This window comes from Cololabis saira, chromosome 24 (assembly GCF_033807715.1).
Source record: "Cololabis saira isolate AMF1-May2022 chromosome 24, fColSai1.1, whole genome shotgun sequence".
Classification (NCBI taxonomy): Eukaryota; Metazoa; Chordata; class Actinopteri; order Beloniformes; family Belonidae; genus Cololabis; species Cololabis saira.
Window position 1 is genome coordinate 12,763,777 of NC_084610.1, and position 72,089 is coordinate 12,835,865.

The window sequence follows — 72,089 nt, forward strand, 5'->3', positions numbered from 1 at the left end:
TCCGTCACCTTTCAGCAGTAAAGTGAAAACAGATAGGAGTCATAAGACTTTGACCGAAAACAGACCCCAGCAAGCCATATGGCCTAATAAAGAACCCACCCCTACACTGTAAACATTTCCAGTTTTTTAAGGACTCTGAAGAGTCGACACGCACCAGACCCTCTTGCACCATAGATCTCTGCAATGTAGATCTGCATTCAACATGTACAAGCCAGGGCTGTGGGTTTAAAAGCAAAGATTCACTCTATTTAGTTGTAGTTCTTTGACGACACTCGATATACGTTCTGTCATCTTTGTGTAAAGAGAGGGATATATTTGGATCTTCCCTCAAGTGATGACAATGAAAACGTAACTTTTTTGGTCATGTTTTTAATGGATGGAAATTTCCCTTGTGATAAACCATCAGTGGAAGTCGCTTCTGCAAAGTCAGCTAGTAAGTATTTTACAAGCTAGAGAGAAATGCAGGAGATGAAATCTTCAGAATCTTTTTGATGACATACAGAACCAAACAAAACTCCATGATATCAGATGCCTCTTGGCATCGCCAGATATTTTGCGGATCATTCAAAGGCATGAATCCACCCTGGCTTGGTATTTCCTGTGAAGACTGTGCTCCTATTCATAACCCAATCACTTTGATACCAGACATCCTCTGGAGTTTCGATGACCTCACTTGAGAGTTTCCCCCCCTCAATCACTCCAGATCAAAGAACTCCATGTTTGATCTTCTGATAATGATGCAAAGCCCCAACAAACCTCAGATCAGACCCAGACTTTGTTCATCAGCCCTCTATTGTGGAGCCCGGAAAATTGCCACTGCAAAAAGCATTTTGAGATGAACAACAGAAAAACATGCAAAACCAAAAAGGGCTGAGCACTTAGCGGAGTAATGATGCCAGTTAGCATTGCCAGTCTCCCGCTTTGTATGACCTAGATAGGGAATGACACGAGCAGAACGTGGTGACTGGAATTGCTTCCATTTCCTTCACATTGCGGCACGGCTGATATATTTCTGCTGAAAGATAGACTGACTCTGGCAAGCACAAAATGCAAATTTTGTATTCTTTATAAAAAGAAATAAAAACATCTCGCACTTGGCACCATATTAAAGTTTACGCCTCAGTGGCGAGGAATGCTTAGAAAGTGGAGAAAAGAGTAGTGATCTGTTTTTATTTAGGCAACATATTTCTGCAGCACTCCCTCAAATGTATGCATGTGTATATGTCTGTTTGTTTCTACTACCTCAGGAGAACCTATTCTGGTATTAACGCCAACTTTTTCAGGGCAAAGGGATTACATTCAGCTTGGCAATTTATAAACTGGGACATGAAAAAAAAATTCCAGTTCTTCGACTGAAGACTGGGAGCTGGCTCCAAAAGCTAATCAATCTCCACTGACCCCCCATGTAGAAATGTCCACCTTTGCAGCAGGGGTGCACATATTTCTAACCAGGTTACAAAACACAGTTTCGGGCTCCATGGCCAGATATCACACCCACAACGACTGTGTGGGGGAGGAATGGTTACGCATCTCATTAGGTATAATTATATAAAGACACATTAGATATTTATCATCACTGGTATGCTATCAGCTAACTGTCATTACCAGGGCTGGGGATCGATTCAAATGTCAAGAATCAATTCGATTCCGATTCTTAAGATTCAGTATTGATTATCAGGATTTGATCTGATATTGATTTGGGTTAGTGTTATTAAAACTATTTTATGGGCTGTTGCCTGAATTAAATGACTGTAGCTATGCAACATATTAATACAAGTATTATATTGAGATTCAACAGCAAGTATTGCAGCTAATGCTGCTTTAAGGACCAATCCCCTCCCAGAATGCTGATAGAACTGCTTTCAGAAACATCTGAGGGGCAGAATTACCAAACAGATAGGGCCGTATGAAATTGCTTTTATTTTTTCCCACATTCCGTTTTTATTTTTTCTATTTTCGGCCTTTCAGGTTTTTAATTTTTGAGAAGGTTTTTTTTTTTGAAGAGGTTTTTAGCATTTTATGCAAATGTAACCCCAAGACAGTATATAAAGTAATGAAATATAGACAATTTATGCAATTATAACTGAAAACTTTAATGTTTTCATACTTTTAAACATTTTTAAAGGCAAAAACATGGCACAAGTTACTCTCGCGTCTAACAAAACATTCCGTTTTTGGGCATAAACAAAAAAGTACCAAAAGTTGTAATGTAATGATGAAAAAATAAATAAATAAAAATCAATCTTTAGACGAACTAATGGATTTTTAGTAATTAATATGAGAATCGATTTTTTCAACACAGGCCTATTCATCACTTTAGAATGGTATTTCTGGTGTTAGAGCAGACGTTGGTCATAAACTGTTAATTGTTAAAGTTAAGCTCTATACAAGAGTGGAAGTCAATGCAATGTCCCGATAAGGATAGTTATACAAACGCATGTGTACGTGTGTGTGTGTGTGTGTGTGTGTGTGTGTGTGTGTGTGTGTGTGTGTGTGTGTGTGTGTGTGTGTGTGTGTACTTATCATCACATGCTAAACGCTCAAATGAGGGACACTAAATGATTGCGACGTAAAGACAAGGGCACAATCTTGAAGCTCCTTCAAGTAGCAGTGTCTCATTTTGCATTTAACATATTCATGAGGAGCAAGTGATATTTTGCTCTCGCAGACCTTCATCAGTGTGAAGACATATTGAGATGATGACAAATTGGCAAGACGTCTGTGAGCTTGAATACAGAGACACGCAGTCCTGTCACTGTGCTGGAGTCCACTACGGAGGACGATCCAAGGGCATCCTCTGGTCACAGACTCTGCAGAGTCTGGCGAATCTGCCTCACGCTGCACTTTCTGCATAATTTCTTTCACCATAGGCCAAAGAGACCTGCGTGATCGCCATGAATATCAATGTCACACGTGTCCGTCTGTGTAAACTCATCTCGGTTTGATGCATCTCGCAGACGCTGCCATTAAAATGCTGTGGGGGAGGAAGATGCACAAGCAGGATATTGCGAGCCGAGACTTTTATTTCATCTTAAAATGTTATGTGGATGTACACTTTGAGGATTGAGACCAAAATTGAGGGATGGGGGGAGGGGTGGGAGGTGTTTTGATAGCTTCACAGTCTGAATCAACTTTATCTCTGTCACTTCCTGGAAAAATAATCATTCTCTTGACATCCAGTGCACTCGTAACAAGAGTGATGCTTTAGCTAGGACGCCTGTGACTTTGACAAATAAGCCAAAGTATGAGTTTTACAGCTTTGTCGAGTTCCCCAGCTGCAGCGTGAAGACGCGCGTGTCCCGAAACGTTGTCATATTTGTCGCATTTAGATTGAGTCATCACTGCTGCCGGAGATTCTTATCAATAATGCACGTAATGAAAGGAAGTCTCAGACAAATTAATCACTGTTACTGGTTTGAGAATGTCATAAATGGAAAGCAACAAGACTGATGTTAGTTTTATAAGGCTTAATTGGTGTAACGAATGCAGACACCAGAGGAAAGATAATGTGAATCATCAGAGGCAGGTCTTGTATTGTCTGTTGATGGAAATTGTTTTTCATTTCTCTTTCATTTCCTATTTTTGGCTCTAAATACCCCTTAGTGACAGTGTCTGATTAAGGATTCAAACACGGGCTAAACTCCCCTTCTGCCATCACTGGAGACAAAAATATATTTTACCTGAGGTGACACACTATTCAGAAAACCCATTTAAACATAACATTACAAAAAGGACTCTTCCCTTTTTCTTTGTAACACTATTTAAGTGTTAAATGGGACATGACCTTTAAAAATATCTTATCTGAGTGCAAATATTATGTTTATTGAACAAACTTGTTGTTGGTTTATATCACATATAACACACCATCATGGCTCAGTCTGAAATCTCCTCCTTCAGATTTATATGGTACTGTGACATCACAGAACAAAGTCAGAGTGGAATTATCTAATTTCTCCACCTTTAACTCCAACTAACTCCCCTTCATGCAGCATTCACAGTGAACTGGGCTGCACAAAGCTGTAAGACAAATCTGTAAAGAGATAAACTCCAAATCAGGCACCATATATTGGGGCTGGGCGATATATCGAGATTTTAATATATATCGATATATTTTCAAACGCGATATGGTACGAGACAATATCGTTTATACCGATTTTAAAAAAAAAAGTGTTTTTTTTATTTTTTTTTATGATTTTGATATAGCTTATTTTGTGACAAATTGACTTGAATGTTTTATTTGAGATTTGCACAAATGTTTTGTTATTTGCACAACTGTCAACCTCAGTGAAAAAGTCTGCCTGTTACTGTCTACATTGTATTAATTGCACAGTGTATTTTAATTTAATTGTTATGCAGGAAAGGGATATTTGTTTTATTTTATTCAAGAAGCATTTTTATTCTATATATGCAGGCAGTTTATTTTTATTTCATTTGTTTTATACATTTTAATATTGTGCAGACCTCTGTTAATAAAGGAACCTGTGTGACATTTGGCACGAGGCTTTGTATTAAAACTGACTGTTTTTTTTAAGGGTTTGCCTCAGAAAAAAATTAAGCTAACAGAGATGCTATGCTATAATGCTTTGGGGGAAACCCCAATTATGGCACAGAAAGAAATATCAATATATATCGAGTGTCGCCATTTAGCTAGAAAATATCGAGATATGACTTTTGGTCCATATCGCCCAGCCCTACCATATATCCTATAAGGAACATCTCTGCGCATAGAAATTTTTGTTCTTTTAAATCATCAATGTTTCTTTGAAGATATTAGCAACTCCTTTCTTCATCAAACCAGATGTCTCCATGTGCTATTGTGTCAACGTGGGCTCCCTGTGTCACCCTGCATTAGCTCCTCCACCACGACCCCGACCACCACTGATGCTCCGCCAGGACAAGTGCCCTTCACATAAAATATCCCTCCGCCTCATTTGAACATGCAGAGCCATCAGGCTCAGCTGCTGCAGCATCTGACCTCTCCGACTGGCTGCTCTCCACCACACATTACGGTTGTGTAATGAGGACCAAAAAAAGAACATTGGCTCAAGTTTTAAAGGTTAGATTCATAGTCAGTCCGGATTAGCTTTGACTACATCATGACACGCTTGTACGTTTCTCGAGCCCAATCAAAACCTTTGACAGACAGTAATCCGAAAAGCACCTTTCAACATTCCTACTTGATAATTTAGTTGGTCCAAAGCAAAGTCTTTGACGCAAATAAAGAGGAAAAAAAAGACAATCTCCTATTTTAGAATTCTCTGACGTCAAAACTAGAACATAATGATCCCTTCATCTTTGTCCGTAAATACCAGGTTAGATATCCACATGACGGTCTGCAGCGTTTGTTTATTTCCCTTATCTGAGTGCCGCTAACAGGCCAGATGTTCTGCTTCCAGTGTTTGTTCAACGTGACCACTTCACACCGGGACAGCGTGGGCAGCCGTGTGCGCATTGCTGCGACGCATTAAAAGTAATTGCATGGACAATGTGCCTGGAGTAAATTTGGACCTGTCCCCTTCGATGTTTTTCTTATCTGAGCTCACTATTCAGGATGTCACCTTTTTTTTCTCCTGTTTTCAAGAAGCTTTATTTTGGTGCTAAGCCCTATTGTGTGGCACAAAATATACCTTTTTATTGTGCGAACAGCCAAGCGGGCTTATGTTTCCCGCAAATCTCAGAGCTGGCTTTTATTTGATCAGAAATACCTGCTTTGACTTGCCACTGCAACACCTTTTTTTTTTCCCGAGAGAGAGATGAAAAGTTAAACTTTTTAAGCTTTTCCAGCACTCCTTGATCATCCAATTCTGCAGCACCAGTAAGACAGAGCTTTCAATAATTGATACACAAATACAGGATGTGTGTGCTCTCCAAGAGGTGACTTGCGTCTGCACTCACAGTTTTATTAAGCATCTGGGGAGAAAAAGCAGCAGCGGAGACCCAAATGACAGCGTTTCCTGCCATCTGAGCTTTGAGGTTGGAAAAGTAATAATTAATTTGAATTGAACTGCAATTTCATGCTTAGCAGTAAATCTTCAAAAATATCACTTTCTTGCAAAACACTGCGTGGCTCAGCGCAGTTAACAGCATCTGTATCAAATACAACATAACAATTGCTGAACATTTCCCCAAATTGTTATGTATGAGGCATAAAACCCCCCAGAAAAGATGTTAAAATTATTCATGACACCATTTAGAGAGCTGGATTTAACTTTCTAAAATTCAGCAAGTTGACTTTGAGGTTAGCGTTCTGTATAGAAGGAATATTCAATGATTTAATTAAAAGAAAAAATAATCAAATTTTGATCATAATCATGGGATTCCTTTTATCCCCCCTCCCGATCAAGCAGGGAGTTGTCATATTCAAACTGACACATAATTAGAGCAAAATTCCAGTCATTCGGGTAATTAACGTAGAGGTTGAGGTTTGATGTAATAAGATGGAATTAGATGGAACTCATTGTCCTCTGAGGGCCCTTCCCATAGTTCAATTAACTCTGCAAATAACCTGGATAAAATAAAAGCATGATGCAAAATTCATATACCGCATGGAAATGAATAGTGTATGAATAATGCAACGGCGACACAGAAAATAGGTTCCCGACAAACCACTGTATGCATATATACTGTACGTTTACAATGTGATCTAGAGCGAAAGAAGGAAAAAAAACGGTGTTTCTTGGTTGTAACCTAGCGGGGGGCTTTGGCTACCGTCTGGAAGCCATGGCTCTCCCATCTGTTAGATTCCCTCCCTGGCAGAGGAGAGCTTCTTTAACCTTCTCTGTCGGGAACTCAAATGAGGAATTTACTCGCTTACCCTGGGAACCAGGCTCATTAAAACATATTGGGCCTCAACTCATACATTTCGGATCCAGGCCATGAACGTGCATTATTCAAGGATAGGACATCATCTGTCTCATTTTTCTCCCCACATAAGCAATTTTTCTTAACCCAAGGGCACAAGCTATAACTACAAAATATAGTTTATAAGCCAAATGTCCAGAGCTTCTTTACAATCGTTTTAAGTTGGCAAGTGAGAGTTTTAGAAACAACAGATAAAGTTAATTCTGGCATTTACGTCTGTTTATTTCTTAAGATAAATGCAGATTGGGTGTTTGATTCAGTTTTAGTATATTCCATGTTTATTTATGGAATAGACTCAAGTTCAGTATCAATAACTCTGCTCCATTACCTCCCTCAGGCTCAGAGGCAGCTGCCTTGGTAAAAGTTGATCTAAATTTCATTGACATCCCAGGGTAAAACATTTATTATTTACTGTACATGCACCACAAATGTGTATGAACAATTGCACCTCTCCGCTACTGCAAAGTCCTTGCCCAGTGATACAATCCATTTGTCAGGGAAAGCTGCCACAGCCAAAGAAGACTGCAGGGTTCACTCAAGCACCAAACGTGAGCCAGCCATGCACCAACCTAGCACCAACCATGCACCAACCATGCATCAACCAAGCACCAACCATGGGCCAACCATGGGCCAACCATGCACCAACCATGGGCCAACCAAGCACCAACCATGGGCCAACCATGGGCCAACCATGCACCAACCATGGGCCAACCATGCACCAACCATGGGCCAACCATGCACCAACCATGGGCCAACCAAGCACCAAACATGCGCCAACCATGGGCCAACCATGCACCAACCATGGGCCAACCATGCACCAACCATGGGCCAACCATGCACCAACCATGGGCCAACCAAGCACCAAACATGCGCCAACCATGGGCCAACCATGCGCCAACCAAGCACCAAACGTGCACCAACCATGCACCAACACAGCATCAACCGTGCACCAACCAAGCACCAACCAAGCGCCAAACATGCACCAACCATGGGCCAACCATGCACCAACCATGCGCCAACCAAGCACCAAACATGCGCCAACCATGGGCCAACCATGCGCCAACCAAGCACCAAACATGCGCCAACCATGGGCCAACCATGCGCCAACCAAGCACCAACCATGCGCCAACCATGCGCCAACCATGCACCAACCATGCACCAACCATGGGCCAACCATGCGCCAACCAAGCACCAACCATGCGCCAAACAAGCGCCAAACATGCGCCAACCAAGCACCAACCATGCGCCAACCAAGCACCAACCATGCACCAACCAAGCACCAAACATGCGCCAACCACGGGCCAACCATGCACCAACCAAGCGCCAAACATGCGCCAACCATGCGCCAACCATGCGCCAACCATGGGCCAACCATGCGCCAACCATGCGCCAACCATGCGCCAACCATGGGCCAACCATGCGCCAACCATGGGCCAACCATGCACCAACCAAGCACCAAACAATAATTCAAAAGCCAAGATAATGTATATTAAGCAAAAAAATGCCGTTGGCTAAACACAAGAGTAATATTTGATTTTACCACAGAGAAATTGTTAAACAGTATACTCTGTTGTAAACTTCTGTCGGCATCTGTGGAGATATTTCCACGGGGATCCACTGAAAGAACCGGCAGCCATTGCTAACTTTAGTTGACATACGGTGGGCATGTTTCTGCCAACGCAATATGGCCGCACCCAGTGCGAGGAAAGGGAGGGTTCAAACAACTCTTCAGAAACCACTGAGTCACGTGACCCAGTGCCTCATCGGTTATCTACGAAAATCTAGCTGGTCGGTGCGTCCGCTGGCTCCCCACTTTGAGACCCCGTAAAAGAGGAAAAAAGAAACCAAATCCAGTTTTTGACAGACTTTTTCCAAAATGCGAGCTTGTGAGGGAAACAACAGGTGAAATAGAGAAGAGAGCAGACATAATTCATGTAATATGGAGGATGTTACACCGTGTTACTTAGGAGAGCTTCATTATGAACATTATAAATGATGAAACTAGTAAGAGTTATGGAACCTTTTTAAAATGCTCTTAGCCTTTAAGCGTTTCTCTAAAGTAAAGGTTATGCAAGAATTATCTTCCAGCATCTTGCATCACCTTAAGTCTTCTAAAGCTCTCTTTGTATTGGTCTTTCTCTGTTTGTGATTCTTAACCTCTAAAACCCTTATTACTTCATCTTCCAAGTCTTTTGTCTATGTTTCCTCTTCAACCTCCATGTCTATTTTTCTTTCCAAACATTCTTTTGATCATTGGTTGTTTCATCAACTCTTCAAGAACATCGGGATCCTTTTTGTTAGTTTTCCGAGTACATCATCAGTCTTGCTAAGTTGTTTTGTTGGAGAGGCGCTGACTGAATATCTTTCCTCTTTCAGATGCTTTATTAAAGCCGTTCCTATTCTTATTTTTTTGTCTTTCAAACTAATAGACTTCTCATCTTTCCATTGCATGCAGATATTCAGCACCAACGTCTGCAGACATCTCTTTTGCTTCACGGAAGACAGAAAACTAGAACACAGTTTAGCTTCCAGTTATTCGCAAGAGATACCAAATATTTAACAGTGAAAAGCAAATCATCTGAGATAATTAGTAAAGTGATAACGGATGTGTATATGACATGAAGTCGCTACAGAGGTGCAACTTTCCTTATGTAGCAGAACAGTTGTAGCAGAAGTTTGAAGTGGTAGCAATGAAGTTAGTCACGAGGTATTTGTACCAGGGACTCTGAGCTTTACTTGGTTTGCTATGAACACCACAGTTCCAATGTGTACCTATGTCTCCTCTAGCACCCTGTTCGGTCTAAGCATTGAATCTTGTTGCACATTGAAATGAAGCACATGGTGAAAGCTGACCCACATAATTTAAAAACCAAAGATCCAAAGATTCCCTTTAGCTCGTGGATGGTCAACATACTTTATGATCCAGACAGCACATCACACATTACAAGATTTCATTCAGATTCAAATCGCGCAAAATATCTCAAGCTCATGGCTAATATGAGTGTAAACAAACATGGTGGACGAGATTTGACCGTTATCTCTTAAAAGATAAAAATTATCTGGATGAAGACTTGAAAATGGCCAAAATGGTTTGGTGAGTAAAACTCATCATGAACTTTAGCCTATTTCTGTAGTTAGGTATTTTAAATTTTACCAATACTGTTAAATTCCAGATACCATTTGTTGTGAAAATGTGTCGTTTTGGGGCTCTCAGCACACACAAAAATGTCCGATCTTAAACCCTCTTCTGGCCAGATTCAATGACTCAACACGTCACAAAACAGTAAGATCATATGACTTCAAGTCAGTCCTCTCATAAACACATTCCTGAGTCCATTTTGTTTTTAAGTTGGCACATTTGGAAAAAACTCAATTGTTTCAGGACAGATAATGAACGAGCCAGACATGGAAAGAGTGATTATTAACTGACATCAGTCGGAAGAAGAAAAGATACTGACCAGCACTGACCCAACATCATCGTAAAGATTCGCAGTCATATGATTCATTTGTGAGTCATTTGTTTTTATGGGTTTCAAGAAATTTAAAGGATTTCACTGGGTATAGCATCAAATGTTTCCTCTTTTTCTGTGCAAGAAAATCTCCTTTGTGCTTCATTTGAGAAATTCCTTTTTTTCTGCTTTTTGTTTTGCTGGCTTTTGAGCATGCATCAGAAAGAATGCATGAAGTGTTAATTATATAAAACTCAAGCTGCCTGTTGTCCCTCGTTCTCTCCCATGATGCCAAAGACGCCGTCGGGGAAGTTAAGTCTGTTGCAACAGTCTTTAAGAAAGTGCCAGCTGCTTTCTGAGAATACCACACTCGACTGTGACAGTGTGCCTCAGCTGCTGCGCTGTACTTCTTAATATGTTCAAGAGAGGGAGTCTGCATGACCATTATGGAAAAATGATTATATGAATCATAGATGTCGGAGAGCTTCATGATCAAGTACATTTTCTAAAACAGAGTGAATTTCGTTGCTATTGGTGACATTAGGGGGGAAGTTTGTATGTTCCGCTACCACTAAGCAGACCAACACAAAATAAACTCCTCTTGGTGCAGCTCATTTGTCACTCTGATGATAATCTATTATATCTAGGTTGCCAGCCTGCGTGGGCTGCTCTCAACTGCAGCCTGGAGAGTCCAGCCACCACGTCTTGTAGCAAACATTTGTATTAGTAAAAAAACTGAAGGAGAAATGTTGCACAGGGCAAGATCTATACAGATGCAGAATCATCTCAATGTCGGGCTTGTACATTATACACACTAAACCCTTAGTTGTGCCTTTAGTTTCATTATCAAAATGTGTCATCAAATTAACTTACCGCCTCTGGTTACGCATAAGGCCAAATGGTAAAGATAGGCCATGTTGTTCAGGACCTTATTTACAAGAAAAGAAAAATAGAGGCACTAATAATGTGAGCACTTTGATCAGCAGTGCCCTTTTTCCCTTGCTTTTCACACGTCGAGGCATAATCCTTAAAGGGGAGTTTATCTGATTTACCACATCAGACTATGTTTATTAGTGAAAAGGTCACACGGAAAAAGATTAAAATGAAAGACATATTTAAAAGATTAAGAAAAAAGATCTTTGCCTGGGGGAGTCAGACATTAGTTAGCTTACCGCAAATTTGTAGTTCGATACAAAGTTATCTAGCGTTTACATGTGACCTCAGTGGCTTGATGGAACTTTTTCAGTTTTTGGCTCAGAGGGTCACGCTGTTAGTATGGAACTCACACCTAATAGTCTTGGAAACTGCTGGATTGCGGTTGCAACATTCAGTGGGTCTGGATTTGCTTTCCCGCGGCACTTTGTCAAATGAACCAAACCCTCTGAATAATGGATTCCCTCCTCGCGAGTTACCACTCCCCCACTAGATGAGCTAACTCCATCGTATCAAAAAGAGATATACAGTAGTCGCCAGAAATTATCCAGCCAGGAGTCCAAAGCTGCCACGGACATATTTTTTCTAAGAATGTAAAGAAAGCTTGTAACCAATAATTCCTTAAAACAAAGTTTAAACCCTTTACGCCCGGCCTAATGTAAGGCGTACTGGGGGCTCCTGGGTCTAACAAGTTAAATTGAGTGTCAAACATGAAAGAAAGTCCTTTGCAACAGTCAGTCAGGTTGATCTCAAGTACTTTCAAGACTTCACAGTCGTAGTCCTTCCTGAGACAGAATTTCCCTCCAGGCTTTTTTTTTTTTTTTTCGGGCAGAAAGGTGCCACGAACATGATTAATGTGATGTGACTGAATGTAAGGTCAACAAAGCCAATCCATGTCACGCATCTCCGAGGTACGCGCTGGCCGTTCATTAGCATGCATGCACCGGCCTGTAATATCTGATGCTGGGTGCAAATGCAGAAGCAACAGCATTTGCATCATTAAACAGCCGATGTGACAGTTTTATAAGCGGTGCAATTTTCATTTTTGAGACCCAGCTTTGACCCCTATTTGAAAGCCAAGCACCAATGGCTAAGATTAATAAATGATCAGGGTTTCATCAAAAAAGAAAGGCCTTCCAAGCTATTATTCCTAACTATTAAAAAGGACGGAGGGTGCTGCATTGGATGAATGCCTCAGAAAACTTTTACTCAGGAAACTAGTTCGTGTCCTGGATACAACCAAAGAAAAACACCTCGTTATTTCTAGACTTGACTTATTTTCCCGGTGATGATGGTCTGCCTTGGAGAGTACCTGCTGTCTCCCAGATTGCCACTTACGACCTCACTCATTACCTCCTGATTTCTTGTCCGATTTGATTGTTGATTTTCGCTTCCCTGATAAGCGCATGTGTACGGTTTCCGATCGTCAAAATGAGTTGACAATTCTGTGATGTGAATGACGGGGTCCGGATTGATTTTTAAACTATATTAAGGGCTGTAACAAGCCGGTACATGTTTTCTGTTTTCTTTAAAACTGAAAGGCTTTTGTGCAGTAAAAGTCAGTGGGAACAAAACACATTCTTTTGATATCTTTGCTATGTGCCTGCAAAATCATCTCAGCAATTAGTGCTTCGTGCAAGACCAAACTTGTCAATCAAATGGCTTTGGATGCATCAACATATTGGATTTTCTTTATTGGCGTTTGAGTAGGAGCTGCTCTTTTCCGTTCTTTGTTCTTTTTTTGTCACGGCTGCTCGTGCTAATTACCAGTTTTACGGCTGATAACAGAGATGGAAAACGCATTCATGCCATGAATGCCAAACAATGGCAGGCAGTGTGGTGGCTGTAATCAAATATAGGCAAATGTCAAATTCCAGAGAGAAGACAGAGACGAAAAATATTTCCTAATTTTTTTTGCTATTTACAGCCTGCAATGGTGTGGAACTGTAGTTTTTACAGATTCATTCACCCCTATTCAACAATAATCCTGGAAGATATTTGCCACTTTTCAGTACTTTTCAGACAGGCATTTTCTCCTTTGCCTTATCTTTTCAGCAGGTCATGTGGCATCCTTTCAGCGTCTGAGGACACAAACTTTTGTCAAAATTTGTGGATGTAAACAACTCGACAGGCTGACAAGAGCGCAGCCCTCAACAATAACAGTGTTCCGTTCTCCCACAGAGCCATTTGCTTTCATGTCTGTATCCTAAGAGCGTGGCTGTTCGGAGAGGAGAGGAGAAAAAAAGAAGTAAGAGAGTGAGAATTTGCTTCCAATGCTAGTCCCACAGTTATTCAGACTTCAAAGGGCTCTAAGGAAAACCATCCTACATCTTGATGCCGCGTTCACCTCTGCCACAAGCGGGAAGGCTCCATTTATCTCCATCTGCCACCATTCACTGATACAGCCTGGAAATCCAGTAAATAAGGGTTTCTCCTAATTCAGATCTGATTTTTCTGACCGATTTGTTTCCCACATACAGTTGTGAGGAGATAACGTACTGAGTAACTTCTTTTGGTTCTACGTTTGTGAGTATTAGGACATGATAAACATCATTTTGTCCTTTCCAAATATTAGAATAAGAAATACATCTTATGTACCGTATTTTCCGGACTATAAGTTGCGTTTTTTTTCACAGTTTGGCCGGGGGGGCGACTACTCTGGAGCGACTTATATGTGAAATAATTAACACATTTTTACCGGTTTATCATTTAACATGTTATTTTCACACTAAACAGCAAGAGGGGGAACTGCAACTGACGATGAGTCTGACGTAAGTGATGTAGAAGAGGAAGCGCCGCATCTTCTACCTCCGGAGTTAGCAGAGTTGTTTAAAAGTGACACCGAAGATGAAGATTTCATTGGATTTTAGTTATTTGGAGTGACTGGATGGTTTGGTAAACTTCTTAGCATGTTATTTATGCTATAGTTATCTGAATAACTCTTAATATGTTATGTTAACATACCAGGCACGTTCTCAGTTGTGTCATGAAACGTAAGCATACCGTACAATTATTCAGCCTGTTGTTGCCTCTATTCTATTTTTATTTTAAATTGCCTTTCAAGATGACATGTCTGTTCTTGGTGTTGGATTTTATAAAATAAATTTCCCCCAAAAATGGGACTTATATATTTTTTTTCCTTCTTTATTATGCTTTTTATGGCTGATGCGACTTGTACTCCGGAGCGACTTATCGGTACATGATAGGACACACTACACCATCTGATCAATTATTAAACAAAAACTACACCATAATCAACAGGCTTCATCTGGCTTGCCGATCCAATATCTTTATGAAAACTCACAAACCTTGCAGCCCCTGGAATGACCACTAGGGGTTGCCCCAAACAGCAGTCAATATACACTGATCCAAAGTTTGCCAACTTTGAGGGACCTGGGTGTTTTGATTGACAGCTGTCTTGCAGTATATGGGGGCAACACCTAGATGTTCACACTGTAATGTATTAGTGTCCTGCGTTTTTTGGGGGGGATTTGACAATTAAGACGATTAAGCAAAAAGAGACCATAATCATTTCTTCTTTTAGAGATAATATGGATTTTTGTGCTGTAAATTGTATTTAGTAGACTCCTGTGACCTGATAGGCCTCAAAGGGGTTTGGAGGAGAAGGTCACGGCTAGGCATGGGGCGATAAAAACGGCCGCGATAACGTTATCGTGGGGTACTGTAATTATCGCCAAATTTAAAAAAAAAAAATTTTTTTTTTTTTTTGTCACACAAGGCTACCAGCCTGGTAGAAGCCAGTGTTATTTTTTTTCATGTATTTTATTAATATTATTTATTATTATTATTTATTTAATATTTTTTCAGAGAGTAGTACAATCCGTGTGCATTTGACTACTGTGGCACTTTATTTTCACTCAATCTTTGTGTTGGCCATGCAGCTTTTGTTTTGTATACTACAGAGCAGTGCCTTTATTTTATTATTTATCCAGAGAGCCGTACTAAGTAGCAGGCAGCCAGCCACTGTTAAAGTTTCAGAGAGTAATACAATCAGTGTACATTTGGCTCTACTTTGTCACTTTATTTCTATTTGTCACTTATTTCTTACAGTATTTTCTCACAAAAAAAGAAAGTTCAAATAAGTACCGGTACTATAGTTTACACTTTGTAATGCATAACATTTACAGTACACTATTTGTTCTCTACCTCAAGTGTCACTGTGTTGAGAATGATTTGAGAATAAATGTTCTGAAGGAACCAGTGGATCCACGGTTAGTGTTTTTCCTTGCATTTTAAGAATTTTATAAGCGACGCGCTAATATCGTGATAATATCGTAATCGTGATATTTTTGTCCACTAATATCGTGATATGAAATTTTCATATCGTCCCATGCCTAGTCACGGCTAAGGTCACAGCTTAATCGCCCTTTTCTTGAGGCCCGAAGTTTGGCATTTCTCTCTTTCTTCTGGCGGACCTCGTTTCAGATGTTATGGTCGTGACATCTGACACAATAACCGATTCAGTTAGTGTGAATGTAAGTTAAAGGTACAGTAGTTGGCATCGTAGTTTAGCAGCAGCTTCGCTCAACTTAAACAGGTATCGTTTGTTTCATCCATTTGCCCATTTTTGGATCAATAGAGGTTGGGAGGGAGTCGGTCCCCGTCAACATATCGGCTTCTAAGCTTCTCATCAGAAACCTATGGGTGAACTCAATGGCGTCAACTTATAGGTGACGTCATAGAGGGTTTGTACGGTTTTGTATGACGTCTACGGCAATAATACAAACTAAAAACAACCATATTACTTTAGTAGGAATGAAGTGGGAAAGTTGCTGCCAGGTGCACGTATTCGAATGCGCTTGACTGATCAATCATATGGACAGTTTCAGCAGGGTGTTGGTCTGGACCACTCAGGTGTGCCTTAACACAATGTCAGGAAGGAAAGACATCAGCAGTGATGAGCGAAGCAATTGCTGCTGTCCATCATTCGGAGAGAGGTTATAAGGCCATTTCCAGACATTTTATCTGCTGTACGGGGGATTATTCACAAGTCTAAACATTCAAGACAGATGTCAATCTTCACAGGCGTGGATGTCCCAGCAAGCACATCCCAAGGACAGACTGTGCAGTGATCAGAGGAGAAAAACAAGAGATAAACCCAGACTCTACATGGCTCAGTTAGCATGTTACATGTTCATGAGATTAGAATTGGGGAAAGACTGCAGGAGGGGTTTAAGAGTGAGAAAGAGCAGTTCCTACTCTGTATTCAGCTGAAATGTCACTGATCAAGTCTTGCGATAAAAAAGGGGAGAAAATTCAAACTAAAACCTGTTAAAAACCATGAGAACTATATAAATCATACATGTTTTATTTGAATGCTGTTCTGAATGTCTTATTGTGACCCCGATGAAGGACACGGGCCAAAGTGATTAATGTTTAAAGTTATTCTACCTACTAAAAGTACTGCTACAGTCTTGACTTTTTAAGCCTGTAGTCCTGTTCAAGGAGGTGACGTGCCAGAAACATTTCCACTGCTGTTTTGAAGGATTGCCAAGAGAAATCCCCTTTTTCGAGCAAGAACATGGCAGCACAGTGAAGTTGCATCTGCGGGAACTACCAGACTTCTGGATAGATGCCCTGCAGAACAGACGAGACCAAAGCGAGGGATATTTGGCCTAAATGCCCAGTGCCATAGGTGAAAACCAAACTTGGCACAGAGATCTCACACCAATTGTCAAGCAAGGTAGTGGAAATGTGGTGATTTGGGATTGTTTCCAGCCAGGGGATCCAGGGACAAGAAAAGGAGGTCATGGCCAACCCTAATGGCTGCAGAGTGTTATTGAGTCCCGACAGAGCTGTAAATCTACAAATTTCTGCATAAATTACTGAAGTGAAGCAGTGCTGCAAAGAAAACGGGGATACAATTTCTCCATAGCAGTGTATAGAGAAGGATTATTTGAAACTATTGCAGCTAGATGGGGTGGTATAATATGAGACATGAGCTAATCTTGCTTTCATCAGGTGCAGGATTTGAGTATTATGGCTCAAGAGGGTGAGGGTCTGTGACCCACAAGCCACGGTGATTGGACGGGCTAATCAAAAGGACACAACTGATGAAATGCAAAATCAAGACTCATGCTGGCTCTGATATTACCATTTTTCCATTTAAGCCCCTCTCTCCAGGACAGTGTCGCCTCATTCAAGCTCTGCAGCCTCTCAGATATATAGTTCATTTCAAAAGTGATGTATCATTAGCTCTGCCAGCCACAGTCCTAATTGAAATGAGTTTCGACTGTGCATCGGGGAGCCGGGGCAGAGGTGTGCCGCTGTCTGTGGTTCAATTGGTAGGAATCACTTGTTCATACCTTTTCCACCCGCGGACTAACGATTTTTGCAGTGATTGGACTTGCTGATAAGGTCGTATAAGGAGAAGGTTTGAACAGTGCAAATTAGCAGAGAACACACTTATGCTGACTACAAAGGAACCAAAGTTCCATTTAATTCAGTAGTGAGAAAAACTACAAAGAGATTAAGTTAATTTGCACCTGAATGCAGATGCAGAGCTGCAGCATGCCCTCTATTTACTCGTTCAATGCGATCCTCCTCTTTGACTGTGTTGTGCTGCGCTGTTTGCCACTGCGTCAGGATATGAAAGCAGCCCCAAACCAAAGATGCACACTGTGACAGTCAGTAGTGCAGCCGTGTCAGATGACTGTGTACAATCCAGCGTACAGTGGTGGAGTGTGTGAAAAACCATAAAGCACCTTTGCAGTGTCAGCGGGAGGCATCCATCCCTTTCAGAAAGAAAAGATTTCTTTCCTCTGCAAAAGGAATCAGAAGATAGTTCAGTCGCTTCGGGTCTGTTTTTGTAGAGTTCTGTTCAATGAATGATGCATCGCAACAGCAAAAGAGCAAATTATTGAACTTGGTATGTACTTTGGTTTGAAGGAAGTGCTGTGAGGGCATTCGTTTATAAAATAAAGACATAAAACATTACCGAAGCCCCAGTCGTACACAGTAGTGACGAAATAATGACGAACATTCAACAGTAACACCCATTTAAAATGGTGATTACCATATTATCACTGCTATTGTTTATTGCTGCCGGGGCGTAATTACTATTCACACTGGGGACAACAGTGTGTCATCTTTTATTTGCTGGGGGATTAAAGTGATACAGTTTAAAATGTAGATGTTCGTCACAAAAAACAGAGATGCCACAGGCCCAAACATTTCATTGGCACTTAATTTTCATGGCTCTAGTGAACATTCAGGAATCATCCACCATAAGACAGAATGTATAATTAAATTTCCAGGCGAAAAGGACTACTATATACTTATGCAGCTCCATATCTGTATATCCGTATTTTATGATAACCTGACTTATATTTTCCAAAGTTATATCACTGAAACTATGTGGTCTCCTTGTTCTTACCCTCTCTGTTTGCAAGGGTGTTCTTGTCCTTGCGGAAGGTTTTCTTGAAATTACAAAGCATCTCTTTCTTTGCTCTTATATCTTTCATCATTTTCACAGTGGTATATCATTGAAAGACTTGCCAAATAACACTCCAAATTATTCTTTTTGTGTTCAAGGTACGGATGTAAACATGATCTAGTTTGTCTTATCTGCAGGACATTAAAGTCCAGGATAAATTTGACAGAGTGAAGCGGAGGTTGATCTCGATAACGTCAATGCTCTTACATGCTCTTATTTTAATGCGTTCTCTGTACCGGAGGGTAATCGCATACTTAAAGCCGGTGAATCAATAAGATCATCTTGATGAAACTCAAAGTATTTCATAGACTTGGTAAGACCACAAAGGGTTCTTTGATTCTGATCTCTGCCAGGAGCTGATTCCACCACTGGGGGGTGAGAATAGAGCCGTCTTAGAACATGCGTCTGAAGAACTTTGTGAGTGGGTTGCTGCAGGCGACTGACTGGGGGATCATACTACAGCATGGGACGCCGCTGTTGCCTCAAGGAGGACAGGTGGCGGCTCATTGCTGCTTTTATGTTGGCAACTGGGTCTTGATCCAGCAGGGATCAAAAGTGGAGCAGCAGAACTGAACATATGTACTGATGTGTTCTGGCTCTGCTGGAGACTCGGCGAGCTAACTAGAAGGGTTGGGCGATTGCTATTTAAGCTGCTGGGGGTTAATGTCATCCATACCTAGGGCTGGGCGGTATGACCTCAAATCAATAGCACGATAAATTAGGAAGTTTTACCTCGATAACGATAAATGCACCATAAACCCCCTGCGCGAATGGTAAAGTGTACCTTTTATTACTTTCATGAGGCGTTTTTATTTATTTTATTTCATCTTTACTTACCCAGGCAAGCAATTTAAAAACAAATTCTTATTTGCAAATGCAGCTTGAACAAAGAGCATAAGCACTTTGAGGGGAGAGGGGAAGGGGAGTGCTAGAAATAAAAAAACAACGTTATGTAAAATTGCATAATAATACAACAAGTATGTACAATAAATATAAATACAAAAACATTGAAAAACATTAAGACAGTGGGATGTGGCAAGTCGGCCTGATCAATAGGTGCAAGAGTCAACTGTAATTTGTTGCAGATTTTGTTTGAAGACTGTGATTTGAGGGCAGAGTTTTAGAATGTTTTGTAGTGTGTTCCAGTCATTAGCTGAAACAAAGTGCTGCGACCAAAGACTGTACGGGCTTTGGGGATGGAGCGTTTAAACCCTGTGCACTGAATGTCTCCCTCCCAGTGTCCCATCACACAGCTTCTTCAGAAAGAATACATTTGACTATATAAAATACACAATTTTATTAACTATAAAGCAAAGACAAATACTGTATATTAAATGTATGCTATATTAAATAATTTGTCTTAGTGATGTAGAATAATAAACAATATTATTGCAATAATAATAAGATTAATTGAACAGCTTTGGTCTCATTCTGCTCTAAACAAAAAAATGAAATAAATGGCTGAGAGCTCAGTGCACAGTAACGTGACTGGATGGGTGGAGTCACGTGATTACACGCTGTACACCGTCTTAGAGGGGAATTAAACTATATCAACGCACAGTCAAAATAGACAAAAAAAACATTTAATACATTTTTTTAATCAAAACACTAAATTTCCCTACATGGGAAAATTGACATTGGTCATCGCAGCGAATGTCGGTAAATTTTCGGTTTATCGTCCAGTCCTATATATGTTGCATTGGTCATGTTATGCTTTTATGTGTTTTCAAATTATCTACAGTGCTATTATCTATGACTTCCAGCTTATCTAGGACTATGACTTTTGTACAGTGTTATGCTTCTGATGAATTGTCACTTCAGGCCTGGTATCCACTGCAGGATTTTGGGCTGATGTAAACGAGGGATGACCATGGTGAAAGAACTGTGGTGGTGGGATGCATCGTAGCTCCAAACCAGCAAACCAGAAGTCCTGTGACTTTGACAGCCTCTGTCCATCCTAGGCAGTCTCATAATTCTATGTTAAACATAAACCGTTCTTGACATCTTACCCAGGGAAGTATAAAAAACATTCATATAGTCTTTCATATAGTATAGAGATCCTGCTCAAATAGCTACGCAAACGTATGTTGTAATATTCTAATACAATAATTCTAATCTTGTTCTCAGGTTCCTAGCTCTATGAAATCACAGAGGTTGGAATTTACTTGTATGGTCATATTCTCCACAAGTTTACAACTATGTAAACTTGATTGAGGATTGATTTACCTGATTTACCAGGATTTCCATCCTGGTAAATCAGCTAGTACTTTTCGATAAAGGGTTTTCTTTTGTTTCCAAGATGTTAGGAAAAAGGTACGTGTGCACTTTAAAGGGGACCTCTTATGAAAAACAAGTTTTTCTTGCTTTAACATATATAAAGTGGTCTCCCCTCACCCTGCCAACTCAGAGAAGGAGTGAAGCAACCAAATTCTGCAGTGTCTGTACAGCCGCCCGGAGGATCCTCCCAGTGTCATGTGACTTCTACGAGCCGTTCAGATCATGGATGTATTATATAACTGGATACCGGATCGAAAATGGCTGCCCATTCATTTCAATGGAGTTTGCTCACCCAGCGCATCCGCCGAAAAAATTTCTGACTTCCTGGTTTACTTCCTGGTACACGGGCCCATAGAGCATGCGCAGTTGAGTCACCTCCCATGATGCTCTGGGGCCTCCCATCATGCCCCGGGGCAATGTGAACGAGCGCTGCGCGCTCTGGACAAGCGCTGCGCGCTCATGAGTCCTTCAGACCGGTAATGATAGATGTACACAATGAAATTAGGGATTTATAGGGCAAATCAACCGATGCTGTTCTCAAAGTCATGGTTATAGACTATACATGGTTCATTTGTGTGTTTTTTTTAATTAAAGATAAAACGAGTCATTTTTATTTAAGATGAGACACCCCAGGTTAATAGGCTAAAATAGGGTAAAAATGTAAATAGCAGGTATCACCATGAAACTTCCCAAGTTTATTACTTACATTAAGACAAATATTTTTTGTATTACAAGTTTTGTCAAGTATTATGTTTAAATATGTCAAATATTATGTTTAAATGTGGTTAATTTACTGCGTTACACAGAGGCTACGCCGTAGGCTCCGCGGCTCCGCGCACCCTACGGCGTAGGAGCCGCGGAGCCGCGGACTGCCCACTGCCCACTGCCCTGCGGGCACTGCCCGGCTTCGCAGTGCCCGCGGAGCTGCGGAGGTGCAGCTTCCCCGGGAGCACTGTCATAAAATAAGCTGAGGATTAAGGGTTAAGATGATGTTAAACACATGACATCTAAAACTCCACGGCACCGTCGCAACAACTACGACACATCTCTCTCCCTGCACGTTTGCTCAAACCTGATGGAGGTCAGTTTTATTGTGAGGTGGGGATCTCACGCCACAAGCTCATTTTGTTAATATTGACCCTCATTTAGTCCCGTGCAGGGCGCTGCCTCCAAATGAAAGAGCAACAGAAGAATACATATTTGAAGTGCGTTAGGTGTGTGTGTGCAGGAGGATCTCAGTGGAAACACCCACACCTGCGCCTCCGCGGAGCCGCAGATGATCTACAGGATCATTAGAATGCTTATGAATGTGGTCGAAAACGCAGATCTTCGGTTATGTGTGGATGCAAATGTTTTTATAAACGGAGGGGGGGAAATATTCGTTTTTAAAAATACCCGGCTACGTGTGGACAGGGTCTTAGACTTGTGTTATTCCTGCCTGATATCTTATTTTCACAAACCATACACCGTTGGCTACAACGGAAATGTTTAAGTACAAGAATGACAAACCATTATTATTCTTGCTATTAAACATTTCTGTTTGGTGCAAATTGGCAATGCAATGTGTTTCTGAGTGATTATTCCGCCGAACGGCTTAGTTTCAGCCATCCTCGTTCCCGAGACACACACGACCGCGCTTTGCGAGTGCACGGCACAGCCGTGACGTCACGCCCAGAAAGAGACTTTTCTTTGACTTTTCTGGCCGTTATAAAACATTTTTGACGGATATAAAGTCCATGGCTTAAAAATATAGAATACAAAGATTAGTAATTGGTGGTGATTACAGCTGGAGGTGTCCTGTGAACAGTTTTAGAGGCTTCTCTTTTACTATTGCGGTCTATGGGAAAAAAGCTTTCTGGGCCCCATGGGATTTTTTGTTGCAGTACCGCGGCTGGCCACTGGAAAAAATCGGCGTGCCTGCTGAGCGCGAGACTGGGGGCCTGGTTCAGATTCTGCTCCTGTCGTTACATAACGACTTCCATTTTCCAGATTTCCATAGGTCGGCCTCCGCTTCTGAAACCACGCCCACAACTAACTCCGCCGGCCGGAGCGTCCACCATTGTTCCGAAGCGGTGTATCGTGTGGCTGTTTGAACAACGAGGGACAGTAAAAATTTGGTTTTGCATCGACACTTACCCTCATAAAAGGATCAGTACCAACAGTACGGACCCGGCAACTGCACACGAGTCAGCGGTAAGTGACATTAATTTTTTATGTTATTTTATATTTGTCTACAAGTATGATCTTTGCATGGGCTAAGTATTTAGCTCTATTAGTAATACATTTTTCTTTTTTTTTTCTTCGCACACAATAAAAAGTAACACTTGCAATCAAAATAGTAAAACAAATGTGACAGGAGAGGTCAAAAAGCCAACAGGCTTATGCAGCAGACCTCCCCTCAATTTAGGAAGTAAAACAGTAATTACAAAAAATCAAAAACAAAAACACAACAAGACGAAGACTATAAACAAAAAACAAAGAAGGTTAGACTACATAATTACAGATCATCAATCTGTAATTACTGTATGTAATAATCTTCTTCTGTTTATGGTTTCAGATCTTCCAAGCACCTGAAACTGTTCAACGACACCGTCAGAAGACGCACGGTCCTTCCTTGAGCCAGCAATAGTGCATAAATGTTATTTATATATAACTTATGTTGTTTTATTTTTTTTAAATAAAGTTCCATTTGTGAACCTTCAGTGTTGTGATTTCTTTACAGTTAACATGATTCATTTGTCTTGTAACATAAGAAATGAAATGATGAGGAATCGGAGTAAATAACTGTGGTGTACCTGTTTAGAATTCATTTAAATCTTCCCGTGTGAAGACGAGGTGACTAAAGGCTGATTTATGGTTCCGCGTTACACCAACGCAGAGCCTACGGCGTAGGGTACGCGTCGATTTAACGCAGAACCGTAAATCAGGCTTTAAGATCTGTTTACACCGTGTCATAAATGCATGCGAGTGTCCGACTATCGCGTCGAGCTGCGTGACATCGGACGCTCTCTGTCCACACTGAAACCGTTAAACTCGCGGCCAGTTAGGACAGTCCAATAGAAAATAAAGCAATGGAATTGATTTTGTCGCTGAAGCTCGCTCGCATCGCATGGGACACGCTTTAATAGTGTACGGAGCCGCTGCTCTTCTGCCCGGAGAGAGGCTTTGTGCCTCCCCTGCTACACGTCATTCAGGCACCCAATCAGCACAGAGCCTCATCATCATAGCCTCCCCTCCACTCAGAATCCCTCATAGAGAAGGAGGTTAGAAACGGTAAAAATAAAGACATGGCCCAGAGGCTGAATTTCTAATTTATGTAGAAAAAACAAGCTTTTGATTGTTTTTAAGACATTCAAGGCCTGTTTAAAATATACATTAAATGCCATAATAGGTCTCCTTTAATGCTCAGTTTCATGTTAGTTAGGGACAAAAACCAAGCAGTCTATTAATTTAAATGGAGCATCACACAAAAACAACCTGTAACCTTGGCAACTATAGCGACAAAAGTAGATTATTGAAAGCATTACTCGCTTTTCTCTTTTGTGAGATCTTTTCTTTGACTCAGTTGAGATTTCCCACATCTACACCTGTACATATACGAGGGTATAAATAAAAAAATATTAACACACTGACAGTGAGTGACTTGAGCACCTGGACAAAGAGTGACTGAAACACAACATACTACACAGTGTTAGAAATTGGCAGGTAATGACTATGGTATTTAAGTAACAGACATTTACAGCTGTGACATTTGTTAGACTGCACTTTCACTTTCTGTATCCAATTATCACTCCAACATGTATGGAAGCATCTGAGCTGTTGAAGGAGTTCCTGAAAATATTGAAAATCATCAATATTTCTGGTCAAACAATTTGCATGTGACCAGCCAAGAGAGTTTTTCTGTTCGCGAGCCATTAGCTCCGACCGTCGGCATCCCTCCAGGAATTCAATCCATCAAAATACACTGAAGCCAAGTCTTGTTATCAGGAAGAGCCTCTCTTTGTGATTCATGGTATTTTCTGTTCTGAAATAGTTAAGAGAGCCATGGAGTCATGCTTTGTACAAAGCTATATTGGGGTACCAAAGATTAAAGTTAGATCAGTGGAAATGAACATGATACGGCCATTTGACAGCCCCATGCAGCTATACGCCTCTACCAAGGTGGACAGATGGAGAGATGTATCTTTAACTTCCAATTATCATGCAGAGGAATACCGGTTTAAACCTCCGCTGATGCTTGGTTAAGGTCTGACAACAATGAGACTTTCAGGAAACACAGAAGTTGTAAATCTTAGAGCTGCATAACTATTCAAAGGTATATTTCATGCATACTATGATAAAGAAGGCCTTTATTTTGCAGTGGATAACGAAAACTCTGGATCCAATATTAGTATTTGTAGGCCTCCCAGTGCAGCAGTCATTGTCTCCGTACAGCAAGACGAACATTTTGTTTCAGCCATAATATTCAAGAATCCACTCAAGGCTCTAGGTTTGACAAGAAAACTCATTTAACCAAGAATGTACGCAGACTGGGACCCTCCTGCGGTTTTGCCAGGTCATGAGTGTACAGTTATGCTGAGATACAACCAAGCTCAGCTGTCCTCAGAGGTTTACTGTCTGTAGATCAACAGACTTGCTGTGCTGAAATATAAACATGTTCCTTTCCCCTTCAGTTTGAACTTTAGATGTCGTAATCCCTCAAGCTAAAATCAACAGCCTTTTAACAAGCCTGTACAGGCCCCAAAAGGAACAATTACCAGTTTGACCTCCTCACACCTAAGCTGCACTCCATCGATCATGGCTTTACTTTAAAAACTCCATCACATTATGCAAGACGAAGGCTAAGCCCTAGCCATTAGCCTGCACTTTGCTGACATCATTGGATGAAGCTTTCCTGCAGTTTTTCAACTCGTTTGATACCCGCAATGCAAAATTAACATCTGCTCCTACCATATCGCTTCGGACATTTTACTACACTTATTTCCGTTCATTCATCATGAGGTTCAACACCTACAAACTAGAGCTTTAATTGCATTTTTGAGACCATTCCAAAAGTCATGGATTAAACTGCTGTCCACTTCCGCCGCAGAGAAAGTGAGCGTGTGCAAGTTTGTATTTGTGTGCGTGACTTATAGGAAGAAGTATCACTCTTTATATGTAGGTACCAGATGATCAAGTTTCTTTCATTGACGTTCCCATGACATCAGAGAGCTGGCAGAGCCTACGGATGCTATGTAGGATGTTATGACAGTAAACACTGTTGTCACAATGTTTGTGACAACACGTGACACTCCACACATGAATCAAGAAGTCTGTTGCTCTGATCGGAATGGCAACTTTATTGTTCCGAACGTTTATTAAGAGTGTTTATTTTGGCGAGCGGTGACTGAGTTATGCGTTGTGTAATTTTAGCCTTAGGCTAAAACACAAAGCCGAATTCCACATCTACAGCTCACACCTTCCCCCTTGGGTGAAACTATTCTTGCAGGAATGTGTTGTGATGCTCTTCACGCACCGCACTCCCTCCTCCGTCTGTGCACCTGAGGGTCCAGAAGGTGTGGCTTGGATGAGTCTAGTCTTCAGTGAAAATCAACTGTATTTTTAGGCCAAACATACCACATGTTTACATTTACAGGTTTTGGGCTCAGTCCATTGTTTTCTAATCTGTGGAACGCTTTGAAGTAAAATTACCGTTTCTGTCAATGTGGTCTTTGTGCATCCGTCTAGGTTCCACTTCTTCCCCTTATCTTCCTGCCTGAATACTTTCATTAAAAATAAATAATGTTGTAAAATCTAAAAAAGGAGACAAATAAAAAAAGGTTGCCACTTGAACTCAGCTAGTTTTTCTCCTCCTGCTATATATGCATCCAGCAGGTTCACCAGCGCCCCCAGTGGTCTGAGAGTAGTACTGCATGTCATTCTGTGAGCATGAAAGAAGTAAACAATCGTTCTGAGCTGAATCTGGATACCTTAAGAACCAGTCACAGCCTTGAAGTTGTACTGATTAGCACGTTCACTGCGCCAAACAGACATTACGGAGCCTGACACCACTCCTTAGAAAGCCTGGTCTGTTTTGATTGGTCTGCTCCAGAAACCTCATCAGACGCTGCCCACCTTTACACATAAGAGAAATTTCTGAACATCGGCTCTCCCCTGTTGTTGTGTTCCTTTTAACACGCGAAACGTTAATAGTTTCAGCCAAAGTACTATTACAATACCATTTTTGAGCAGAAATGGCCAAGAACAAAAAAAATGTCAAGGTGTATCAGTGTCGAAGGGGTGGAACTATGGAACCGCCTGGATGAGGAACTAAAAAAAAGTAGCTCAATTTACAAATTAAAAAAAAAATTATAAATCTAAAATAATAGATATATATAGAACACTAATGTAAATTATCTTCATATTAAACTGTCTAAATTATGCAACTTTCTTCCTGCAGCTGTCCTCAATCGTGAGTGACCACATTTATTTTCTTCTCTTCTTTGTTCATTTTCTTTGTTTTGTTCGTTCGTTTCGTTTTCTTCTTATTAGTATCTTTTTTTTCTGTAGTCTGCCTTTTGTTGAAAAGGATAGACAAAAATAAGCCATGGGGCTTCAGCCTATACCTTTTTGGTCAAAAAGAAAAAAAAGGAAATGTGTACATATATATATATATATATATATATATATATATATATATATATATATATATATATATATACACGGTATATTTATATCTTATTTTTTATATATATTTATATTATATTTATGTATACATATACAGTGTGTATATGCAAACATCTTAAAATGTAAATGACCAAAACAAAATAAACTAAACTAAACTAAACAATTCTACATACATTTATTAATAAAGAAGGTGTCAAAGTTAAGTTAAAGGTTGGACAGTATTATGCTATTTCAACCGCAAAAAGATCTGCTTGTTTCCGTCAGGCCCCAGGACCAAACTCAGAAACAGCTCAGCTCTTTTTATATTCAACATTTGTTGAAGCATTTCATGGGACACCATCATGGGGCGCCATGTTATACACTACTGATTTTAAGACTAGTCATTAGGAGTTTCAATAACTTTAGATTAAATGACAATTATGACATACCATAAATAACATCCACATTTTGTTGGGCTGATGCCTATGTATACAGGTCATTATAAATGGTACATCTCATTAAAACACTTGCACATCAAATTTCATCCACTAGATGAAATAAAAACCGGCCTGAGGGGGAGCTTTGACTCTGTAGTCTTCTACTACCCTTTTCTTGTTAATTGTGGGTTACAGCCTTTTATTTTGGGGGTGTCATTTATTTTCAAAGTCATTTCAGCTCAGATGTGTTTGGTTTGACGGCCCGGCTCCCCCTGAACCTCCATGTGAGTGTTGGGGTCCTGAAGCCGAACAACCGTCGTCTAGTATTCTTCTTCTACACATTTCCCCCAAGACTTTTACACAAGTGTATTAACTTGTGGTGTTTTTTTAATCATGACTAGAAATAGATGTGCTAAAAATGGCTGCTAGAAAGTAAAAAAAAAGAAAAAGAAAAACAATTTGCCACCCACAAACTCACACCTAGAGTTTGTTTCAATCCTGTTTCTCATAGTCATCCAACGTTCTGTTTAGCTGCCGTTGTCACTAATAAACCTTGATTAACACATTCCAGGAAACAATGTCATCAGAGGATTTGTTGTTTTTTTTCCTCCCAAAAACATCCTCCAGTTTCACGCCTTCATGCAGAATCCCCATAAAACGTAACACAAAGAGCTGGCGGGATGGACATTTTCCTCGCTTGTGAAAAGCTCACAAAACAATCCTTTTTATTTCTATCTTTGAGAGTTTAAGGGGATTAATTGCAGGGCATTCTATCCCTCTCCCGGTTTCACCTTTATTTATTTATTTTTCCGTCTTTTATCTATTGTCAGAAGCTGTAGAGTCATTATTGCACCACAGCCCCATCGGCCGCAGCGCAGATCCAAGCGCCCAATTCAGCCTTTTCTGTTCCCTTCCCTGCAGACAGTACAGCGGCAGCTCATCCTGTGCTCTACCTCATCAACTACACACACCTCTAATTGCCAGTGTCTGTCCTTTCTCACAAAGTCATCAGTCCTGGGATTCATTGTGACGTCCGTCTTTGGGCCAGAATGCTGTGCTCAGCTCACCGGGATCAGCCGTTCCAACAGCAACAGAAGCGGGAGCCTGTAGCATCAGGCAGAAAAATGGACAAATGTGCCGACACATGGCTTTCTTTCTCATCAAGGGACAACAAATAATTTTGGAAGTGTTGTGATTAAGCCTTTCAGGATAATTAGGGAATGCAGTGATTTGGAGTATGTAAAGTAAAATCTAAGTTCTGTACTCAAGACATGGCGCAGGCACAAAAGAAATAATTACGGTAATAATTACTCTGAAAGTAGCTACAAAGAAACCCAGAATCCCAAAATTAGCTTAGTTACATCGGAACTAATGAGGACCGAACGACTAACTGTTAATTAACCATTACCTAATGATGAAAGGAATAACTAATGGAGAGAAAATAATGATTTAATGATTCATTACTCATTAACTACTCAATTTTACTTTAAAGGACATAAAAAGTGATGAGATAAAGCAGAGGACTCAGTAACTAGTCCGTATCATTACACAGAAAAATTTACCACAGAGATACAGTACAACAGCTTCCTGTTTAGATATAAATCTCCGGTTGTCCTCACGGACCGTTTTTAACATTGATAAAGGTAGAGAAGGTGGATACAATTTCAATGTTGAGGGTCTGTAACGTCGCAGAACCTTGCAAATCTAATTGGTTCATTAAATTACATATTTCAAGACCAGATTCAGGTTATGTCAGTTTTTGATTTTTAGACCATGTACATGGGAAAAAAAAAAGATTTTTCCATACGATGTCCCCTTTAGGTTAAAGGTAATAAAGGAGCTGGTATTGATTTAGTGCTCTCCTGCATTTTTTCAGACTTAATCAAGATTGGCTCATGTGAAAAGAGGTCAGCCTCATTGATCCACAGATATTCATTAACCAATAATTACCTTATAATTAATTAATGTCAGATAATTGCAATCCACTCTAACTCATAATAGCCTTCTACGCGGTTCTCCTCCCTCGTTCTACCGCCCTCCGTATGTCCTTACAGAATAAAGACCATGCCCACAGGAGTTGAAGGAAAAACACCTGATGTAGGAGGTTTCAATGACCCTGACCAGCCATCTTAATTCCTTTCCTCTTTGACTCAAAGAATTAGTCTGGTTCTGCTGGATTCATCTTTGATTTCAAGAACCAGTAACGATGGATGCAGAAGAAGCTTGCCTTTGGGTACCATTTGATAATAAAATGTACGTTACTGGCATTTCTGTCATCTTGGTCGTTTTGAACTCTGGTTCTTGGACACTCCTGCATGACTCATCACATGAAGCCCAACCCTGTCCCGCTCTGATTGGTTCGGTACATTCTGTACCACTGGAAATGACTGTTGATGTTTGGGGTACAAGACTCATTTCTTTTTTTTTCCAATAATACAAGACTAATTTCACAAGAGAGAATAAACATGTACGGCTGGCCAGGCCAGGTTTCCATGGCAACAAATGGGCTAAAGTTACTTAATGCATTGGTGCACTCTGATAGCACTTAGCATGCTATCACTAGTAATAATTTTTCTGGCAAAAGATTGTAAATTATGACTCCTCAATAATAGCATTGCAGCATTTAGAGAAAATAAATGAAATAATTTTCATATCTGCAGGCTAACCAATTTAAAAATTAAGCTAGCTCAATTTGTCATCAAGTTTGGGCACTGAGGAAAACAGAACGCTACGGGAAAATGTGACTCCTAAACTAATTAACTCATTACATTTTTGCTGTTTATCTCATTGACAAGCTGAAATGCCTGCTTGCAGTAAACTCACACAAAAAGAGAGACCACTTTCCACATTAGTTATAAACAAGCTAACAATTTGTCTCAAATGGGGCACATTTTATGTTTAATTGCAGCAATAAACCACACATCATAAGTGATTATTTAGCTTAATGATGTCGCCCCCCCACTGCCTCTTAGTTTGAAGGTTGCAGTACACCAAACAGAAAGTTTGTGAGCTAGTGTAGCATTTTATTGCCCTAAAACCTATTTCATAGCCCATCTGCTAGGCTACCTTACTGCACCTGACCCTGTGGGTGAACGAGTTTTCACAAAGTCCATTGTTTGCCCTTTTGATGTACACATCCCACGACACAAATCTTTGGGTAATAATGCTGGGAGTCAGGCCACACAGTTTCTGCAGCGCTGGCACAAACAGCCAGAGTCTTACGACATACACTCGCAATAGACCTTGACATCACCCTGGGCCCTTCATTTCAAACGTATTGGAGTCAGAGTTTAGAGCAAGCAAAGGCGAAAGCAAACAGCTCAGAAAATATACAAAGAGGTCTATAGGTGATAAATGAAAAATCTTGACTTTTATGTAGACATATGAGTCGGGTAAACAGGGCACTTTGTAGAGTTCCTCCCCTGAGGTTAAAAAAAAACTGTTTCCCAGACCAAAATAGAGCAATATATAGAAATGGAGGTAAATTAAGAAAAGGCTAAAATGACGTGATTTATGAGTTCAGTTCAGGTCAGTTTAGGCCAGTTAAAAGTAAAATTGGTTTGTGTTCTAGCAGAATTTAGCAGCATTATAGCTTGGTCAGTGTTTTCACTCACAAAGCACAAAACGACCAAATTTGTCAGATGTTTCTTTCAACAAAGTATGATATTGAAATAGAAACTCGCCTGCATGTTTCTAGGTTAGCAAATTTATCATAGAGTCATGCAACGGTGAAGTTAGAGCAAAAGTCTTGGACGCTTAATGCTGTCATTTAGGTCATTAGTTGGTCCAGGATGTACTAGACTTTGGGTCAAATGACAGAGAAGAAGAAACACAGTGACTTCCTTAATTATAGCTCTAATTGGCCTTCATTTTAACATCTATTACAATAATGACTCTGACAAAAAAGAACAGCATCATCTTAATGTCCTAACACAATGAAAAGTGTGAGGACAGACTCTATAGCAACACAAGGATTTTCATCTCCAGTTGAAATATCACATCCATAATCCTAATTACAGCTATTACATCTGCCAAGGTGGACTTTAATGTGATGCTAGATTTGACTAAGATCCACGTATCAACAAGGCACAGCACTAATCATGCCCTTGTAATTACAATATAGTATATTATTAGGGGCGTTTATGGCTTTTAGGCAGTGTTAGAGCATCCATATTGTGTTTGTACTTTTTTCAACCTTTTAGTTCCTGCAAAAGAAAATAAAGAAAGAGAAACAATCTGCACCATGAAGGGCTGGAGATTAGTTTTACCAGATTTACATTAATTTATGGCTTCACTTTGCTAAAATCCTGTTGTGTGAAATGGGTGTGATGATTGGTTGTAAGGTGTCCAGAGGCAATTTCTTTTGGCACTGTTCCCCGAAAATAGAAGCGCCAGACTAGCTCTTTGTATCAAAAGCATTGTTTAGTGTATTGCTTGTCCTTTTCACATTAACTGACAGGGGGTTGCGTGTCAAGACGGCCCCACCAATAACTCTTAGAGTACACTTAGAATACTCAGGACTAATATAAATAGAACTGACGCAGGGTGCCACTGGATAACGCCTCCGATGTCGTCTTCCCTCCCCTCAACTTTTCTTCAGGCACTGGGTAGCCGTCCTGCGGTTACATTGCCTACTACGCTTCAAATGCACGTTTTTAATCCAGGGCTAAAAACGGGGTCTAATCTAAAAACTCTAAAAGAGGAAAAGAGCGATGATGGTTGGCCCGGCTAGTTATAAGCTACTTAATTCTGAAAAGTAAAAATGTCCAATTGATGGAGCCTAGGGCTGGGCGATTTTGGACAAAAATAAAATCCAGATTTTTTTCACTGAAAAACCGATTTTCGATTTCGATTTCGATTTTTTTGGTAAAACTACAAAAGACAATGGAATAGATTGTTTCAAATATTTTATCTTTATTTTTAAAGAAAAATAGCAAACAAATTTCCCTATTGGGAATGAAGTGCAATTGAAAGATACTGTAAATCCTCCTTGAGTTTAGTAAAGTGACAACATTTACAATTTTCTTGACCAAACAAAGATGACTAGACGAGCTCTGTCTGTAATGCAGCCAGCTGCAAAAAAGGAAAATCCATTTTCCGATTTTCCTTTTTTAATATCGATTTTGATTAATAAATATCAAAATAAGATTTAATAAGATTTAAAATCGATTAATCGCACAGCCCTAATGGAGCCCTAAGGCTTTGGTAATTTCTTGACACATTCTCTGGTCCAATAGGTGCTAGATATTTGTTGCTAAATGAGAGATACCTTCATAACTACTGGATAGCAATTGCTGGTCCCCCAGTTTTTCATCTTCTAGAAAATGTTTCAACTTAAGCTTCAACACCCTGTAATTGAAAAAAAGAAAAAAAGCAAACCCAGAGTGCTATCATAACTCTGCCGGTTCGCCTGTAAATGGTTGCGAAAATGCAATCACAGCAGTGCTCTGATCTGCAAACTTCCTGAACGAGACATTAAGTTGTAGAATTGAGAAAATAATCTAATTTTCTATTCAACTAATGCATCTCTTAGGAGTTCCCTGAAAGTCCCTTCAGAAGGTTATTTGAATATCAATAAGCAAAGAGGCTGTTTGTGATCAAAAGGCCCGAGTCAAAAGTTTGCCACGGAGTGTGGATGACCCAGACAGATGGCAGCGCTCAATCCCCCGATGCTGAAAATGAGACTCGGGGCAAAACTTGAGAGGGATGAAATGTGAGGACGCTTTAGAGCATTGAGTTTCTCTGCAAGAGAGGGAGGGAAAATTGTGTTGCTTTGTCTGCCCCTGCTCGTGAAATAGGACGGATTAAAGACCCATATTTCTATGAGAAGTTTGCCGTTTCAGGCGTTTATTTTACAGGCGGCGTCCGCGCTCCGCGAGGCCTCACCAGGTCAACCTAACGCAGTAAAAAAGAGAGGCCACTTGAGAATCCCAATTTGCTTTTCCAGTGGCCCGCACAGCGGAAAGAGCTGGAGGGCAGAACTCGGCGTTCTGCGAAAGCCTGTTCATACCCAGCCTGATTCGCATAGCAAGATGGGATAAAACTCTTTTGGACCTCCTGAATACACAAATGAAAATGAATCTTCTAAGCTTTCAATATCAGTCCCAAACTATTATATTTTGCCCTAAGAGGGTAACTCAGTCAATTTACCATGTAATACCGTGTAGCGGCAACATGAATGTATCATCACAGAAAATACAATAGGAAGGGCAGCCTGAACGTGCTATGAAGTCAAAATAAAGTGTGTCACAATCCAAAAGGAGCCCCGGTGAATGGTGACTGCTGAGATTCCTGGTGGATAGATTGAGACAGCGGAAATCAGAGTTGTCTGCTTTACTAACTGATTGCGCCATCACGAGCTGACAAGCGCTGCACCAGAAAAGCGTTATGAGGTTGACAGCTTGCTTACATTTGCATAATTAGCTTCAACAGCAGCAATTAGGCCGTCAGGAATCCTTCATGAAAGGCAACAATGTTTTCGTGGATGAAATAGTCAAAAGATTACGCTATCCCAAATCAGAACTGTAATAAAATGTGCCACGAAGGTCTAATTAAATGTTTAAGTTGATTTGTTGAAGCTATTGGCAAACAGTCACTTATATCCAAATTAAACAGCATGACAACCTGATATTACAACAAAACATGTTCTAACCGGCTCATTTACTTCAGGAAAAAAAATGTAACTGTCAAACTGACATCCAATAGAAGTTAACACGCGCCAGTGGCTGTAGCAATACTTTTCACCTCTTGCTTTCACTTTTGCTCAATAAATCTCCACTCATGTTCGTTTCAAACCATTTGAGGTAAACATTTGACTGTTTTTAGTTTCTAAATGTTCAATTGTTTGATTAAAGTGTCTTTACATGTGTTACATACCACCACATTAAAGGGTTAACTTTGGCTAAAGCTGTTTTTAAATTAAAATTATGATATTTTTCACGTTTTTTGTGGTTAAAGTGAAAATTTTTTTTTTTTTTTGGTGCTTATCCTCATAGCACATGGAGCTGTACTAATGTAATTCAGTTTCAAATCCTGCTGTTGTTCTTAATTTGTTTGCCAGAATGATGCTATGACAAATACATTACGTTTAGGCGTTTAGCCGTTTGGCCACGGTTAGGAAGTCAGCACGGCTTGCATCACAGTGACGCTCATCAACACATCAACTAATCATCTTTTGTGTGTAATGGCAGCGTTTCCTGAGCTTCCGCCACATATGTAAATCTGATGATATGATATTACTTAAATAAAATGTCTACAAGGTATTTGCTCTTTTAGATCAGTAGTCCCCAACCTTTTCTGAACCGCGGACCGGTTTAATGTCTGACAATATTTTCACGGCCCAATATAAAGGTTTAGTTGATAAAAACTAAATAAAATGACAAGATCGGCATTAAAAACTGTGGTATTTTCTCGATAGTAATAATAATTATTAATAATAATAATAAAACATAATTTTCGAAAAAATAAAATAATGGAAATTGTAAATTACCTTTTAATATGAGTATTTTATATAAATGTGTTTTTATGTTTTTATGTCTCATTAACGTTATTTAAAGCCAGGCTTTTATTTTATTTATTATATATTAAGGAGACCGATATTTAGTGCTTTTATTTTGAAGGCGTCTCGCCGACACCTTGTAAACATCCGGCGCTTCAGACTTTAACGGTAAAAGTTTAACGGCAGTAGAAAGTGTGTCTGAAAGACTAAACTAGTGTCAGGAATGCTAAAGTGGTGGCCAACTGACACAAAAAGCACCTGACTGATAAGGATTTGTTTTCTTTGCAAATGTTATGCCGTATTTATGTACATATTGAGTTTGGCTGCCATGGTTTTTCATGTATTGTGGTTAACGGTAGGCCTGATTTATGGTTCCGCGTTAAATCGACGGCGTAGCCTACGGCGTAGGGTATGCGTAGGTGTAACGCAGAACCATAAATCAGGCTGTAGCTGTTATTACCGAACGAGCAGCAGCTGCGTCGGTCTGTATTTAAGTTAAATTAAACTTATATGAATGTAGAAAGACTAACTATTTTATTTTATTCCTTTATAGCTCTTACGGTGTGTTTGCAGTGTATTTATTTTACATCCAAGGAATAAAAAAATTGTGAACCATCAGTTTGAGAGTCATCCATCATCATGGGATGCTACAGAAATTATTTTTTTTCTGTGCGGCCCGGTACCAAATGACCCACGGCCCGGCCCAAATTTTGGTTGTTGTTTTTTTTTTACACTTAGTGGAACACATTCTAAATAAAGAAAGTAAAAGTGAGTTGTTATCTGAATTGCTGCATCATTGAATAAGCAGTGAAATGTGTTTATCTAAAATATGAGGTTTTTTTTTTTATAAATCCACTGACAATTACACTGTAATTTGACAAGTTCCCTATTGGAAAAATATCAAAAAGGGTACTTCTTGTCAACGCTCTCTGATGTTCAGCACCCTGTTAATGTAAGCTACAAAGGAAAACAGATCAGTGTGCAAGTGGTTCATGAAAGATTTACAACCAAGAACACATTATTTCACGCCAGGCATTTTAAATCATTTTTTAAAATGCCTGTCTGTGTCTGTTCTTGAGTGTCTAAAGTTGTTCCTCGTGTCCTTCTGTCGTGGTCTTGTTTGCATGTCTCGGTGCTTTTTTTGGATCTCTGTGGTTGGGCTGCAGATTTTTGTAATATTTCAAAATGTTTTCATCCATTTGAGCTCATTTGTGACATTCCAAATTTGAAGATTACTTCAAATAGATGCTTATCCAGTTCACGTAGGTGGTCGCAAATGAAAACCAGGGAAGTCATTACAATCGATGCATCATTGTTAAGTTAGCTATTTTCCTTTTGAAACTAATAGTGCCTCTTTCAGCATTTGTTAAAACACAAAGTGTCTGCTTATTACCATTCCTGAAAATGTTAACAAAGCTGCTAAATCATTATATCTAGATGATTCAAAGACAAAATCTGTTAGTGATTCAATACTGCAAACACGGGAAAGAGTTTTGAAATCAAACTCATTTTTACACTTTGCGAGTTAAGGGAGCCACATTCAATCACTCTGACACAATCAAGTTCTTCCTGTTTTTGTGTTTTTATCGAGTGTACAGTTAAGACTTGACTTTCAAAAACAATGAAGACATCTGGTCATGGTTTGCTGAATAATTCAACAGCAGCGTGAGAGGGAGCTGCATCAACACAGGTAAAGGTGAAGCACCTTCGGGCTGCCTCTGCCTACTGAGCTGACTTGCTTGCTCGCCTGGGGAAATTGTTCATGTACTCTGATTGCACCAGGAGGGAATTTGGGGCCTGTTTCCTCTCACATCCTTCCTGTTCTGCCCACTCTCTGTAAATACAGTCAGAAGTGACAGAATACCGAAGCTCAAACTGACTTCTTAGTTTGAAACTGGCAACCAGTCCATATTTGGGACACTAAACCCATTTCCTTTTTTTAAAGCTGCTTTGAATGATGCGTGGTAGATATTACGCCACGGATGTGAGTCTTATTCAAATACATTTCCATACTGGAAGTTGTGGTTGAAGCTTTTTCTTCTTGGGCTGGCTTCCCCCAGCTGAGGTCATGCTTTGAAATGCTTCTGCAGAGAAGGTACCAATTTAATTTCCCTTGACAGAAACACACCTTCTTCCTGGAAACTGGCAAGACAAATCTTAAATAGGATTCAATTCAATGCTGTAAGTTGGTGCTATGCAAATAAAATCATTTCATGGCATTTTACTGAGAAAGCAGACCAAATCAGTCCAATTAAATGCAGTCAGTCTCCAACTCAAGAACAGGTTTCTTTCTCCAGGTCCAGAAATTGAACACATCCGTTTTCCTGATTGCCATTCATGAGGTGGACATTCAGCTTTTAATTCTGGAATTACATTTTCTTTTTCCTTTCACAAACCGCCAACAGAAGTGCAGCTCAATGCTTTAGTTCATTTCAGCTGTTAAGGAGATGGCAGTGTGCCAGGGACCGGAGCTATGAGCTACACTTTCAACTAAAAAATGACCAGTGGGCAAAAGCCTTTCCCCATCACATTTATTCCTTTCTTTTTTTATTAAGTCATTCAAGTTACTTTGCTCCCACACTCCCCTTAGTCTGTGTGGGCTACATCCTTCAGTGTAACTCATGTGCACCCTTATTTTACCAATGAAATACTTTAATAATTACTCTATTGATTAATTGAGTGATCAGATGAGAGAAAAGAGGTCTTTTAAAATACTACTTGGTATTCTTTTGAGTTTATTTCTTAATTTGCACATCAAATTTGTCAAAATAAAATTTATTTTAGTGCATTTTAAATGCCAGTGTTTTAACATAAAGTGGGGGTGGGGGTTGGGGGGGCATAATGGACATTTCTCCATCAAGTAAATGATTATAACACAAAGCCTGTTCTATTATACTCTATTATATATTCTAAACACACTTGGTCACTATATGCCCAGTTATGGTTGCTTCGCCAACATGTAGGTCCTAATTTAAATTTAATTCAAATATACTTTATTAATCCCCGAAGAGAAATTAATTGGTTCAGTAGCCATGATTAGTCTCTTCAGTCATTGTGGAGGTTTACAGCTGTAGGCAGGAAGGATCTGCCGTCGCCGTCTCTGTTGCAACAGATCTGAAGAAACATCTGTCTTAAAACACTCTGCTGCTGAGTCACTGTGTTGTATAACATGAGGATGTTGAAGAATGTTGTACTTAGTTTTAAAGCTATTTCCATACAAGGAAAATAGCCGAGTCACAACGTGTAAATAAGAATATTTTCCTCTTCTCCTTGGTTTTAGTGGACTTTATTTTATTCTTTTATTTTGTATCCTATTTAATTGCTTTGATTGTATTAATGTTACTTTTACCCATGTTTTATGTCTTTTTAACTTATTTTATTTAACATTTTTTGAGCTGTTTTGTCTGTAATGTTTCTTATTTTTATTCTTCTGTGCAGCAATTTGGTCAGTTGTGGTTATTTTAAAAGGGCTCAAATAACATAGGATATTTTGGAAATTCAAATACGTTTTATTTAGTCACTTAGGCTAGGTGCACTAGTCCAGTTGTAACTCTCTTGTCAATCTCTGGATTGTGATGGGAGTCTTATAAGTGGCACACTAAACACATTTTTGCTTGTTATTCCAGCTTCAAATTGTTTATTTATTCTTTGTATTATAAGAGATACATTAGCTATCTGTTAAACCCCATACTATACTGCTAATTAGATGTAAAGATGTAAATTATCATATTTTTATTACAATAGGGTGCAGAGAACCCGTTTTTTTCTAGTGTCAGCCAGCCCTCTGTGATGTCATAGAGAGCAAAAGTTCATATTCTCAAAACATTGAGTTTCAGTGGTCATTGCAAAATTTAAATTTTATGCCTGATTTGAGAATGCTTGGCATCTTGGTGAGTTACTTCGATTACATACAGAGCTATTTCTGTGTGTTGTTTTTGTCGTTGTTGTTGTGTTAAAGTGTACAACTTGAAATGATCCCAAACTTGGACACTTCTCTTTGGCTTGTCTCCTTGCTTAGCTCTTTGCATCGTTACCCCAGCACAGTCACCTGAGAATGAAGTCACATTTATTTAACAAAGCTTCAATGCTATGAATTCCAATTTAATTTAAAATTGATGAGTTATTTATTTGGTAATTTAGAATCTTCAGAAATGATTAAAGCCTTGCTTTTGTTACAAAAGATTTTCAAAGAAACCCATGTGAGATTGAGCTGCATCCATTCCCTTCTCACTTAAAGCTAAAACTCTTTGCAAATGATATAAGCTTTTTTGCAGTGTTTTACAATGTTCACATGCTCCAGAATTAGCATCCATGCAGATAGCAGATGGTATTTGTTTGTTGTTGTTTTTTGTTTTTTTTCCCCGATTGCAGAATAAATCTGTCTGCTGAAAAATCCACACATTAAGGTAAAGAGGTACTGCTTCTTGTCATTGCCAGGGCTGGGTGGATGCCAGTCATTTGTGTTCAGGGGTATTTTTAGCTGCGGAACTGTTTACTCTGTAGAAAACTGAAAAATGTGTGTGCGTCTGCATGTGTGTGTGCATGTGTGTGTGTGGAAGCCTGCTTTTTCGTGATGTATTTGTCCTAATTACAGCAGCGCGGCACATTGGTGAAAACGTTATCCTTCTATCATTGCTGAACTGCTGTGAAGCCTTTACAAAAACAAACCACACACAAAGATGAGGCGACTTCCACACATGCAGGAACCCCGAACACTAAGCTTAGATGACTACTGCCCTTTGTTTACGGGTCTTATGCATTTCTTACCAGTATTGTTATTAATGAGGAGCAGAATCAGGCCCAGGGGATTAATAAAGACCAGAAGCTAATCATTATTATGTTAACTTTCATGTTTACTGTGCAAAATCATCATTATTTCCAGTATTACTGCAACAATACCACTGTTAATTCCTCAAATTTGAGAGAGTGCTGGGCCACACCTTCATTATGTTTTTAGCTGATACTGCTGTCGGCGCTGACAAATGTCAGCAGTGACTGGTTAGTGTGTGTTCAGCAGGATTGTACAGATGGCTGACAGACAAATGGAAAGGATGGAAGTCTTGGCACGGAGTCTGAAAGTCTCTGTTGGAGATGGAAACCATTCCTCCAACATATATTAACCAATTAATGTTTTATTCAGAGACAATGAAAAGCTGGTCTGCCTTACATGTTGGTCCAAAATGTACCCAAAGTGCCCACTTGGGTTTATTTGGATGTATTTTTCTGAAGAGCATACCCACAAAGTGCAGCACTTGGGCCAGTGCATAGCTCGTTTTCCAGTCTCTTTTTATTACAGTCTTTACTCAACTATTTAAAGCACGTTTACACGCCAGTGCAGCACATTTAGAGGAAGGCTAAAAAATGAGGACAAGCCAGACGGTGATAACCCCATCAGCAGTCCCTGCTGTTAGCTAACCCATTGTCTTGGCTCCTTTTGTACTGTTATCCCTAGAGAGACACTGCAGAGAGCTGTTTGGTCTTTTTTTCCCCCCTTTTAGATCATTTGTTATTGTTAAAATAAATAGATATGGCTTCCACTTGGTTTAACAATACAACACAGAGGCTCAATGGTTATGTTTGTGATAGTGGTGTCAAAAGGTGCATCTTAATTGCTGTCTCTTGAGCTCTAATGGAAAATTTGGACAAACCAGTGCAACCAGTGTGAAGAGTTAGTAATGTAGGTTGAGTGAGTGTTCATTGTCACCTGAAATGACATGGCTGTGATGCTGCCAGATATGCTTTTTGATTATTCGTAGGCTGATGATGGTTTGTTTTTTGCTGTTTTCGTTTTTCTCCAAATGAAGTTTAAAACTCTAAAATCACAGCTTTGTTTATCTGATTGGTTTCGTGCCTATGGTTTAGCATCTAGAGACCGGTTCTTCTGCTTTTGTTGTTACCGCACCATAAAAATCAAAGGCAAATCCGGAGGAACAAGACTAAATCTTTGTATTAAAGAGGAAACGAGTTACTGTAAAATTCAAATAAGTCAAAACATCTGCAACCAAGAAATAGAAAAGCTCAAGGTGCTGTCACTGGACTACTTTTAAATCCACAGTTGCAAAGAACTGAGGCTTTTCGGGGTGATATCAGTCAATTTAAATCACATTCTTTTGCATAAAATGGATTGAAATAATCTGATCGCTACCCATGATGCAGGCACTATAAAAGTACACTGGCAGCAAACACAACACACACACTTTAGACCAGGGGTCGGCAACCCAAAATGTTGAAAGAGCCATATTGAACCAAAAACATTAAAAAAAAAATATGTCAGGAGCCGCAAAAAATGAAAAGTCTTGTATGTATAAACCTTAGAATGAAGGCAAATGGCGGAAGTCGAAATATCGAGAAAAAAGTCGAAATGTCGAGGAAATAATTAGAATTTTGTGAAAAAAGTAGAAATGTCGAGAAAAAAGTCAAAATTTCGAGAAAAAAGTTGAAATGTCGAGATTAAAAAGGAAAGGAAAAAGGAAGAAAAAAGAGAGAAAAAAGAAAAAAAGGAAAAAAGGGAAAAAAAGAAGACAAAAAAAGGAAGAAAAAAACAAAAAAAGAGAAAAAAAGAAGAAAAAAAGAAGGAGTAAAGGAAAAAAAGAAAAAAAAGAAGAAAAAAACGAAAAAAAAAGGTCAACATTTTTGAAAAAGCTCCAGGGAGCCACCAGGGCAGCGCTAAAGAGCCGCATGCGGCTCTAGAGCCACGGGTTGCCGACCTGTGCTTTAGACTGTCAAGCATCTACTGTACGTTAGGCTTTCACATTAGTCTCTCTTTAAATCCACTGGTGCACTGGTCCTTGTTCATATAAAATCTGTGTTTTCGAAAACAACATTTGCACTGTGACTGGCCCTGAAAGAAATAACAAGAAATGATCAGCCAACTTTCTCTCACGACTAAAAAAAAAACACTTCTCTGGAGGCATCTTTGCTACAAAAGCAAAATGCTTGGGAAGAAGTAGCACCAGATCCATCTGGATTAAAAACACACTTAATGCTCGCTGCACAAAGTTCCGCCAGTTGTAGCTCCTGCTCTTCCTCATGTCCCTCTATTACGTCAGGATGATACAAAACACCCTGCAGAAGGAACTTTGGGAAATTAAGCATTCAGAGAAAAAGAGAACTAGGTTCCCTAAGTTTTTGTTGAAGCCGGTTACATTAGTTTTTCTTTTCGTTTTTGGTTGAACCATAATTCAAAAGGAATTTCTGTTTACACTGATGCAAACGCAATCAAGGTTAAACCCCGCTATCTGACACCAACTTGGAGGTTGCATTCATGATGCAACAAAGGGGGATTTTAAAAATGCTTTTATTGGAAACATTAGACTGAGTTTAGTCTAAAAAAAAACAAAAAACGCTCTACAAATAAGTAACATGATCTTAAAACACAAGCACTGAATGCCTTGAGTATGAACATGCCATAAGTCATATTCATGGCTTCCATATGGGAACACCTACAAGAGCAAGATAAAGAAAACCAGAGTGCGCTTTCATCCCCATGATGAGGAAATTAAGGCATGTTAAAAGCATTTAGTCCATGTTACTCCTTGGACGTGTGTGTTTGATTATTTAACAGCTTGAGAGGGAAACATGCTTCTCCCTTTGAACTGTTCACAGCAAACTTTGATGTTGCTTTGCAAGTACGCCCCAAAGATATTTACAAATCTAACATGTTGGTTTTTCCGTATTACCTAATGTAATTACAGTATGATTTCCACTTCTCTGCTCCAATGCTGGAATTCTTTATACACCTAATGAAAGACGTGACATGTGAAGGACATTCTTTCGTTTATATAGCGTGAGTTCTATTCAGTATTCAAGAATGCATTTTTTATTTTTCCATCTTCCGCACCTCTTTTGATAAGAGTTGAGTGTAAACTCTTTTACTAACCCTCGATGGGCAGTTTTCAACTCATCCAGGGGACCACGCTGCCAAACCCTAAACAGTTGGCAGTGATTAATAAACCAAAGGACAAACCTTTCAAAAAAAAAAAAAAGGCAAGTGCCTTCTTTTCCATTTCCATCTGACAAGTGAAATGATGCAAAAGCATCTTCAATTTGTAAACCTGCTTTTTATCAGCCTTGTTACACCCACTGTAAGCCTCCCATTTTATTCAAAAACGCTATCTGAGACGCGGCGAGGACATGGAAGTACCGAGAGCTGTCATGTCCCTGGGATCATGCAGCAGTTTAAGAGGGAAAAAAAAGAGAGAGAGAGAATGAGAGAGAGCCTGTGCATGTTTGCAGGGAGCCAGGAGCTGAAATCAAAACGCCTCATCTGGTGTCTCCCATATCTCCTTTTTAAAGCGCGCAGACTCATCGCAGTCCTCGAATGCAACATTAGTTCTGTGGGAAAATTAAAGTTTCTCGAGGAGCTAAGGAAACCGATCAATTTCATAAGTGAAAATCACACCATATAATGGGCACTTAATGGGTTTTCTAACCCCGGGGGTGACAAATCCACGAGAAGACGAACCAACTTTCAATCCAAGGGCAATAAACGATGAAAGTTTCAAACAATTAATGCATCAGTGGAGGCTCGTAGCTGCGAGCTGGAACCATAATGTGGGTAAATGTTTGCTTCTAATTGCTCGGCACCACCTTTTGTTTTTGTATTTTAAATCCCCGAGCCGATGTGCTGGATTCCAGGGGGGGAGCTGGCTTGTGTTTGCCAGGTGGGGGCTGCACTAATAAAGAGAAGAGAGCGCGACAACTCCCCTTCAAGTGTCATAACAGAGCGGTGCCTTCCAGGCACCTTTCGGCTCATGTTTACAGGGACCGTCGCAATTTATAGCCGCTGTCCATGAGTGTTTGACAAGCTGCCGGCACACAGAGGAATGTTCCCTCTCACAGGAGCGAAGGATGTCCACCCGGCTGCATGCATGTACACACAAGGAAATAATGCAATGCAGTTACAAAGAGCCGAGTCGCAAAGTGGTCTTGCAAGGCCGTTGCTGCTGCTTGAAGAACAGCTCGGCTTCTGAAGTAGCTGCCCGGGCGTCTGAAATGGAGCACTGACCCACTTAGCTGTCTTGTTAAGTACGAGGGTGAGGGGGGGGCACACAAACAGCTCGCACCACATTATGCAGGCGCAACACTGATTTAAAACAAAAGTTCTTGGGAAATGAAAATAATTTTAAAGTAGTGAGGAAGGTTTTCCGAAGACGCAGACTTTTCCTTTTATTTCCTATTTTACCATGAATATTCTGGCTCTAAGCTGCCAAAACGTGCATGTTGTGTGTGAGCTAGCGCGCCTCAAGGTGGCTTTCCTTCATGCACGGAGGAGTAGTTAAGTTTAAGGTGCTGCCTCTGAGCCTTTTGACACCTTCTGGTTTTGCTTTGATGTGCTGTCTCATCCCTTACTTTTTATCCTTTTCCCTTTTTTTTTTGGTTAATGTAACCTCTTTCCAGTTGTTCCTGCAGCACAGCAGGGGGACTAAATGCTCTTTGGTCTGAGGCTCAGATACATAAACAACCGCATTCATCCTCCCAAATGCCATCTCTATAAAAAACATTTTCATCTCACAGCCTTTAAAACAGCGTCAAGACTTGCTTTTGTTTGCTGAAGAAATCTTAAGAAATAATACCACAAAAATAACTTCTTCACTGACCCATTCAGTGTGGGCAGATCTCTTGCGAAAACTCTCAGGAGTTGTTGGTTATTATATTCATTTTTAATCATCACTTTCTGGCTGTAAAGAGTCATCTGAGCCATTTCAAATTTTTTATAGATTTTGAACGCTGCTCTGGAGGAGCTCTTTAGAGCCCCAGGCAGAAGTGTATATATTTGTTTTGGAGCACACTTAATGCCAAGGTGAATTATACTAGAACCTGTTAAGAAAACTCTGCACTTTGACAGAGAGCTGTTACAAGGAAAAAAATGGGGGGGCGGATTCTGTTTGTTTGAGTTAGAAACTCAGATGGTGCCTGATATTTATTTTCAATACTAATATGCCATACAATCCCAATATGTCAAAACAGTCTATGATTTTTGGATATTGGGAGTCGTCACAGCTTAAAAACATGTCTTTCAGTGACTTGTTCAGATTTGAAAGGTTTTGTGACATCACAGACCCAGGTTATCCAGGTTCATCCTTTTTATCTCCAGTCGTAAAAAAAACATTTTTTATACATTTTGCTGGACATGAAACCAGAATTATTGCTGGTGCTACAAGCTCGACTGTAACACACCAATTCTGGTTTCATTAATTGTTTCAGTGCCGTGTGGTTGGGTTGTTACGTGGTTAAGGTTTTGAAACAGACATAGTTCAGTTGGGTATAAAACAGGCTTTCTCACCTACAGTCTTTTTTTAAAAACAAACTTGGTTCATTTTGTCTGGTCTGAATATAGTAATAGAACTCAGATGTGCCAAAGCAACTGGTCAGAGACCCTAAAAAATTAGTCTTCATTAAAATGTTTTGGCAAATTCTGGCAAAAAAGTACCGTATTTTCTGGACTATAAGCCGCATCCGCTCTATTTAGAAAAAAAGATATGCAAGCCGCAGATATTTATGTTGTTAGATTAGATATATACTACATGTACAGAAGGATTTTGAACTGTAAATGATGTACATGTTTGTACCTAAATAGATCCTTTCCTAACAGTGTCTTTTAACACGGCAGCAACTTTGCTGATTAAAACTGGACAGAACCAAGAGAAAATAACCGGTATTTATTTATCTGTTTGAAATCTGCTTCTACCTACTTCTATCTGCTAAAGAAGAAGTAGCGTATTCTTCTTTGCATTTATTTTGTCTTAGTTTTTATTCTAATTCCGGTTAGCACTCCCCCTAGCGGTGGAAGAAAAATCCACAGAATAGCCGCACCTTTGTATAAGCCGCATGGTTCAAAACCTATGAAAAAAGTAGCGGCTTATAGTCTAGAAAATACGGTAAATGGAACAAAAAGTGGATCAATGGTCTGGAATCACATAGTTTGGCCATTGGATTATGGGTAGAGTTGTGTTTCTGTGTTATTAACACCCAGCTAGTTTAGGTCTCAGAATCCATTGCTTAAAAACCTTTCCCTCGACTATAAATGTGCTTTCTTTTCTAATTATTAGGTGAGACGGATAATTACAAGCATTATAAAGAATCTCTAAGACATTTTTAGGAGTTACTGCTTGACATTATACTGCAGAAAGTGACTCGAACAAACTGTGGTTAATCAAAAAGAAAATGGGCAAATTTAATAGAACCAGCCTTGAAACTGGTTGGACCACAGCCGCTTTATCTAAGCTCCCACAAGCTGTTTTAATCTTAACCTAGAACATGCTATGATATCATGCGTATCATGTTACAATGCATGCACTCTTAGCTGGATCTGTTGCTACAGAAGTAACATCTTATGTGAGGACTGCTGAAGCTCTAGTGGAGCCGCCCTAGTCCACTACACAACGGTTTGCCACATTGGACCGTGTTGCTCCCCCGGCCAGCGAGCTGCCGCCCAGCGGTCAGGTAAAGGCTCATTCACCAATATAAAGTTATCAGACGTCCCTGCTCTCATACTTCCATGCATCTTTTTTGTTGCCGTGGTTGTAAAGTCAATTCATCCACGAGTGGCAGCGTTCACGTTGGTGTTTTGACATCAGTTTCAGACACCGGTTGGTGATGGAAATGCACCACCACAAAGTTGTTTACAATTTCCCAAAAACACCAGAAGAAGAATAAAAAGATGACAAAGGAGCAGTGTCAGTTTGAAGAGATTAGGGCTGCAGCTATTGAATATTTTGGTGATCGATTATTGTATGAAATATTCCATCGATTAATCAGGTAAAACGTACTTTTTGCTTTATTTTAGCTCAATTATAAATATACAATAGAAAACAAGAAAGATTACTTGATTAAAAACAACCAATTTGTTTCTTTTATCAGAATAATGGACATTTATTTACATATTATGCAAACTAGTTGTCAGGGTTTGACACTTCCCCCCAGTTTTTGAGTTTCAGTTCTGTCCCTCCTGTTTCCCATCTGCCCTGATTGTGTCTGCACCTGTGTCTCGTCGTGTCTCGTTATCCCCTGTGTATATCTGGTCTTGTCATTCCTTTGTTCCCTGTCGGTCCGTACTGGTTCTTCCCCCATGTCTCCTTGTAGTTTTTTTTTTATCCTGGTTTTTTTGTTGATCCTGCTCTGCAGTGCTTTTAGTTCTTGTTTTTTGTGAATAACCCCCTTTTTGTTGAGAACTCCTGCCTCTGGTCTCCTACTCTGCTTTCCTGCGCATGGGTCCTCAGCTAACCAATCACAACACTAGTAAACTGTTTGTTAAAAATTATTTTAAACTTAATATTTCCTGAAACATAAAAAAAAAACGTATTTTTTCTAAGTATGAAAAATAAAAAATATTCTTAAACACTGCTTTTAAATTGTGCAACTTCACATTCAGAACAAACACAATTAAACAGAAATGCTTGGCTGTGGACCGGGACTCGTCTTACACAATTTTGACCAGGGCCTTTTTTATTTTAATTTTTTTTTTTTAATTCATTTTTAATTTGAAATTATCCCACACCTTCAACATCTTCTTTCTCTTCCTCTTATTACTTTCACTTTGCTTTTCTCATTGTCACTGTCACCAGTCCCGGGCTGGCATCTGTGCAGCTAAACTGTTCACAAACTTTACAAAAAGCGAGACGCCGTCTTCTTCCGCTTTATAAGGGACACATGCGTGTTAGCACGTTGTGTCACATTAAAAAGAACCCGTGCGAAATGTGAAGTTTACATTTATGTTTTATTTAAACGAGGCTTTGAGGAAAAGGAAATTCCTCGATAATTTTTTGTAATCGAGTTACTTGATGTACTCAAGGAATCATTGCAGCCCTAGAAGAGATCTTGATAATGCACGCTCCTAGAAAGAGGCAGCTCAGTTGGTCTGTTCAACCATTAACTACTGTACATCGAGGCATGTGGACCGCAAATTCTTCTTTTTCTTTGTCTCTTCGTTTTGATGGTTGCGTGTTACCTATATCCATCAACACTGCCCCCGTGCAATGGCGGATTTAGCATATACTGTAGGGGGCCCAAGATGGAGATATATATGGGGCCTCCCTCATACGACTAAACGAATGACGAAGTAAACGTAAAGGTCGTTGCAGAGGAGAAAAACCTTGCCCTTTAAACCCGACATACACTCTTTACACCAAAATGAAGATGGAAAACATAAAGTTTCTAGCACTACACAAAGTCATGGTCACTGTGGAATCCAACAGAGAATAACATTTCAGATAACACGTCTTTCCCACTGTATCAAAACTACAAACATTCTGCAAACATACTATGTACGAGTGAGTGAGTGAGTGAGTGAGTGAGTGAGTGAGTGAGTGAGTGAGTGAGTGAGTGAGTGAGTGAGTGAGTGAGTGAGTGAGTGAGTGAGTGAGTGAGTGAGTGAGTCTTACTTGTTGACGCCTTCTTACAGGTCTGCACACCAACGTCACATCGCACATGTAGGAGAGCTACCTATAAACTAATAAGAAGTTTAAAAAAATAATTTTACCAATAACAATATGGTCTATGTGGATAAATTAGCTATTAAAGAATTGAGACCACCCAGACCAAGCTTTTTAAACTCTGTTGGCCCTTTCAACATCATTGTGAAAAAGATGTACACATCCAAAAAAAAAAACACTAAAATCCTCATACATCAATATTTTTATGTGCAATTCAATTATCGTAAAAGATTATGAATCCCTCCATGGTTAATTTTGTATTTAAAGGGTTAAAATCCTGAAAACTATTTCATGTTTGATCATTTTGATCAGTGCTGAAGTTGATTAAGAAGTTTATTAAAAAAGAAAGAAAGTAGAAAAAAATACTGATGTATTGAAGATTTTATAGCGGTTTTTTAGACATGTGAATTTTTGGCTTGAGAGTACGGAGTGTGACTTTTTTGAAGATAGTACTAAACAATGCAATGTAAAACTGTAAAATTAGCTGACTTTTATGCAGAAGCGGCTGGTCAGTAGAGGGCGCTAGGGCGCCGCCCCCATCAAATCAAGAGAAGAATAAAGCAAAAAGAAAAGAAAAAACATGCTGTAAGTTGCATATAATTATTAAAAGAAGGTGTTATTTCAGTCTGTGGGTGACTGCCAATAGTAATTGTTGTTTAAATATTTATTTGTTTCCAAAATGTTTTTTATTTACTTCCAGAAGTAAGGGGCGCCGGTCAAACAGAATCCAGTGTAAACTCTCCAACATTTGATAAGCACGTGACCTGAGGATCTCTGTTAATTGTTTTGAATTAGATTCGTAAAGTCTTGTGCGTCCCAGAAACTCAGTTATCAGCAACGAATCCGCGATCAGTATCGTGATGTACTCATGTTTTTTTCTTTTTTTATCTAATGTGATTGGACAATTCATTCCCCGTCTTGTTTAGAAAATCAAACTGAACTACACAAATCAGATTTTTATTTTTGTTTTAAATAGGTTAAATAACACTTGCTTTTGAAATAATATTTGTTGATTTTGTATACGATCAAATACCTGAAAGAAAGGAACGTTACCTTTTCAAATAATATAAATTCCAGACAGAACAGTGTAAATGTTAATGTTTTTCTTCTCTATAATGTGTAAAATAAACTGAACCCAAACCAGGAAAAAAACTATACAAAATAACAGTGGACTTGTTGAAATATTAAACCCCTACTTTATATTCAGTTTTCTGTTTCCACTGCAGCATAACTGAACTGCTTCACTAAAATTTATGACTAATAAGCCCTTGTTGGATGGTTACATTTTTCAAAATTAAAAGGACCAAAATATTATTTTCTACCTTTCATTTTTCCCCCATTGTACCAAGCTTGTACCTAACCGTGACTTCTGTGTACCGTTACACCCCCTTGTACCTGTACCACGTACAGGCCGGGAAACTACCGTATTTTACCCCTCTTTCCCGCCCTCTTCCCGTATTAGTACTTTCCCGTAAATTTCCTGTTTTATAATATAATAATTTTTAAACTGCAAACTGAATTATCACTAACCTCGCGAGAACTGCTGCTTGCTGTAGCCTGGGGGGCAGTTCTCACGAGGTTAGTGGTAACAACGGGAACAAACTCGGAACAACAAATCAGAGATCGATGGCTGTAACGAGAGAGAAGGCTTCTGCCAAAAAAATGAAGACTTCTTGTAAATATCTCTAAAAATAGAAAACCAAATTTACTTTCCTAAAGATGAGCAGGATGGTGATGTTAGTGTCTCTCACGGGGGAAGGAACGTGCCTCTGTGTAATCAGTCATGAATGCCAGAGAGCCACATGAGTGAAAATGTAAATGTTTCACTTGAAGGCAATCAATGTGTATATAAACTGAAAATATTTAAAATAAATAAATGTGCTTTAATTCTCTTTTTTTGTTTTCATTGAGACTCTATTATAAGAATAACATACGTAGGAATGTCCACAGCATTTCAGTGTTAACAAAGGTCGGCCTGTCAGGCTATGAGCACATAATTATAGTTTGTAAGTGTTTGACAGGTAGTTATTTTAGATTTCCTCGTAAATCTGTCTTAAAATCAGGGTTCCTACACATTTTTCAAGGTCAAATTCAAGCACTTTCAAGAATCATTTTCAAAATCTTCAAGCACCTTATCGCTGGGGTAAAATATCTACAGGAATATATAATGTATATTTTTCAGACAATAAAATAACATTTGAACCATTTTTCAGACAATGAAATAACTGAAAATCTGAAAAATGGTTCAAATCTGTTATTTTGTTACTTGAAAAAATTTAAATATGTTTATGTAAAATATGCTTTGTTGATGAGAAAATATGTTTCTCTATTTTTCTTATTTTTGTGAGGGGGGATATATATTGTTTTTCAGCACTACCTTGTTCTCTATAGATGTGCAATAACCATATTTGCAATATCTATGCAATATCTGTCTGTCTACCTCACACTTATTCTACCTGCTTTTTTGCACTGTATTTTTTCCTTCGCACTACTTTTATTTCCATCGCAATGTATATACTGTCTATGGCTACGTCCGAAATTGCATACTTCCACCGTAATGAGTATGCAAAATGAGTATGCAAGATTTTTTAGTGCATCCAAAACATACTCATTCTGGAGAAATGTATTAGTGTGGATTGATGGACACTAGCTGAGCAGAAATTTCCCATAATGCAATGCAGCGGTGTTTGGTTGCTAAGTGATACGTATATGTCATAAGTATAATATTAAGTATAATAATATTATTATATAATATTAATATTATAATATTTGTATATAATAATATTATATAATGTCATCTTGTTTCGGCCAGGATAAACGGGTAATAGCGGAGCGGTGCGCTGCTACTGCGACACGTCACGTCCTCCCAGCGGCAGGAAGTGACGTATGCGCTCTTAATAGTACGTGTGAATTAATGCACACTACTGATATTTACTCATAAGTGTGCCGAACTTAAGTATACTTTTTAGTACGGAATTTCGGACGCACCATATATCTTATAATTTTAGATATTTTCTACTTTTTACTTTTTTACCCCCTTCCCTGTATGTGTGTGTTAAGTGTACTGCTGCTAACATGTGAGTTTCCCCATTCAGGGAGTTACTTATCTTATCGTATAGCTGATATAACATGAATTACTCCTATGTGGGATCAATAAAGTTCTTATTTTTGCCATCTGAGAAAATTAAATATATTATATTTGGTGCCTAACTGTTTCCCAAGTATATTAGTGCGTGTGTGAATGAATAAATGAAACGTAAAACGTAAATTTCTTTGTAGAAAGGCGCTTTATGAAAATAAGTCCATGTACTTGTATTAGTTTACAGCGCAGTCTTGCCACATCCATTATGGCGGCGGCGTTGACGTACGGCTCAGCGCTCGATGGGGCGTCTTCGTATTTATGTCTATGGGTGGGATAGCAGGTGGTGGAAAATGTTTTTAGCACCAGCCGCCACTGCTTTTATGTATTATCATTTTACCCATTAGTCGCCATGGCAACAGTTGTCAGGGGTGTTCACACAGCAGAATTGGTAGTGACTCACCAGTTCCCGCCATTGCCAACGCTGCTGTGGCGCCAACCAGCTGACGTCATCCTCCTCGTCCGGCAGCACTTCACGGCCGGTGTTCTGCCAGTTTCTGCTGCCTTGCCAAAAAATGCTCCCTAATGGTTTTCTACCTTTGTAGAGCTACAATTTTACTGTGTTTTACTCCCTAAACCACTTCCTTTTCCCCCAAGTGGTCCTTGTCTCTTGCCAGGCCGTCATTGTAAATAAGAATGTGTTCTTAATGACCTGCCTGGTTAAATAAAGGAGAATGACTGAATTAATATCAAATAAAGCGATATCATTGTTTTTTTTTCTCTTTATCGTATAATGTTCACAAAGTGTAATGCAATTCATGTCATGGGTAGTGTATTTTTGAAGGATCAAATACTCAACATCCCATATGATATTATCAATTTTGCGTGGCAATCAAACGTTGAAAATCGACTGTGCGCATGCGCAGAACCACAAAGTAGCATTTCTCGACAGGTAGCAGAAATTGGCAGAACACCCTGCTGCTCCCGCTGTAACTGCATTGTAAGAAAAGTGTGTTAACTTGGGCAGCGTGCAGAATACCTGTCAGCATATTTTTTCTTCGTCCGTTTACCCTATTTAATACATCCATGGTTTACCTGTACCGCTTTTTTAAGTCCGTTCCATTTTTACTCTTCTGTCACCTGAGTTCGTTCTTCTTTTTCTTCCTCTATCAGGTGTAATAGCGGTTGGTAACGAGCTCCAGCGGCGCAATAGCGCCACCAGCTGGACGGGGGTGTGGTTACTTGTGCTTTTCACGGGACAGGGCTACGAACTAGTGGACTAATCCATTTCATTTTGAAAGTAGGGGTGCATGTATAGGGACAGATAACCATGAAACTTTTTAACTACTATTAAAACGTTTGTATATATATCATATATATATATATATATATATATATATATATATATATATATATATACCGTTTTTACAGAGTATATTCTATTTTATTTTGTACTATTTTATTTTATACTTACTCTACTGCTTTTAATTTCGTTGTATGCCTCGTATAATGACAATAAAAAAGTCTGAAGTCTGAAGTCTTCATTTTATTTCTTGAGAACATTAATACATTTGACCATGCTTTTGAAGCATTCATGATGACATGGTTTTATTGTCTTTTTGTTTAGGTTTGCTGCCCCAACCAACCCCCCTTCTACTGCCAATGGTGGGGGCCCCAGGCTACATATGCCTCTATTGGCACTTTTCCCCTACTACCTACTCGGCTCTACTCATCTCAGCTCGGCTCGGCTCAACTCAACTTGGCCTGGTTTCTTTTCCATAACAATTCAGCAGAAGTAGGCGGGTTGGAGGAAGCTGCTGTGATGTATTTGATTGTGTGATCTAAACCAGTGTTTCCCAACCCTGGTCCTCGGGGCACACTGTCCTGCATGTTTTAGATGTTTCCCTTCATCATCACACCTGATTCTAATTAATGGTCCTAATTAGCTTGTCATCAAGGTCTTGACACTTCTGTTGATGACACAGCCACTTGTACCACGGTGTGCTGAAGCAGGGAAACATCTAAAACATGCAGGACAGTGTACCTCGAAGGACCAGGGTTGAGAAACACTGATTTAAACGAAGAAGACAACAACACTAAAGATGTAGAACCTGGAGGAGATGATAAATGTGCTGCTGGGTCTGTGGATTGTGTTAGAAAATGAGAGTGGGAGAAGCTTCAAGCAGCCCTGGTCCTTATCGCCCCCTTTTTAATTCTCTCCTCAGCCACCAGGTTTATGAACATCTGCACCTCAGAGTTGGATCACCAAACAGACTTTTGCGCTGCCATTGCTGGTCGAATAAAATGAACAAGAAGCCGTCAGAGTTGCTCTTTCGCTGATGTCACATCCTGACTCAGACGTCTGACTCCAACCCCCCCGACCAATCAGTGGCCTGTAGTGTGATGACATCAGATACGGCCCGAAACCTCAGCAGAGTAGTTACAGAAAAAGTATCTACGGTACTCAGCACGGCTAGACCCCTAGTGGAAAAGCACCATATGTTAAGACTACCTATGCCCCCGCGCAGGGCCGGTTCTAGAAAATGATGACTAGGGGTGCATCTCATTCAACACTAAATTATGCATTTTCCCATAATTTCAAATTTCAATTTCAATCTGAGTTTAAATTTTATTGACTGTATTTGTTGTTGTACGGCGACCTTGAAAAGCGCCCTATAAATAAAATGTATTATTATTAAATGTATTAAATTTCATTTGCAAGTGTTGATCATGGATATGGAACACATTTGTGGCAACATTGAATCAGAATACAAACCAGCCACCTGTATATGGGGAAAACATAGAATTCAATATTTATTCAGTCTCGGTGATCACATCTTTGAAGATACTTTCAGATAAATTGGACTGAAACATTATTTGCCTTGGATTTTGTGTAAATATACAAATTATTTTAAAATGAATTGATATTGAGTGTTAAAATGAATATCTACTAAAACGCACATTGGTGCAGCCGCCACTAATAGACTGGACTGAACTCTGCCACGTCATTATTCCAGCATAAAAGGACTGAACCAACATGCTGTTCACAGAGTTGCTTACAAATCAAGAGTCCAATCTGTACTTTGAATAGAAGAGAAGAAAAAATACCAAAGTTAATTTCCAAGCTTGGTACTTTCTGACTTTTAAAACTTTCTAAATCTATTCAGTATTTTTTTTGTTTGTTATGTTTTAAAAAGCAGAAAGAAACTGACCATAGCAATTGGTGTATTAAAAACACCAAGAATAGGGCAAAGATCAGCCCTGATTTTACCAGATTAATCTGAAATAGGATTGTATTAATGTTTTCCTAACTCAGAAATCACTCTTATATAAAGGGAATACATTTCATGGGTTTTCCTTGTATATCCAGTGTCTCTTACAGACAATCTTTATGTTGTCATTTTGAATTTCACTTCGTGACTGCATGACTCTGTTGAGAGAAATGCTGAACAAATGCAAGTGAACATTATTTGACTATTAATCACACTGAAACTACAAAGGGGAACAAATATTTATCTTTGCAGTCTGTGCTTTTCTGTCTTCATGCAGGGTTAAAAATAGATATACTGGAGCCTAAATGCATTTGAAATGGAGATGTATCATTGCACATGTAGCCTCTCTTTGTATGCAGACAGCTGGATGACCTTAGATATCTTTGCACGCTCTTAGAAAGGTAAACTCCTAAAACTCGTTCTAACTTTGATGGTGCTTTTTTTTTTTAGATAGAGATAATCTCAACTGCTGCTTTGCAGCGTGGAGCTCACTGAAATATTTCCTTCAGGGCTTGGGAGATCACTTTAATATATTGATAAATGAGCTGCTGCTACTGTAGAAATGTGATGTTTGATAAGACAATGGGAATGTTGTGTTCTCATGTACTTGCAAGATATCAGGAAAAGCTAAATCCTTTGAGCTGATGGATGAATGATTGTTTAATCAGATTATTTCTGGCAGGCTGTTTTCCCTTTGAACCAGGAAAAATGTATGTGGGAACATTCACACCTGCTGTGGGAGGAAAAAGCAAATCTCACGTGTACAAATGTACAAAGAGCTGAGAAATGACACAGTTACTTCCTGTATTTCTAAAGATAACTGACCGCACTGAGGTGGTGTCAGGGCTGCTATAGGAACCAAATGTGAAACAAAGCCATGGCTTTAACTGTAAAATCTGAAGGACTATATATCACTTTGTCTTTCATGCAATTGTGGTTTTAAAGTTAAATCCCTATAGATGAAGTGTGTAATGCAATTCCAGTCACCCCTAACCTGATTTAACTAGATGCAAGAGGTATGTAATAGATAACACCTTTTTAATTTTAGAGATTAGATTAGAAAAGATTCTGTTTCATATGGTTATTTAACATTTGCTTTACTGGTATTTATTGTATATTGTGGATGAATAAATCTATTTTTACAAATGTGGCATCAGTTTACTCCCTTCTAATCAATATATTTAATAAAACACCAGGGGAACATGAGTATTTTTTATGTTTCCCAGCAGGTGAAACCATTTTATAGTAAGACCGGACCCAAACATTCACATAAATATGATATTAATATCATGAATATAGGATATTAATTTGTGAAGTGGACATCCAATTTTGAGTTCTGATATTTCAGATTTGTATTTTGTTTCAACTTTTTGACTTTTACAAGCAGCAAAAATATAACATACACTTCATACCCAATTACAAAAAAGGTGGAATTCAATAAAATGTCAATAAAAACTGCAATGATTTGCAAAAACCTATATTTTATTCCCAATACGACATAGTACAGTATAACAGTGGTTTAAACAGAGATATTTTGCCTTTTCATTTTGAATTTAATGACAGCAACACATTTGTATTTGAGAACTTATCAGTGTTTCAGAACTAATTAGGTTATCTGGCAACCAGTCAGTAACATGACGGGGTATGAAAGGAGCATTCCAGAGAGGCAAAGCCTCTTAGCTGTAAAGATGAGCAGGTTTACCAATCTGCAAAAAACTGCATTAAAAAAGTCTGAAAACATTTCAGGAAAAGTCCACCATCTAATATAGGGCTAATCTTGTTCAGTTTATAAACACAGCCCTTGGGAAGTATTATCCACAACCACGGCATCAATATTCATTGCTATGCTGATGATACGCAGCTCTATTTGTCTATGAGGCCGGATGAAACAAAACCATTCATCAAACTTTAGACATGTCTTAAGGACATTAAGGACTGGTGGTCCACTAACTTTTTACTGATAAAACAGAGGTTATTATTTTTATTCCCAAAAATCATAAGAATGGATTAGATGAAGTTGCAATGACCTCCAGAAATAATGTACTAATGTGCAAAACCTTGGTGTTATATTGGATCAGAATTTGTCATTTAAACAGCATATTAATCAGGTTTGTAAGACAGCCCTTTTCCATCTCCGTAATATCATAAAGCTTAGGAACATTTTCTCCCAGAGTGATGGAAAAACTAATGCACGCGTTTGTATCTTCTAGGCTAGATTACCGGTACTGTTTTGTATGTATGATCAGGATGTCCAAGGAAAAATGCAGCAGCGCGAGACCTGACAGGAATCAACAAGAGACCATGTCTCTCCAGTGTTAGCTTCGCTCCATTGGCTCCCCGTAAAACCCAGAATCCAATTCAAAATTCAATTACTTGCGTATAAAGTCCAAACTGGCCTAGCTCTGTGATATTTCCAATACCTAATACAGTAGTTCCTTGTGTTCCTAATAGAGTTCTACGTTCTCAGAGTGCAGGTTTACTCGTAGTTCCTTCTGCCATCAGTAACCATTACTATGGAACCATCACCCCTCTTTCTCTCCTTTTCTTCTCTTTCATTTCTTCAGATCAACCCTCAGATATTAATTATAAGTCTTTCATAACCACCATGGTTCTCGATTGTTCTCGTAGTTTGTTGTGCTGCTCTGCCCCCTCCTTTTCTCTTTTGTGCATATTTGCAGGCCAGAGCTTCAGGAGCTGCGTGCTGCCCTGCAGTCCCCCCCTCTGACCACTTCAGTGTCTGCTGTCTACACCTGTTTATATAGTGGTCTCTGTAGTGCACCAACTAACCATGTATCAGTCATATAGAAGTCCAAGTTCTCCTGCTCATGGATAATTAATTCCAATATACCTGGTCTTTTTTACCTTTGACAATATATGTATCACTCCTCTCTCTGTCCTTCGTTATCTCTTTCCTATCTCCCTTTTCCTGCTCTACCCTATATATAAGTCCAATTTAATTGAATATATCATCAGAAGATTCAGAGACTCAGGAGGAATCTCTATGCACATGGGACAAGGCCGGAGGTCAAAACGGGGTGCTCTCATCCAGCACTAAAAACAGATATAAGTCCCTCCTGGGAACCATTGCATGGGCTCAGGAACACTGTCTGTTCTGCAGCTTCATTCTCTCTGGAAACCATGGATGCAGTGTCCTGCGGACGGCAGAGGAGAGGGAGTATCTGGCTCGTTAGCAGACCTTAATTCAAAAGCCTGTATCTCTGATGGTCCGGGGTTGCATTAGTGTCTATAGTTTGGGCAGCTTACACATCTGGAAAGGCTCCATCGTTTTGCTGCCATCCAGACGTCTCTTTCAGGGAATGTCCTGCATATTCATTAAGCAAAGATATACCACATACTGTATCCATCACAACAGCAGGGCTTCATGGGAGAAGAGTCCGTGTGCTGAACTGGCCTGCCTACAGTCCGTACCTTTCACCAATAGGAAACATTTGCAGCATCATGAAATAAAAATCTATCAATGAAGAACCAGGACTGTTAAGCAGAAGAGTGGACGCTGCACAATGGTAAACATTATAATAAACTTTATTTATTTTATTTATATAGCACCTTTCTTAACAAAGTTAAGTGCTTCCCAAGAACAATAAAATACATCAAGATACAAATACAGTGCATAGTGGATAAGAACATAAGATAGCAATAACCAAGTCTAAAATTAATAACAATATTCACGCCACAATAAAAGCTTTTCTAAATTACTAGATTACTAGATATATGTCACTGCCATCACATCCAAAATGAGCTAATATGTCCATGAAATGGCAGCATGTTTCATTTTCAACATCTGATATGTTGTTTATGTTCTATTGGGAATAAAAGATGGGGTCAGTTTGATCTTTTTGGATTGGAGTTGTATTACTTTCACAGCAGTGATGTCAAATCCAGGAGTTTTGAATTCTTTTGGGATCATTTATCACTCAGATTCCGATTCAACGAGTCCTCTTGGATTTCTCAGCTCTGTGGGGTTTAAAGAAATGTAGCTGTAGCCAACCGCCTCTGACTACAAATATGTGTGAAGTTAATATTGCACATCTGCGACAAGCCAAGCATATGCAACGATTGTTCTATAAAGCTTGGTTAAGTGAACCTTTCACAACGTAAAGAAAGGTTATTTGCAACCAAATAGCAGTGTAGGAGCGTACATAAGCTTCCAAGTCTGCGGGTTGAACATGCTGACTCCAACAGCAACTCTGACTGCGAACCCCCGCCTATGTTGACCCGGGTTAGTCCGTGGATTCAGGCGAGAGTGTGTGTTTCCAGATCAGCACGATGAATGCTCACACTCTCACAGCACAGCTGGAGCAGAAAGCTGAAAGCTGGCAGTCAATTTTGTGAATGTTGTACTGTGCAGGATAGATTTAAAGGTTTGAATGAATCTATAACTCGTGCTAATGATTAGTAGTAGGTCCTACAACCCCTTATAAAACTTATTTGGTGTGTTGATAGTAACTTTGGGTCTGGAACAGTATTGTGTGAATTTGTGAGGGCAAGATGATTTAAACAGTTGTTTATGACCTCAAAAGTCTCTCTTTTTGCATCGATTTTTCTGAGCTAGAAATCTTGTCTTTGCAGGAGGAGTGGCGTCTGAAATAAACTTGTTAACAGAGCTTGAACAGCCACCGTTTTCCAGTTGAATGGTGCCAGATATGCATGTTAAAAATAAGGTAAACATCATCCCCCTTATCACAATTGGCTTGAAATTAGTTTCATTCAGTACGGACATGCCATCTCTTCTGGAATAGGGACGCTGCAAATTATTCCTCTCCCTGCACGCTACACTGGCGCTGTGGCTCCTCCCCATTGCTACGGTTTGTCCAGCGTGATAAAGGTAATTAAAATGGATGGAAAATGAAGGGAAGGTAACAACAGGACGGTGAGGATGAACTTTTAACATGAGTGTGGTTCACAACCGTTTCACTAAGTCAGGTTAATTTGATATTTATATTTATGCTGGAGGACATACAAAGTTTGGTTTACTGTTGAGGCCTTTTATCCCCAACTTTTTTTTATCAAGTACTTATTTTGTCATAGCACTTAATTGCTTAAAAGCCTGCAGTACGTGTATTGAAATGATTAACATATTTTAAAAAGGTGGATAATAATTTGGTTAATTTGGTCCTGTGTTGATCTTATATATACAGTGGGTCAAAAAAGTATTTAGTCAGCCACCAATTGTGCAAGTTCTCCCACTTAAAAAGATGAGAGAGGCCTGTAGACTTTACATCTATATCAGTTTGTGTTCACCTAAAACAAGTGGCCCACCTTAGGACAACATTGTTACCATAGATTCTAATGCTGAAGAGCTCAAACTTTAATAAATCATTGCATGTTGCAGTAGGAAGTGCAACAAAAGGTCGGAGGGAGGAATATAATAGAAAAAAGCTTCAACTTTAACAAAAAAAACACCCTTTTTTTCACCAAGAATTTAAGTCACGTCCAAACATGCAGGTAAGTGAGGCATGCCAGCATTCAACGACTGCAATCTAGGTAATAACTAGAGCAGGAATGAAACACAAGAATGCCCTTCGGCAAACACAACAATCAAGCAACTTTTCAAATGCTTACGCTAGCTTACATTCGACATATCAAAGCTTTGAGTCTAAACCAGTCCCAGAGCCATTACTTCCCTCTCAGAAACCAGAGGTATCATTTTACGCTGTGCTTCAGACAGAAATCAGGACCTTACATGATTGATCATGAGACCTGCAAAGATGTCACAAGAACCTGACTGGCAAGCATTTCCTAAAAAAAGCGTTTGATTCTTGGAAATCATCTGCATTCAAAACTCTTTGAATTGAATTGAATTTTGCTGATTACAGGGAAAAAAAAGGTTATTCAGTGACTGTGTTTATTATCTGATCGACGAAGAATTTGCCTCTTATCAATGAATCTATCAGCAATGAGTCATCAGAGCCTTTTTACCTCTGGCATGAGGACAAATGAATAGACTCATATGTTCAGACAAGTCCTCTGATTACATATTCTGAAGCCATGATGCACATTGAGCTCTGAGCATCCAGAATACCGTGCTTTTTTACTTCTTTCAGGATTTTTGACCATTTTAATAGAATCATTGGATCCTTTCCATGAACGGAATTAAAAGTCTGTCTTTGAGAAAACTTGGTCATGACTCCCAAAGATAAATCATAATTCAGTCCTTTTCAAATGTAGTCCTCGTATGTTTATTCAAATTAGGTTAGTTCATCTCTCAGGCAGAATCAAGACGAATATTTTACCAGCAAAGGGATTTTGAGGAGACAGATTTAGTGCGGCATACTCTTTTTTTAAATATTTATTTATACACTGATTAGTCACATATTTGTAGGAACTCAAGTAGTGCTCAATGATTTTTTTTGTGGATTAGAGAGAATTAGCAAAGTTATCTTTTATGGATCCTGTAGGGAAATTTGTACTCTCCAATCAACCTGATCTATAGTAAAGTAATATGAGCTGTGAGCTAGACTGGGCTTAATTTGCATTCTTGTTCTATTCAGTGGGGAAAATGTATACACCAAAGCTCTTAAATCCTCTCCAAAAACCTGCTAATGGGGGAAGACAGGTTTGCAACTTAAAGCCCTTCACATGAGAAACCAAAGATGCAGCAAAAGAGTGAATGAATCCTTCGCTGCCCTCAAGAGATATTTGTCCTCATAGGGTTTCAGGCAGAGCTGTTTTGTCCATGTCCTTCCTCTTTTTATCTTCGGCCCCCCACTCTAACCTGGCTCTGGGGGGGCTAAAAGGTCAGATATCTCCTGTTTTACACCTGGGTAGGCAGAGCCCACCCAACAACAGGTGTCACAAGTGACCAGTTCTGACCTCCCAGTAGGTTAACATGACCCCAAATGTATCCAGGCATCCCAAAGGGACCAAACGGATTTATTATATAAAAAGTACACGATCCAAAGAGCAAGGCTTATAAATGTACAAAAGGAAAAGAAAAGTAGTTGAGTGCATTTCCCCACATGAGGTTACATTATAAAGAGACAATATGTATTCTGCTGTTCCTTGCCTGGATCACAGCGAGAAGCAAAAAAGCACAAGAAACGACGTGGAAATTCATATCAGTATAGCCACAGGTAACTCACCAAAATCACATTTTGGAGATATATCAGCTACTCAGCCACGGATCTATGATGCTACTGTTTTTTAATAACCAGGAACTGCAGGACTTGGGGGCATTGAAACAAGAATCTGGGGAATCTATAAACCTACAGCAGTCGCAAGTAACGGGAGAGGACGTCGTCGGGATGAGGGGAGTTTTCTCAGGAACCGCAGGGGATGCTCAATATGGGATTTGCAGCCTCGGTGGATGAACAGACTTACCTGCTGCAACCTCGCTGTGCTCAGATGCGCCGCAGTGATGTAGTAGAACATTCCATCAAGCTTCCGATACATGAAAATGACGTCTTCTCTTCTTAATTGGTACATCTCTGTCTCCCCATCTGTGGATCTGGGTGCTCTTCTGGGACCTGGCTGAGTTCATTACCGACATATGTTTAGAAGAACTGCCTCTGAAGAAAAGCAGGGCATTTCAAGTGCGTGTTTGTGACAGCCACAACTGACAGTTTGGGTTTTGTGAAGAATTGCACAATATGCGTTTGCTCTTTCTTGGGTAAAAGGAAACACTCAAAGATTAAATTTATGAAAAAGAAACATATGAATATATGTTTTGCACACCTCAGTGGTACTGGGAAATTGTACTGCGTGTGTTATTCCAACCAGCATCCTCAAAGGATTGCATGCAGCGCTGTGATAAATTGCTTCATTTTCAAAGGGAGGGATTTCTGGCCTGAACAATAAGCATCCTCAAACCTTTTTTGCCAGTCTTTACTACATGCAGGACTTGTGAGTCGTTATCAGCGTAATCCCAGATACAGACGTCAGGCTGGGACACAGGAATAAATAAGGTTTGTAGAAATAAAAGTAGTTAACCTGTTCCTAAGGAGCGCCCACCGGTTCGGGGGTCGTTGACACACAGAGATCATTCAAGCCATTTTTAATCATACAAGCATGATACAATATACACATATAGCACGCCAAACAAACAGGAACAATCTCATTTTTAATCCCATAAAAACCATTTCCACCTTAACCAAAGTCTCTGTCAAATAGAGACCATTTTTGCTCTCTTGCACCGTTGTCGTTAATGGTATAGGAATACATAAGCAGGCTTGCTGAGACAGCATACAGTCTTTTCAGTGTTCTAATGGAACAATTCCTGACGTAAGATGGATTTGTAATATATTGGTTATGAAAATTAAAATAGGTCAACAACAGAGCTTCCTAAGATATTGCCTTGCCTAGCTTGGTATAACCGGGAAAAAAGAAAGGTAGAAAATAATATTTTGGTCCTTTAATTCTGAAAAATGTAACCATCCAATGGGTTATTGATAAGTTTTAGTGAAGCAGTTCAGTTAAGCTGCAGTGGAAAAAGAAAACTCAACATAAGGTAGGGGTTTAACATTTCAACAAGTCCACTGTTATTAGGGCCCGAGCACTGACAGTGCGAAGGCCCTATTGTATCTGTAGGAATCTTTTTTTTTCTCGTTTTTATTTTTCTGACAAAATGAGGGCCTTTTTTCCCCCCTAAACGTGCCCCAAAAGTCACCAAATTTTGCACGCAAGCTAGGCCTGGTGAAAAATATGATATTTAATGGTTTGCATTAATGGGCGTGGCCTAATGGCTCAACAGCACCACCTAGAAAACTCCAATCACATTAGATTAAAACCACAACATACGAGTACATCACGATACTGATCGCAGATTCGTTGCTGATAACTGCGTCTGGGACGCACAGGACTGTGTCCCTTTATGAATCTAATTCCAACCAATTAAAAGATCTTCAGGTCACGTGCTTATCAAATGTTGGAGAGTTTACACTGGATTCTGTTTGACCGGCGCCCCTTACTTCCGTAAGTAAATAAAGTAAAATAAAAAAACATTTTGGAACCAAATAAATATTTAAACAACAAATTACTAGTGACAGTCACCCACAGACTGAAAAAACACCTTCTTTTAATATTTTTTTCATCTTACAGCATGTTTTTTTATTTTTTATTTTGCATGTCTTGATTTGATGGGGGCGGCGCCCTAGCGCCCTCTACTGACCAGCCGCCACTGGCATATAGCATACATACTTAGTCATTGGGTATAGCACGAATACTTCTGGATAAGTACACAATAGATTGAGTCAGGTCTCATGGAGATATGTAGACACCTGGGGGTTCAAATATGTCATACTAATCTCCTACGCATCATCACTTTTCAACTGTTCTTGAAGTCTTTATGAAATGTCTATACATGCCTTGATCGAAATAGAGTCATTACTGGTTTTCTGCAGATGTTCTTCTGTGGATATACTGCCTTTTTAGTGATTTGCGTATAGAATCATGAGCAGAAATGTCTGCCAGTTCCAGTGACGTCTTCAGGCCTTTAGCTGTTGCATACACAGCTGTCCGGGTCGTTCGTTCCCTCTCAGCGGATCCTTCACTCTGCCTTTGGCGTGTCCTGGCTGGTCATCCACTTCCAACAGGAGAAGACGTAACTGTCTCAGTTTATAAACGATTCGTTTGTTAACTGATGAACGCTGAAACACCTTGAGATTACTTTGTACCCATTTCCATAAAAGACATCATAAATTATAACCGAGTGTTATACGGATGAAGGACACCTTGTTATTTTAAAGGAGTTCATAAGAGAGTCATTCTAGCCACTCAATTTTAGATGATTTCTTTACATTTCTGTTTGCAGAAGGTTTTTCGAGAGCTCCATTCAGCTCCAAGTCTTCCACTATAATGTGCCTCTTTTGACATCACTCCCACAGCTTTGGCTAGGATGCCAAGTTAAATGTGAGTACATCTGCACACAGTAACTCTTAAAGCACTTTCCAGCGTAAACGAGAGCATCTAGTGTCCACAGCTTGAATGGTTTATTTGTTTCTAGCTCCTAACTGCAGAATTGATGGCCAAACATGTTTTTTCTTGGCCAGACTGATCTACACTGACTTCACTTTTAATTTCTTGTCATCACCACAGCAGGGAATTAAACTGACACTGTCATAACTCCAACAATGAATTTACAAACCCAGTGTAATTAATGGTGTGACATATTTAATGTTCAAAAATAGAGATTAAATATGTCAGCTGTATTGAACTCAGCTGGGTACACAGCTGGAGTTTCCATCAAGCAGTCAAGCTCATGTCATTTCTTAGATGTTGATTTAAAATGTTTGTTTTGCTTTGTTTTTCTCCAGCTGATAATTACAGCATCCACAGTTTGCACTTACAGACACATGTGGATGAGAATTACAAATAAGGAAGCCGGTGACAAGAGGAAAAGTTTTCTTACCGATAATTCAGTTTCATAAAACTTCTGTTTTCATCTCAGAGTACAATCAGATAAAGATTACGTAACTGTGAACAGGAGACCACAGATCTAATACTGAATGTCAGGGGTGTAATTGCTTTCAACATAGGGCTCAGAGGAAACACTGTATTCAGGAAGAGGACTATCCATTATTTCTTTTTGTAGTGTGGATGCTAAAGCCGAATTGTCGGATCGGTCTGTTAGAAGATGTCTGAGTACCAGCTGTCAGCAGAACAATGGCTTAATGGCTGGAAAAAACACTTCTTTTTCCTATTAGTTATGAGGTCCATAATAGGTCCAAAAAAAGATATGATATGGCAGCAAATCCATACAAATTTAACAATCGGTGTAGTTACAGACAGAACTAGCAAGATGCTTCTGTCACAGTAGCATCCAGAACCACAAAGAAGACTTTCAATGAGGAATCTACAGTCCTCAGTTTAGAATATGTATCCATTTACTCTCTAAAAGAAAACTAGAAACATATTTACGACAGACTAAAGAGAAAATAAAAACCTTTTAACTCCCAAACTTTATGCTTTGAGATAATAGTTCAACTAGATGATATCTTGACTGGACCTGGGCCCAAACAGCCAAAATTTGAAATATACTCGTCAGGATGTTATCACTTTTATCGCAGTGTTAAAAGTCGGAAATAATGTTCTGCAATCTCTTCCTGACCACAAGCGTATACGGGCCTTCTCTTTCACCGGTGGCCATGAACATCGCCCTCAGAAATGCTTCAGCTAACTCTGGCTGTGAAAGGAAAGATAACATACTGAAAGACGTAATCTCCGTGGCAACACTTCAAACTGGCTGATGACAAGACGAAGGCAGTCTGCCAAATATGCACTTGCATTCTGGCCTATAGTGGTTGATCAACAGATATGAGAAATCACCTGGATGCTTTACTTCTCACAGTACAATCGCTCCAGTGCAGTCAACTACCAAGTAAGACTGCAGCGATATAGACTACTAATATTCCATTAACTATGACGGCAGACACAATTTTTCAAGGAAGTGTTATAGTAATACATTTATAACCAGAGGTGGGTACAGTAGCCAAAAATTGTACTCAAGTAAAAGTACTGTTACTTCAGAATAATATGACTAAAGTAGAAGTAAAAAGTATTCGTCCAATTACTTGAGTAAAAGTACAAAAGTACTAAGAAAACTACTCAAGTACTGAGTAACTGTTGAGTAACATCTGATTTATTTTTTTTAACACAACCATTCAAACAGACAAAAATACAAAATAATCATCTTCAGGCAAATTAAATCAATAAAATAAAGTAAATTAAAATTAATTAAAAAAATAGCTTGAATTATAAAATAATATAAAATAATCTTAAAGTAAATTCAAGTACTTTAATAAATAAAATAAATAAAATAATAACAGAATAAAAAAATAAATTAAGCACAAGTAGCACAACATTTCAAGCCTTTGTACTTTTCTTTTTTAACCAGACAGAACTAGAACAAGCCCATGAACTCATATAAACTCTCTGTGTGTTTGAGTCTGTGCAAATGTGACAAAACATGCAAAAACAAACATTTTTCCCAAAGAATCACTCAGTGATGTCATGAGATTGACGCTTACGCGGATAAAAGGGATAAAAGAAAGGTAACGAGCTCAACGTAGCCTAATGTAGCGGAGTAAGAGTAACACTTTCTTCTTCACAAATCTACTCAAGTAAAAGCAAAAAGTATGTGTATTGTACCTGCTTCGCCATCATATGTTCATTTTATTCATTTTTTTTTACGATATGCATCATGTTGTGAGCTACTAGTTAAATTATAGGCTTTAATTTTCTATTTTTTGTACTTCAACAAATGTCATACTACAGCCAAATCCAGGCCCTATTTTATCGTGATGCATTGTTTAAGTGAGAGACCTCACACAGCCACCAATCATTTTTAATGCTCAGCGAGGTTTTTGCATAATCAGTCCTGTTTCTGCCACGAGAGTTATGGACCTAATGAGGAACTTCCTACTGAATGCAATGGCATAGAGATCAATGTTTACTTTGGATAAAACTCGCACATTAGATGGTTTTATTTGCATGAAATTGTGCAAAGCTCAATATTTCAATGCATTGCCTTTTGCAAGATGATTTGAATTGACATTGACCACATTTTCTCACTTATTGTATCAGTAAAGTGCATGCCATTCATTGCATATCATAAACACAGGCGTTCAGTATTGACTAACTGGTTTTCTAACCTTAACCTTTTCATTGTCTTAAGGTGTCAAATGGGTATTTTTCACCTCAGTTAATTAGCACCTTTGGTGAACTTGACTTCTGAGCTGTGAAACATAGTCCTATCAGGGCGCATTAAGTGTTAAGTGTACTAAGAGAAGCTATGTGGGAAGCTATCTTCGCTGTCCTGCTATCTTAAAAAAAGCCCCCCACCCATGTCAGCCAAAATGCTAATTGCTTCCAAATCAATTGGATGAGGTACCTTTGGTTTAGAAAGTAAGTAAAACAGTATATGGAAGAGTTCAACAGCAGAAACAACTGGTTTTAATAGAATATCTCAATTTTATCAGCAATCATCATAATTGATTTGTGTATGTTCCACAAGAGGGCACTTGAGCTATTTTCTGTAAGCGTTAAAATGTATCGACTATGTCATACTGAATCAATTTACACACAAGCAGGTCACAGATTGTCGCGTATTACGCACCTGCTGCGGTACACGACTGTGGGAGACGTGTTATCATTTCATGTGTCTGCTTTGCATTTCTATTAACCTGAGCTAATCTGTTCAAGCTTTGATGTTAAGGACCATATGGAGACGATTATCCTCTCTCCTTATTGTTTAATCATGCAGACAAGACTGGCTACTTAGGAATGATTATACTACACAAACTGAAACGTCACGCTTAATTATCAATCATATTTGATGCATTTATCGCCACTTTGGCAAATGTAAAGATGTCATGTGGGTGAACTCCATAGGAAATAGAACGTCATGTTGAATTTATTGGTGGCATATAAGAGAAACCTCAGTAAACTATGGTTTTGACAGAATAAAAAAATAGAGAAAATAAATGGTGTTTTAATATAATCAGAGTTAATAACTGGCTTAGCGGCTGATGTTTTGAATATGACTCCAATTTCACGAGCTTTTTTAATCCACTGCTAGAAGCTGTCATCATTTGAGAAATGATTTATAAAATATGTGGGATGTTGACTTTAAAATCTAGCATTTGTCTTGAAACAGTTTATCCCAACTGTGACCTTTCAAAAGGCGTTGGCGATGGTGGAAGTGTCAGTTATCACCACATGGGTGTACTTTAGAAAAACTGTTGCTACGACTGAAAGGCAAGTAAGTGCATCCATCACCGACTGCTTGACCCGTTTGTCCAGACCATCCATCACCTTGCAAAGTTGGGATCTCTTAGCTCCCGACTGGATCTAAGCAGATTAGTGAGCATGTCGGTTCAAGTCCAGGATAAGCAGAAATATTTTGGTTGCCTGAGTGACACAGGAAATGTACAATATTCTCTCCTCTGAAACCCTCTCAGATTTGATCTGCAGAACCAATTACACAAGATTTTATGGATGTGTTGGAGTGCTTGTTGTGGCAAGTTTGCCTAGGCATACGATGTGTGCTCAAAGCAATGTTTTGCTTCATACTCTGCATACGTTTCACCACATTATGTCCACTCTGCCTTCTGTACTATGACAAATTTAATTTTAATTTTGTGTATGACATTTTCATGTTGTAACAGCAAAAGAAACAGTATCTCTATTTTAATATTGCCATTTGAATTAGCGTTCTCCAATTCCAGTTCTCAAGTGCCACTGCCCTGCATGTTTTAGATGTTTCCCTTCAGCCACACACCCATTTTAAATGACTGGGTCATTACCTTAAAGACAAGGTGTGTCGGAGCAGGGAAACATCTAAAACATGCAGGGCAGTGACTCTCCAGCACTGGAGCTATTTCTAGATCCATTCCAAGGATCAAAGACTGTTGATCATAAACATTTGTAGTTTTTCTTGGACCGGATACAGCATTTGACTCATACCTCTTTTCCGCCAAACCGGTTCCAGTAGTAATACTTCGTTACCTTACTTAAGTAGAAATTTTGGTTATCTATACTTCACTGGAGTAATTATTTTTCAGACGACTTTTTACTTTTACTCCTTACATTTTCACGCAATTATCTGTACTTTTTACTCCTTACATTTTAAAAACAGCCTTGTTACTCTATTTCATTTCGGCCTTTTAAAAAAAACTATCCAGTTAAATTGCTCCATCCGGATAGAGTGAATTTGGTTGTGGTTGTTTCAGATGTTCTTGTCCAGTTTTGTTCTTACATCCGTTCCCTCAGATTCCTGCAACTAAACTTGGATGTACATTCCAATAAAGGTTAGGATAAAAGATAACATGCCTCTGAAGTTTGACTTTTTGCACCATTACAATACTTATAGGCAACTAGTCATCATATCTTCTGCTCTCTGAAACACATGTTAATGCTCAATAGTACACATATATGCTTCTTTAATATATTTGTATTATACTAAGATGCATTCATTTTCAATGGCTTTTGTCCTTAATGGTTTTTTTCCCCCTTACATTACTTTTACTTTTATACTTTAAGTAGTTTTGAAACCAGTACTTTTATACTTCTACTTGAGTAAAAAACTTGAGTTGATACTTCAACTTCTACAGGAGTATTTTTAAACTCTAGTATCTATACTTCTACCTGAGTAATAAATGTGAATACTTTTGACACCTCTGGGTAACACCAACTCTTTGCTGGTCTAGAGGAAATAACCACTTACGTAAGCGGAGGGGGGCGGAGTTGTTAAGACCAACGGCAATAGCAAGACTGGGAGACGGAGACATTTTCAAATAAGAATTAATCTGGATGCAGCAAAGCAGCAGTGGTGTGAGGAGGAGACAACCTGTTTTTAGCGATATGATCCACGGAGGATGCTGCGCGGACCAAGTCCGTATTAGAGCAAATGCGTTGTTGTTGCTTCAACTTTAGAGCCAATGCAAACGCAGCAACGTAACTTTCGTTTACAGTGACGCAATATATACGTGGCTCCCCTTAGCACCCCGAGCTATGAAAAAACAAACTGGTTCTCAGCTGTTTTGCAAATTGAACGCGTTGTGAACCAGCACCAGTACTGGCCCAGAACCAGCCCTGGAACCGGTTTGGTGGAAAAGTGGTATCAGAGTCAGTGTGGCTCCTTAAACCCAACCACATATCTACCAGTGTCAGTGAAAGTGGCCCCACCAGAAGGTGTGTGTTGTAGAAGTGAACTAGAAGGATGGTCCACTAATGATATGCATCAAGTCGATATTACTAATTCATTCATTGACATGACGTTAACCTGTGTGAAGCTGCGTAAAAGCAATTTAGAGGCTTTCAGGAGAGATTTCAACCACATATGAGGAGGGTTCATTTTAGAAGTCGCAAAGAACGTTTTAGTTGACACCACTCAAGCTACATCTTACATGTGCAGATTACAGAACACTTCTTAAACCACCTCAAAAACCTTTGAATAAACTGAGAATCTCGTGAATCCATCTGAGCAAGCAGTGCTTGGTGCTACTCTGCTTCTTTTTTTTTGTCTGCATATATATTAATGGTTAATACCAAGTTGGTAAAAACCTAAGACATATATATGCATTTTTAATATATAATATATATCATATATATATTAATATATATTTTTCTGAAACACTCGTGACTCTGAGCCTACAAGTGGATGATTTCAATTCAGCGACACCACATTTGGGCCACATAATACTTGGATACTTCCCAGTGTTGGAGGTTAAAGTGTTTCTGCTGGCTGCAATGACAGTGTGCTTTTAATTACCCATATACCTATTATTCAGGATATTAAATTAGCTCATTTAAATTAAATATTCCATCAAAGCTCCAATTGCTGGTTGGGTAGTTATAATCATATTTCTTTTATATTCAGTGGGTTATAAAAGTTATACAAGTTTCTGATCGGGTTTTTTTCTTTTTTCTTTTTCATCTTCTTCTCTTTTGGAAAGGCACCTCTCTTAAAATGAGTGCTGGGAAATAATAGTCTTTTGGATGGAAGCCGTCCCTCTGTGCTCTGCTGCCGGTTTCATTTTGGCTGTATTTCTCAAAGCTCTTAAACCCAAGGCGTATCCAAGCACTCATTTGAATCACTCATACCTTCTCTCTGTCAGCGTCTCCGTCCTTTCCTTACGCCTTTAATCTTTTCTTTTTTTTCTTCTTTGCTCTTGAAAATGTCACTTTGCAAGTCCTGCAAAATAAAACAAAAGAAAAAAGAAAAAAAAATCAACTTAAAGAGAGGAGCTTTGACAATGTTTCCACGGTGGTTGTCTTGCTTTTTTTTTGACG